This window comes from Vigna umbellata, chromosome 4 (assembly GCF_029865625.1).
Source record: "Vigna umbellata cultivar VRB3 chromosome 4, Vumbellata_1.0, whole genome shotgun sequence".
Taxonomy (NCBI): Eukaryota; Viridiplantae; Streptophyta; class Magnoliopsida; order Fabales; family Fabaceae; genus Vigna; species Vigna umbellata.
The window spans coordinates 60289379-60361467 of record NC_142168.1 but is presented as its reverse complement, the minus strand read 5'-3'; the positions used below and the strand labels follow the sequence as shown (position 1 = coordinate 60361467).

Genomic DNA, 72089 nt, shown 5'->3' with positions numbered 1-72089 from the left:
TTACTACGTGCGTTATAAAGTTAAAAAAATTTGTTAAAAACTTTTATCTAAAGTATTTTCTTACCTTTTTTTTTTATTAGGATGAGTATATTCTTATATAGATAAATGGGATACGTATATACTTTTTTGTGTGTTACCTACTGATTGTTTTGATAGTTTAACTTTTTATATCCTCAATACATATATATGTGAAAATATCTTAAATATATATAGGCTGTCAAATAATTATTATAAATATTTCTTTTATAGTTTGTATTATCTTTCGTGAATGAATAATAATGTAAAATTTTACATATTTTTAGTATATTATACTAAAATTTTCCTATGAAAAATTTTATGCTGAAAAGTACTTAAACATTTCTTCTATTTTAATTAAGTTTTTATTTCTATGTAGCCTATTTTATTTTATTTTATTTTTAAAAATGTATGCTGTCTAAGGCCGATGAAGCATCTGTCTAAGGTCCAAGTCATATCAAAGTCCTGACTTTTTGTTTTATATTTTTATTCAAATTAATAGGTGGTAAGTATATAATATTATTTGTAGTTAACTTAAAAATGAGATCATGAAACTTTTTAAAATATTATACAAATTAATATTGTGGATTATTGAAGAATATTTATTATTGATCATTTTGAAAGTTATGAGAAAAATGTTCTACTTTTATTTAAAAATCTGAAGTGACATTAAAATAAATATCGAGCTTAAATTTCACTACAAGTAATATCATTTATGAAATTAAATTAATTCCTTTTCTCGTCGAGATCTGAATAAGTTTTTTAATAAATTACAAAACTAGTTTTTTTTTTCATTTGAATTCTACAACCGAACTAATTTTTTATTTGAAATCTAATGATTTTATTTAGAAAAAGATAAATGAAAATATTTTGTTAGAAGTAATAAATTTTGAAAATTAAAAATACGTAATTAAAGAAACAAATCAATGATCTATCGACTTATAATTTACAAGTTTGCAATATTATATATCACGGCTATTAAATTATCTATTTATCTATCTGTATTTTGATATTTTACTATGTTAAAATTATTAGTAACGTTAAATTTAAATTATTAGAAAACTAAATTAAATCAAATTTAAGAGAAATATAATTTTTTTTTTGTAAAAGTAAAAGAACTAAATTAAATTAAAAAAATTCTAAGAGTGTAATTTAAAATAAAAACTAAATTAAATAAATAGTGGCAGTTTTGTTATTTGACATAAATTAAGTGACACTTAGGAAGAACAACCATGACCTTCAACGGTTATTTAGACGTTTCCAGAAACCCGCGCGCGCCAAATGAAACTTGCGCATTTCCCTTTTTACCCTTCAAACCAGGCTCAAATTTCAAACCCTACCCCTTTCTCTCATAGTACTCTTTTCTTCTTCTTCCCTGAGGTTACACCGAACCAGTCCATGGAGCCACCCTCAGCGAAACACGGCTCCTTGCGGAACATTCTGGTTCGTCTATTCTCCTTCGCCGTTCTCATCCTCGCCACGCGATTCGCCATCATCGTCACCGTCCGCGGCGGGTCCTGCGAATCTGCCGATTTCTGCTTCTTCTCCGAAAACCTCACTCTGTCCTCCCCCTCCCCCTCCTCTGACGCCGGAGATCCGTTTACCGGCAAGAACTGGCGCCGTTCCGTCGAGTACTACGCCGCCATTTTCCAGGACCTCATTGCAGACGGCTTCCTCTCCCCGAACTCCCGCGCCCTCTGCATCGACACGCCCGCGGGCGAGGACGTCCTCGCTCTAAAAGAGGTCGGCATCGTCGACTCCGTCGGAATCTTTAAGAAACCGTCGCCGCCGCTGATCCTCCACGGTGACGGCCGCTGGCATCCGTTCTCAGGTGACTCATTCGACTTCGAGTTCTCCGGCAACGGCGGCTTGGAACGTTCCCCGCGCCCGGCGGAGTTCGCCGCGGAGATCTGCCGCACGCTCCGTCCCGGCGGTTTCGCGGCAGTGCACGCGGCAGTGCGAGACGCTTACAGCTTCGATTCTTTGCTTGAATTGTTTAAATGCTGTGAATTGATCAGAACTCGAGAGATCAACGGTGTTGAATCCTCTCTGGTTCTTGAAATCTTGTTGAAGAAGAAAAAGGAAAACCTTAATTTGGAAATGGAAAGTGTAGATAGTGGCAATTTCGGGAATAAGTGCTCTGTTCCTGGGTATAAACGTGGAATGGTTAAAAATGCAGAGGCATTGATTGAGGAAGAGCCATTGAAACCTTGGACTTTATTAAAGAAAAATGTGAAGAACGTAAAGTACTTAACTTCTTTTGTTGACATAACCTTTAAGAATAGGTATGTTTATGTTGATGTAGGAGCTAGGAATTATGGTTCTAGCATAGGAAGTTGGTTTAGGAAGCAGTATCCAAAGCAGAATAGAACCTTTGAGATTTATGCAATTGAGGCTGATAAATCATTTCATGAAGAGTATAGGGAAAAGAGAGGAGTAACATTGTTGCCCTATGCAGCTTGGGTAAGGAATGAGACATTGTTCTTTGAGATCACCAGAGACCCTAGCAAGCAAGTGACGGTGAAAGGGAGAGCCATGGGGAGGATCAACCCTGTGCAGACCTCTTCTAGCCATATGGGTGATATGGATAAAATTCAGGGTTTTGATTTTGCAGAGTGGCTAAATAGTGCTGTTACAAAAAGAGATTTTGTGGTGGTGAAGATGGATGTGGAAGGGACTGAGTTTCATCTCATCCCAAGGTTGATTCAGACCGGGGCTATCTGCTTGATTGATGAGTTCTTCCTTGAGTGCCATTACAATAGGTGGCAGAGATGCTGCCCTGGTCAAAGAAGTACAAAATATCACAAGACCTATTCTCAATGCCTGAATCTGTTTACTTCACTTAGAAGTTATGGAGTTCTAGTACATCAATGGTGGTGATAACTGATATAATATAATCCACAAGAAACATACTCTTTTTTTTGCTTTTTTAACATTTTGTGTATAGAGATATAGATATTCTTTTTATTGTTTTCCACAGTGTAGATATGAAGTTACACAATTAAATTGGTTCTCTCTCCATTTTCATGCCCGCTGATGAAGAGTTGAGTTAATGAAAGATTTTGCACATTCTTCTGTCGTTATGCAGCTCCTTATGAGGTAACGTTTTTGCTCAGTTGCAGCTTGAGTGACACTGACAGGTTAATGATATCAATGTTACAAGTATACAAGTTTTTGAAGTTTGTTTGAAAAGAAAGATAACTACAAGAGCCGGATTATTGTATTTAAATAATAGTGTTTTGTCAATATTTCATCAGCATGCATGTAGGCAGCTACTGGTAATGGAAGCGTAATTGTTGTCTGCATAAATCTCCTAAATTGAACCTCGTTATGGTCATTTGCAAGTGTCTGCATTAGGAAACCTACCTTGCACTCAGACATTATTGAGCAGGAAATGAAATGTTCATAAACGAAGTTTTTAGTGTCATGTCCATGGTCCATTTCAATACGATTCTTAGTATAAGATATAGGGCATGCTTATGAACCTTTTCACTTTGAGATTAATATAAGAAAAGAAATATTCATAAATTAGAACCAATTAATGCATAAGTTAATTAACAGAAGAATGTTTAAGTATGCACATTTTAGAGAAGTGGAATTTCTTTTGTGATAACATTAACTCATGTTGCTACTCTGATGTATTGTACTTGTAGAATATTTTTTAAGTCACAGCTTTCAATTTAAATTCAGGGTCAGTATAATCGTCCACTGCTAATGAGATTCCACCCATATACATCTGAATGTGTAATTGCAGAATGTTAAAAAATCAGTAACAATATTACTGATGCTTTATTTGGTAGGGTAGAACTCCATGTAGTTCTACTATCTTTTAGGTAAAATATGAGGTTAAAATTCTAATTCGATAAAGCAGTTGAACAAACCGAATAGGAGTAGGTTTAATATAGAAATTCTTAAGTGTTCACCTCAAGTGGTGTTTCTACTAAAGCTGAATAGAAGTTAAGCTGGAAACATTTAATGTATATGTTTCGTTTATGGTGATGATGTAGAGTTTATATTTATAGACTTAAAAGTAGTGAGACAGCGGGTTTTGTAGAATAAGATAGAACAAAATTAGCATTTTTTTAATGTTAAGTGGGTCTCAAGTTCAATTTCAAATCCAAATGTATTAAACTTTATTATATTCGCTGTAAGATTGAAATTCGATCTTTCGAATGACAATATCAAAATTTATTTTAGAATAGATTGGTATAATCAAGTATTCAACACAAGTCTATTACACTTTTGGTTAAAAAAAGAAGAGTTAATGTATAATTTAGCTTTCACAGGGTCATCATCCAAATTAAGAAATTGATGGTTCAGTGAAACTTATATTGGTCTCCTTCAGCACAAGTTCGGATTTCTAATATAAATTTACTTTGTATTATTTATCTAATGTGCCAAAAATAGCTTTACTTTATCAATACGATAATTTAACTTTTTATTGATAATTGAAAACCAAACTTTATATAATTCCTTTCTTCAGCGTTGTGTCCTTGTTTTCTTGGCCGCAACACAACAAAGTAGATATGAAAATATAACCCAATAAAATTAAACTCCTTTTATTTTTTATCAAGTTCAAAAAATTAATTATGCTTGAAAATAAAATAAGTTAAACTAAAATTATATTTCCTTGTATTTTCTAAAGTTATTACTTTAATATCCCTTATTAAGATGTTAATGTAATATTTTAAAAATGTATGGTTATATATAAAAAAGGATGATAATGTAATGTTTTTAAAACAAAAGGAATGTTTGTATAAAATTTCAAAAAAAATGAAATTTTAATATAATTGAGAAAAAAAAAAGAATTTATCAGTGTAATTTCCTGAAATATCAACTAAAGACAAATAAATTAAAATAGTGTCAATGAACTTGTTGATACAAATGATAACAGTTTGTATCTCTTAATTAAATAGTTCAAAATTCATTTCTACTTAATATAGAAAAAAATTGAATGGTAGAAGGAAAATCATGTTGGTATGCATGCCTTTACAGAAACTAAATAAAAAAAGAGAGTATGTAAGGTGGAAAAAAATAAATGAATATATATATATATATATATATATATATATATATATATATATATATATATATATATATATATATATATTACGCCTGTTTTTCAGTTGGTACATTTTAAGAATGTGTACCAAACAAAAATACCCTTATATATCATGGATTCTAAGTTTTAAGGTTAAGGGTATTTTAATAATTTTCATTCTCAAAACTATAAAAAAAAACTCAAACCTTTGTTCACCTCTCTCATTCCTCTCAACCATTTCTCTTTCATCTCTTTCACTCTAACATTTTCTCTGTTGTTGTTAAACAATTTCTTACAAAAAATGATTTTATTATGAATTTTCATTTTATAATTTTTGTCTTATCTAATTTTATCTAATTTTCACAAGCATAATGACATCAAAGGAATTGGTAATTGGCCTGAAAAAAATCAGAAAATCTCGTTGTTAAATTTTTAGAAGCATAATGACATCAGAAAGAATTAGTAATTGGCCTGAAGGGTTTTTTTTAGAGATGATGATTCAACTTATGCAGATGATGAAATTAGAGACGTTAGTGAAGATGGTGAAATTGAAGAGATCTTATGTCAATGACTCAACTCTTTACAAAGACAAATTGTTAGGTGAATATGTCAATGACTTAACTCTTTACAAAGACAAATTGTTTAACGACAAGTGTTTCTGATTTTTTCAATTGGGACTAGAAAATGTTGAAGTGAGATAGATGGAAGAGAAATGATTGAGAGAGGTCAGTAAGAGTTTGAGTTTTTTTTGTTTTTAGTTTTGGTAATGAAAATTATTAAAATACCCTCTTAAAAATTAGAATCCATATTTTTGTATACTACAACTCTGTACACATTGCTAAGATGTACCAACTGAAAAAACAAACATACGCAACATTGCTAAGATGTACCAACTCAAAAAACAAGCATACGCGTTAACTTATATATATATATATATATATATATATATATATATATATATATATATATATATAATTATACAAAGTATAACAATAGTATTACAGTAAATGTTTTCAAAATATTTTTTGAATCAAGATTTATTATTGCATGATCTTATGCCATTTACTTGTTTGGATGTATTGTTTTTAAAATTCCATTCTAAGATTAACAATTTTTGGTGAAGAAATTCAAAAGTTATAAAAGGGAAGCATTAATTAGGTTTTACTTTGATTGTCTCTGTTTATTTCATCCATTCATGATCACAATTATCTCCCAAATGGGTTCTCGCATAACATTCTCATGAAGCTCCATCCATGGAGGTAGGTCAGGAAAACCTCATTCGCAGTACCTTAAGTGTTGCAACCAATTCGCTTGGAGAGCCTTTCATATGTCATAGCACAGCTAATCAAATCAGCTCCAAGGGAATCTGGTTTGGAGATGACCCACTTTCATATTCTCTCCCCATTTTCTTGCTCCAACTTTTTCTCATGTTCATCTTCACCCATTTCTTTTACATTATTCTCAAGCCTTTTGGTCAACCGGCTGTTGTTTCTCAAATTCTTGTAAGCTTTAATTCCTAATGCTCCTATCTGTTTTCATGTTGCAATTTGTGACAGATTATTCCTCCATCTTCTATTTCTATGTTGTGATTAATGTAAATAGTTGCATTTAATTTTGTTTGAGAAAAATAAAAACTCATTACACAAAGTTCTTAAAGAGATATTGTGTTCGATGTTGTCAATTTCATGGACAAAATCCTTTTTATGAAAACAAATGCATTTTCTAAACCAATTGATTATACAAGAACTCCTTTTCCTATTATGTAGTTGTCCACAGTCACAACCTTTGAATCGATTGATTGATGTGTTTGCATTTGATCAATGGTGTACCTTGTGATGAGAGACGTATGCAAATTATGGTTTGTAGGGGGCAAATCTTCTGAAAAGATTTCTTGTTTTATTTTTTAATATATGAAAATATTGTTGTTATTAAAATTTATATCTTACTTTCTTACTGTAGTATGAAAATTTGTATAAAAATATCTACATACAATGTTGAAGAATTTATTTATTTTTACTTGATCGTGGTTTCTTGAAAGCACAAAAGTAGATGCGTGTCTAATTCAGTTTTTCAATGTTTTTTTGTTAACCAGGGTGGTATGACTTTAGGTCCTTCTATTCTTGGACACAGTGCAACATTTTCTGCGAAGGTTTTCCCATTAAAAGAGAGAAGTGTGCTTGATACAATGACTTTTTTTGGATTTATGTTATTCATCTTCTTAAGTGGGGTAAAGATAGATCCAACCATCACTTTTAGATTAGGTAGAAGGAATTGTGTTATAGGAATTGCAGGCTATTTTGTTCCTTACATTCTTGCCAAAGTGGTTTTCTGTATCCTCAACCATTCCTTTTCATTTGATAGTGATACTTATAGGATGCTCTATGTTGTGATAGAACTTCAATGTATTGCAGCCTTTCCGGTAATCACTCGCTTTCTTTCTGAACTTCAGATCCTCAATTCAGAGATTGGGAGGATGGCCGCTTCTTCTTCATTAGTGGCTGAGGCTTGCTTCATTGTAAACATGACATTAACATTTTTTATTAAGTTGTCTTTAACAAAGTCAATAGTAGTATCTATTGGATCTTTCTTGTCCTCCCTTGTACTTTTTTTGTTCGTCATATATGTAGTTCACCCTGCTGCATTATGGGCAATTCAACAATCACCAGAAGGAAAACCTGTGGAAGAAATTTACATTTGTGCAGTTCTTGTAACACTAATGATTTGTGGACTCCTAGGTGAAATCATTGGCATAAATGCACTCGTTGTGTCTTTCTTTATTGGGCTAGCTATACCTGATGGTCCGCCCTTGGGAGCAGCATTGGTAGACAAGCTTGATTGCTTTGTTTCTGTAGTGTGCATACCTATGCTTTTTATCATAGTTGGATTAAGGACAAATGTCTATGCCATACAGACCAAGAGGAACATACTTGGAATTCAATTAATCATTTGCACTATTTTTTGTGGCAAAGTTTTAGGGGCTTTGTTGCCTCTCCTTTACCTTAGGATGCCAATTCGAGATGCCTTTGCTCTTGGTTTTATAATGAACATCAAAGGCACGGTTGAAATGGCCTTGTTGATTACATTGAAATTGAAAGATGTAAGTTAAAATTTTAGTTCAAATCACATTATAAATTTAAAAAGCTTTTTGTTTTGAGCTTAACTAAAACTCTCCATGTTTTTGGCAGGTGGTGAATGATGAATGCTTTACAATTATGGTTCTAAATTTGCTTTTTGTAAGCGGGATTGTGTCCCCTATTGTAAAAAGTCTATATGATCCTTCAAGGAGGTTTCTTGCTTACAAAAGGAGGACACTTATGCATCACAACAATGATGAACAGTTGCGCATACTAGCTTGCATTCATAAACAAGAAAATGTTCTGGGTATTTTAAACCTCCTTTCTGCTTCCAATCCCACTAAAGAAAGCCCTATTGATTTAGTTGTGCTCCAACTTATTAAGCTTGTGGGGCGATCTTCCTCTGTTCTTGTTGCACATGTGCCGTGTAAGAAGTTCGGGGAACTTCCTACTCTAAGTGAACAGATTTTTAACTCATTCGACAAGTTTGAAGATGCATACAAGGGCAAGATCACCATACATAGCTATAAAGGCATTTCTCCCTATGCTACAATGCATAATGATGTGTGCTACTTGGCACTTGAAAAGAGAACAACTTTTATTATATTACCCTTTCATAAGCGATGGATATTTGGAAGGACAACTGAGTCGTCTTTTCCTTTTCAGCAAATTAACAAACATGTTTTAGAGAAGGCTCCTTGCTCAGTTGGTGTCCTTATTGATCGTGGTAATCAGAAGATGTTTTGGTGTGGCCACACAAAGGAATCAACCTATCACGTGGCTGTGTTTTTCTTTGGGGGTGCAGATGATCGAGAAACACTTGCATATGCAAAGCGTATGTTGGATCAACCTTATGTCTACATTACGCTTTTTCATTTTTCATCTTCAACTGACATTGTTGGAGGAACAGAAAGAAGCAAAATGCTTGACACAGAAATCTTAAGTGAATTTAGGCTTAAGGCCTTCCGAAATGAGAGAGTTTCTTTCAAAGATGAGATGATAACGACTGGAAGAGATTTACTTTCAGTTGTTGAATACATGGAGAGTTATTATGACCTTGTCCTGGTTGGGAGGAAGCATGGTGATTCAAAAGTAATGTCAGAACTTAACAAATGGAAGAATGGGGAATTGGGAGTTGTTGGAGAGATTCTTGTCTCTTTAAATGTTGGAGCCCAAACATCTATTTTAGTGGTGCAACAACAAACCAGATATTGGGGATCACGTAATCCAGAGGACTCTATAAGAAAAGTATAAGTATAGCAAAATTTAGGATTTGACAGAAACAATTATGCATATACCTCATGTACCTTTGATATAAATTTGTATACTTCCAATTTTGATTTTACCCTTCGTTTTGTATTTTCCCTTTGTAGTGTTTTTGTTCATTCTTAAATGACTTCAAGTCATGGTCATCATTGTTTGATATGTATTATAAAACTATTTGATTTAGAAGTTCATTGAATAAATCAATACAACGCAAGAAGTCTGTTAACTTTAATACCTTAAAAATTATACCAATTGCATTTCTTATTAGTTTACAATATTGTAAAACCTTTCTCACTTATAAAAAAGAAGGAACAATATATAAATGGAATACTTGAAGTCTACCAATCTATGTAAAAAAAAAACTATTAAAAAGATGACTGTCAAAGATTTTGTTTTAATAGTGCATTACATAGTAATCACTGGACTAAATAAGACACAAACCCTATCCTGCAAACCATTGTTTGCAGATGTTAAATTGTAACATGAACTGCTTAATATGTGTGTTAGCCTACTTAACTATTAACTAGGCCATATTATACCAACTTCTACATCTTTGTTAAGATATTATAGATTCAAATCCAGTTAGATAACAACTACACCTTTGTGTGAGACCTAAGTTATATTCTAAGCTGGTAAGTTATCCCTGTCTTTAATCTTGCATCTTCTACTTCACCATGCTTGTTGTTTGACACCAAATTCCCATGAGCAGATTGCCATATGCTAAGAATCATTCAGCTACTTCAAGCAAACTAACAACTTACACTCCATACAATGTATCCATCATGTGAATAAACCTATCCTAGATAGTCACAACATCAGTGCCCCAAAAATATTACAAGTCGGCTTGCTCGTCACCTTTATTCTAATACTTGGTTACGCAATTTGTTTCATTTGAATGTAGTTGCACATGTAGGTGCATTATGTGGCTTTTAACCTTTATAAAGAGAAAGTGACATTCATCTACGAAAACTATAGTATATTCTTTTGCTCCATAATAATCGATGTATTTATTAGTGATAAAAAAAATCTAAATCTTTAAATCTATTCATAATTATCTAAATCCATATAACTTTAATGTTTATTTCAAAATATTTAATTCATATTTTTAAATTTTAAGTCTTATCCATTTAATTAAATTTGGATCAGTATAAATTTTATAATTTTTTAGGTCTTAAAAATCCAAAATCAATATAAGTTTGAGTTAGTTCAAGTTATGAAAAGCTTACTTTATATTAGACTTGGGTAAGTTAAAAAGAATGAGTTTGGATTTAAGCCAAACAAAGGTTAGATGAGACATGTTAAACTGAACCATGCAAAAGTCAAATTGAGGTAGCACAAACCCAAGTTAACTTGAGGCAACCAAACCCAAGTTAGATTAGGTAGGGTTGAGTCTAATCTCAAGCTGGGCTAGGTTAGTCTGGGTTAGGTCAAACTCAGGTTAAGTTAGATCAGATCAAAACCATGTCAAATTGGTTACCTTGGACCCATGTTATGTTTGGTTGGATATATTTTCAGTTAAGTCAACATTGTTCAAATAAGATTCAGTTGGTGGGGTCAAATTTAAAATTTGAGCTGAGTCAACTTGAGTTCATGTTAGGCCAAGTCTAACTCAGTCCCGGGTCTGATCAAGAAAGGTTTGGCCTAGGTCAAGTTTGGTCTAAGTTAGGAATGGTTGGATCAGACCAAAGTCGTTCGAATTTGGGTTTGGTCAAAGGCATGTAACTTAATGTTAGATCAAGCCGAACCCAAATTAAGTATGATCGATTTTATCATAAATAGGTTAAGTTAGGTTAAACACAAGTGAAGTTGAACAAGGTTAGGTATGTCCAAGTCAAATTGGGAGTGAAATGGTGGAGCGTAAATTAGTTTGGGTCCGGTTTGGCAATCACATGTTAGGTAGGCTTGGTCGGATCTGACCTTGGCAAATAACTTATATTAGATATAACTTAGGTTAGACTTAGTTAAGTCAAGTTGAGCTCAAATAAGATTGAATAGCCAAACACCTACTATACTAGATTTGATTAAGATGAGCTCTATGTTTGATTAACTAAGCTCACATTAGGTTGAGTCTCAAAAAGTAAAGCTAAAATATGGTCAATTAGACTATAAATTTATATTTAATTTGAAAATATTTTAAAGTTAAAGTTAATCTAATTTAAATTGAATTAAAAAATTCAAATAAATTTGATCTAGTTAAAATGAAATTAATAAAAATTCCAAGAAAAATTTACAGAAGTTTATTAAAAAAATGGATAGTTTATTTTAAATTTGACAATACTCTATAATTTACTACTTATTTCAATTACAATTTTTTTTGTATTACAATAATTGTTTTAAAGATTTCTTTTATTTGGTCTTTTAAATGTTCTCAATTTGGTTGAATTCTTTTAAAAAAATGAGTTAATGTAATTTCTTTTATCTAATTGGTTGTATAATGATATTACCATAATTGACACAGAATAGAATTTCTTTTAATAAAAACAATAATTAAATGAAATTAGAAAAAGGAATCATAATAATAAAAAAAAACTATTAAACCTATAAAAATTATGTGAAAGGGCATCCTCTTTTGTGTTTAGTATTTTAAGAATACTAATATTAAAAAACTACATTTCTTAACATTTTAAAATTTTTTCATAAATTATAAACATGAAACATTAAAAGAAGTAAAGTTAAAAAATCAATGACAAGCATTACGTGATTTTTTTTTATATTGTTACAAATATGATACATATAAACATCTTGAACATGAAGCTAGCTACATATTAATGCGTCATTTATCTTCTCCATTTTGACTACAGGACTATAAATCGTAAATTAAAGTAACATATCTAAAATGGTACCTCCTCTCGTACCATTAATTAAGAAATTTTACTTCCAAATTACTATCACCATTCATGTCAGATAACGGTTTTCAACCATTAACCTTTTAACTTCCTCATCCATCCATTACCAAACTATATCATTTCAGTATATCTCTTTCCATCTTCTCTTTCGCACTTTCTTTCAACTTTATTTCCTTGTTCCCAAACTTTGTATATGTCATAGCCATTCTTTTGGTTGGTCCTGGAGCATTCCTTTTCTTAAATTTTGTTGATATGAATCACAAAACTCCAAATCTATACAGTTCTTATGGAATGATTGGAAATGATATTTTAGTATGTCAATGTGATATAAAACCCGTTATTAAAGGTATTTGGTTTGGAGATAATCCCCTTTATCATGCCACATCCATCTTACTTCTTCAAATTATTATTATGTACGTTGTTGGTAGAATCACTTATTTCTTATTGAGGCCTTGTCATCAAACACTTATTACCTCACAAATTGTGGTAAGCTTTCATCTCCATTACTTAGTTCATTTCTTTTTCAATCGATCATTTGTTAACAATCAATGATATGTAAGAAAAAAATCAATGTTTAACTCATTTTCTATTACCATTTAGAGAGACTAAAGTGTAAAAACATTCATAGACATGCCTTTCAACTCAAAAACATGTTTTGAAATATGTTCATATATATACTTTTACTATAAGCCATAATATCTTTTCACTGGTCTGGTCAGGCTGGAATCATACTGGGTCCTATATTTCTAGGTCGACACAGATCATTTTATGAAGCGATATTTCCAATAGAAGGCCATATGACACTATCAACGTTCGCTGAATTTGGCATGATGATCCATTTCTTTAAGATGGGGGTGCAAATTGATCCCAAGCAAATCTTCAAGATTGAAAAGCAAGAAATAGTGATCGGTGTAGTTGGTCACGTGTCTTCTTTAGCATGTAGTGGTGTAATTTTAAACATTTTTAGATCAATCTACCCAGAGGAAACTAAAGATCCTAGTGTTCATGTTTTACTGATATCATCTTCTGTGACTACGTTTCCTGTAGTAAGTGCCTTTCTAACAGAGATGAATATTATTAATTCAGAGGTTGGACGCATAGCTGTATCCACTTCTGTGGTTAGTGATTCGTTCATGTGGGTATTTTATTTTGTGGTAATCAAAGGTGCTATAGCGATTCGACTAGAAACATATAAACCTATTACAGAAATAATGGTGTCGGTTTCTTATGTCGCCCTTTTATTCTTCCTTTTAAGGCCATTAGTTATATGGATCTCCAATCGTAATCCACGAGGAAAACCAATGACAGAAACTCATTTTATTTCAATCATTTGTATACTTTTGTTTGTTGGATTGACTGCAAGTATTACAGGACAACCTCCTTTTGTTGTTGCCTTTTGTTTTGGGTTGATCTTACCCGATGGTCCTCCTTTAGGTTCTGTTCTCACAGAAAAGCTTGACACTGTCGGTTCTACTTTGATAGTTCCATCTTATTGTACCATTGTTGCCCTTAAAACCAGTCCTCGTTCATTAGTAGAATTCAAGTCACTCACCATTGAGCTTATCTTACTTGCAATGTATCTAGGGAAGTTTCTGGGCACCATTTTCTCCTCACTTCTTTTTCAGATTGATTTTTGGGATTCTTTTGCATTGTCTCTAATCATGTGTTGTAAAGGCCTCATGGATCTCAGCTTCCTCAACTTATTATTGAATATGAAGGTATGTCACCATTTTTTCATTCTAATTTCGTGTTCTTCATTAGAATATTATAAGTAGAATTTCTTATGAAACAAGTTTTACTATGAACAGGCAATAGAAGAACAACCTTTCACCCTTGCTATATTTACCATGGTGGTAGTAACTGGTTGTGCAAGTCTTTGTGTTTATCACATGTATGATCCTTCAAAAAAGTATAGATCATATATTAAAAAGACAATCAGGAATTCTCAGCCAGAACCAGATCTCAAGATACTTGCATGTGTCCATCACGAAGAACATGTATATCCAATCATCAACCTTTTGCAAGCCGCTAACCCTAGAGAGGATACTCCACTCTCAGTCTTTGTCCTTCACCTTGTGGAGCTTTCAGGTAGTGTCATTCCCACTTTCACAGAAGATAATATTGCTAACAAGTCATCTCAACACATACACAACGCCTTTGATCAATTTCACAAGCACAACAACGGTACTGTCAACTTGCATTTCTTCACAGCAAAAACCCCATTTGTCAGCATGCCCTACGATGTCTGCAACCTTGCAATGGAGTTCACGTCTAACATTGTGATCATGCCATTTCATAAATGGTACAGTAAAGATAACATTGAGTACTTGAATGCTTCGATCAGGACACTGAACCAACATGTTCTAAAGAAAGCTCCTTGCTCTGTTGGAATCTTTGTAGATCGGGGTCAGATCAATGACAAAGGATTTGTGTTATATGAGAAGTTGATTTGTGAAGTTGCAATGATGTACTTGGGTGGAGGGGATGACCAAGAGGCATTGTCTTTTAGTTTACGTATAGCTCAGCATCCAAATGTGAGACTCACGGTATTCTGGGTAAGGGTTAAAACGCAAAGCAAACAAAGGAAAACGAAGAACCCTTACATTGACTTGAGGGAGCATATACGTTATTGTAGTTACCTTGAAGGAAAAGTAACATTCAAGGAAGAGGTTGTGGAAGATGGTGCAGATACAACAAAAGCTATTCTAAGAATAGAGAAACTCTTTAGTTTGATCATAGTTGGTAAGCATCATGTGAAAGACTCTCCATGTACATTAGGGTTGACAGAATGGTGTGAACTTCCTGAGCTTGGTCCACTTGGAAACCTCTTAGCCACATCAGATTTTACATGTTCATTTTTTGTGGTACAAGAACTACCAAGGTGGTTCTAGAAAAAGGAACAAACTTTACCAGGTTTATGTCATATAGATTAAACATATGGTCAGAATTTTAAACTCTTTGTCATAATGGCTTGCTTGCATTTTCCTAGGTACTCGATGTGTTTGAAAACTTAAGAAACTCCTTTCACAACATGGGATGGCTTAGCCAAGTATTCAAGCTTTAAAATACATTGAGTTTGTTTCGAAATTGAAAAACAAATTAAACTAGATAAAAATATATGGAATTAATACAACTTAAAACTTTGAGAATAGTTAAGGATTTGGAAAATGAGCTAAAAGCAAAGAAAATTAATTCATTGCTAATTTAATAAATAGTTAAAAGATTAAACTAGATTAGTGATATAAAATACAACTTAGAGTTTTTAGTGTTGTACATGCTTGTGACTAAGTAAAATAGTTTAGTGTTGGTGAAGTTGCGCTAAATTAAATAAATTTTAAAATAAAATCGTTTTGGCATGATATGCCGACGCTAAATAATACTTATTTAATTATTAATTTAATTTGAGTCCGTTTTTATGTTTTCAAAACAATGGTTTTTCGTATGAGATCTCCATCTTCAATAAAATAAAATACACAAAAAAATAGAAAAAAAAGGTATTATAGTTGAATGAAGATTATGAATACGAATAAAGAAAATAAGTGTGAGTGAAAAAGACGTCTGCGGATGAACAAAATGATTACGAGTGAAGAAGTTGTGTGAGGATGAAAGAGATGACTATGTGGATGAAGGGCATGAGTGTAAGTAAAAGAGATGAGTGTGAGGAGATTTATGAATATGGATGAAGATGACTATGAAGAGATTTATGAGTGTAGATGACGATGAGTGTGAACATATTTATATAGAAAAATTGTGAGTAAGGAGATTTATCGTCTTTAAATTTAGATATTTGAATTAAAAGTTACATATACAATTTTTATCACCAGTGCAAAAATAGTTTATAACGTCACGTGTTTAACGTTCAACCACTCAATAGTCAAGGTTAAAAATGACCGGTGACATTTTTGTAAATAAATGCAATTATTAAACGTTGTTTAAAATTGTAATTCAACGTAAAAGAATATAAAATATCAAATACTCCAGCATTACACCTCAAAAGGTTAGTGAATTCAATAAAAATTTGAGTGGGAGATTGAAAATTCATTTACTTTATCTTAGCGCGCGAGATTCTTTCTGCTCAAACTTTTCTCAAACGAGGTTTGACGACCATCAAATGTAATCTTTCTTTCATTTGATACAAATGCATGCTAATTTACTACTTTATGTATGATTTTGTTTGTTTTGACCGATTATTTTCGTGTTCTTGTCTTTCATAGGCGCATTTTGTTTTCTCTCACTTGTGACAACACTTTATTCTAATGAACCAAGGTTAGTTTTCGTTTTCGTTTTCGTTTTGAAGAACTTATTTGTTGAACTTGTTTGTTGTTATTTTTTGTTGAACTTGTTTGTTGTTGTTGTTTAGTTGAACTTGTTTGTTGTTGTTGTTTGTCATTGTTGTTTGTTGTTGATACTATATTACATGTTCATAGTTCATGCTTTACAAAATACCAAAAACTAAAATTTTTGTTTTTATGCTTTTCAGGGTCTCGTAGAGTTGTAAAAAAGGATCACAATTAATTCGACGTTAACGTCTCTCGATATGACCTCGTTCACACGAATTCGACGTGAAAGGCCCAAAATATTCGACGTTATACGATGTTTTTGTACTAGTGTATTTATCATAACGAAAGTACAAAATTCATAACAAAATATTAAAATATATTATATTCGTGTTGACATAATGAATTTTAACTAAAATAAATAATAAGATAAATAAAATTAGAATTTACTAAGTTAGTGGTAACTTAAATAAATATGAATACTAAAAATAAATAAGATTAACATCAACTAAACAAAATTAATATATATGATACTATCACATATATTTATTTATTAAAAAACTAAAATAGTTAGTTTCAATTTAAAGTTGGCTAAATCAGTCAACAATTAAATCATATAAAAAAAAGTATGCTTTTTAACTATAGTTTTAAAAGATTAACATTTATTTCAACACAACATAACACAGACTATAAAAGTATTTGCAAGTCAAGATTGAAAAATCATACCATGTTGAGTATGGGTGTGTTTTCGATAGAAACCTTCTTCATGCACTGTAGTCATTCCTAAACCTTGAAAACCCTAAAAACAAAAATTTGAATCAGTTGCAACCAGCAAAACACACTAAAAACATGATTATGAAAAAACCAAAAGAGAATGAGCGAATTGGAAACCGAAAATTATTGGAGCTCACTAGAGGGGAGAAAAAAGGGTTAGATGAAACCCTAGATTATGGGTGGGGAGTGAGAGGAAAAATTTGCGCCTTGCGAAAGAAAACCCTAGATTAGAAAATTTTGGAAGATTTGATTTTGAGACATTGCCAGTTGAAACAGACAGGGAAGAAACGAGTTTGAGAATATCATGAGAGTTGTGAGCTCTTATTCTTCTTCTCAGAGACTCTTTCTTTACCTGACTGATTGTGCAGGAACGTGAAAAGTTTCAAGAGAGTGTAAGTGATAAACTTTAATTTTAATTTTTAATAATTAATTATTTTAAAATCTATATGTAAAATCGGTAGGTAAATTTACCTAAGGAATATCATTAGATATTGATAATATATTTCACAAAAGTCTCGCTTTAACACATCAAAATTACATACAGAAATTCGGTAGAATTTTTTTTTGACATTACTTATGAAAAAATCCATATGAAATTCGATTTTTCTTATCCGTTGGTAAGATCCGTATGTAACAACTAATTTACCTATGAATTCAAATTTGTCTATAATTATTTGTATGTAAATCACATTTTTCTTGTAATAAACTTGTACTTTGTAATGAGTCCCAATCATTGTGTAAAACTTTTTAAAAAGTTTTCCAACTTTACTTTTAGACTTTATTGAATATAACTAAGTTATTTGAGTACAATCATGAACAAATGTTACAAATCACATTGAATCACCCAACATTTTGCTTTAGATGGACCTCATACATCAAAGAAATAAAGGGAAACCAAAACTTTCTTTTGAAATTAAAGGAAAATTGGTTTTGTGACCCTTTGCAAGCTCACAAATATCACAATACAAATTTTAAGTAAATACATTTAGAAATTATTTCTTTATGTAACCAAAATATACATGTCTTAGATGCTTATGCCATAGTCAAATATTCTCGCCTTTTCTTGCTTCTTGAGGTCTTTCTATTACTAACACTTAACCAAGTTTTCTTGAATCTTTTTCTATCAAATCTAGCTATTAACCTTCCTCACCTAATACCACAACTAATTGTTTTCCTTGTTTGAATGTCCTTAAAAGTATAAGAGTCTGCCAAAAAAAGTTAACACGTAAGAGAGCTTTGGTTATTCGAGAGACAAACAATAGGTTATATTGTTTGTCAGTTGAAAAGTCTTTGTTTGTCAGTTACGCAAATCCTATGGCAACGGTTCGAAAGGGTCGAGGCCATATATATTTTATGGCTTCAGTTATTTCAAAACTGAGGCATATACCTTTGCAAAAATCTCAAAAATGCTAACACGTCATGTTATGTTGCAGTTTCATGTAAACTGAAGCATATAGGCGCGTTAGTATCTCCTTTTTTTACTAATGTGGGTTTTTCTTTTAATTTTTCCGATTTCGATTTTACCTTAATGAATAAATCTAAAGTTGTTGGTTTTGGTGAATTGTGTGATTCTCTTTATTCCATTATTTTGCAAAACAATATTGCTTACAATTCTATGCACATTACTTTCGAGTTAAAATGATGTGTTGTGAATAAGGAATCCTCTATATTATGGCATCAGAGATTAGGACATATCTCCATTGAGAGAATTAAATAATTAATAAATGAAGGAGTACTTAATACTTTGGATTTTACTGATTTCGAGACTTGTGTGGATTATTTAAAGGGTAAGCAAACTAACAAAGGAATCCTCTATATTATGGCATCAGAGATTAGGACATATCTCCATTGAGAGAATTAAATAATTAATAAATGAAGGAGTACTTAATACTTTGGATTTTACTGATTTCGAGACTTGTGTGGATTATTTAAAGGGTAAGCAAACTAACAAGTCTAAAACTGATGCCAAGAGGAGTTCAAACCTATTGGAAATTATTCATACAGATATTTGTTGTCTAGAGATAGACGCAAGTCCAAAATACTTCATCACCTTTATAGATGACTACTCACGCTATATGTATCTTTACTTACTTCGTTCTAAAGATGAAGCTTTGGATGCCTTTAAAGTTTTTAAGGCTGAAGTAGAGCTAAAATGCAGAAAGCAAATGAAGATTGCGAGATCATATAGATGTGGAGAATATTATGGTAGATATACAGAGAATGGACAAGCACTTGGTCCATTTGCGAAGTTTCTTCTAAAACATGGAATTGTTGCGCAATGCACTATGTTTGGTTTTTTATATCAGAATGGTGTGACAGAAAGAAGGAACAGAACTTCAATGGACATTGTTTATTCATATTCAATATTTTTTCAGAGAGGATATTTCTTATTCAAAAATTTCAATCAGTTACATACTTTATTCTTTAATGAAATGAGAAATTAAATTTGTTTTTTACCACAACTAATAGTCTCACATTGTTTATAAGTTAAGGCCTAAGAAAGTTTAAATATTTTTTTTTCTCTTTTTACCTTTTAAGACATTTTCTATAGACAAAATCGTGGACAAATTTTCAAAGCAGACAATAACTTAAATGTACGATGATTGACCCTAACGATATCATTCGACGAATTTGGGATCAAAACAAAATTAAAACATTTGATTTGTAAAAAAGTAAACTAAGAAGAAAGAATGATATAATAATTTGGGTTAGAATTCACCATCTACCCATATGATATGATGGAGTGAAATCAAAGTAGGTGGATGGTCGAAATAAATGAGTATAATATAAATGCATGAGTTGGACTGACAAAGGGATGTGCAAAGAATTGTCTCTTTAGTATATAGTATTGTTAGCATGGGAGAGAAGAGAGGAGAATCCATGTGAAGAAGTGAGTAATATTAATAAGAAAAATATTAAGTTAAGGAAGATGTATATGCCAGCTTGTTAGCTTTTGTTTCTTTATCAAATGTAGCGTGAAGATGTCGCTATTTCAGAACTATATGTCTTGCATCACAACAAAATAAGCTACCCACGTTTACTTTAATTTTCAAATCATCGATTATATCTTATATATGTGGTCGTATTAATTCCTCAAACACCCACCATGCCCCACCTCACGCATAATGTTTCCTTCTTTTTCTTCTTTCTTTTTAATTTCATGCCAAATGTTATAATTTCCTTCTCATTTATACTTCAAAACCCTCGCACTAATTCAAGATTAACCCATAAATTGTTAAAAAAAATATCATCAACAACAACAATATTATATTGCATATTACAACGTAAAATGTTTTTTTAAGGAAGATTGGGGAGGAGGACTTGCAATCATTAACCTTAACACTGAAACATACTTTTTGTTAAGAATTTAATAAGGTTGTTATCCGCAATTCCTTTCCCGTTGCCGGGAAAAATAGCTAATTTTTTTATGTTCATGTTTCACCTTGACTTCTATACAAGAGCCAAAAAAACTAAATACTTAGATTGTTCAAATAGTATAGTTACAGCTCATAGCCTTAATTAAGTTGGAATATTAATACGATCATTATAGACCAACAAACAATGTTGGTAATTAATATATAATTGAAATGACAATAATGTCAACTTAAGACCCTCTTCTTTAGTTTCTCTTCTATAATATGTGAATAGATTCCTTTAGTAGACATATATGTAGCTAACGTGCTTGCTCCTCTTAATTATCGAAAATTAGTCTTGGTTTTATCGTTGAAAAATGGGCAATTCAGATCATTAGTGTTAGATGCCACAATTATAGTTTGCTTAGAAAACGAAATCACTCTTGAATATGAGTTTCATTTCGTCAAGCCATTTAAGACAATTAGATAAGCTTGGCCGGGCTTCCAATTGTGGGGTACAAATTTTAGTTAAACACACATTTTCCTTTTATAAATAAATAAATTTATATATATAAACATAGATAAATAAATAAAGAACGATAATTGCATGAATTTGAGGTTGGAAATCGTTTGGTACAATCTTGAAATCTTCACTCTTGGTAACTTCTTTTTTTCTTCTTTTACCTTATTGTTGGAAAGCAAACAAATTAAAATGTGATCAAACTCAACTCAGCAAACAATTTGAAAGCAAGGTAAATTTTTTATCCACAAGATCAAATTCCCACATACATTTATAAAACAAGGAGAAAAAGTTTCTGTTCCTATATATTTTAATAACTGAACATTTTTTTTCTCTTTTTTTTTCCGGCGATGTTGGATTCCGGCCACCGGCGGATAACACAAAACGGACTAGTCTTCTGATATACTCTCCAAATGAGGTTTCCATATTCCAATGCGACCTTTTCGGCGATCACGGCATGCCGATTTTTTCTCTTTGTGAGAAGCTTTGCGTGATCGTGATGGAAAATCATCACCATCACCCTTGTTGTTCTTCATCGTCGATGCTTTCTTTTTCATACCACCGTCACCGCCAATGCTTCCTTTTCCGGCGTGTCGTTTATTCTCCGGCAGCGAAGATTCCGGGATCAAGAAGTAGATGCTGCCCCTTTTGAGCTCGGTCTCCGGCGAGAGGATCAAAATCCGGCGAACAACTCCTTGAGAGCTGGGTTTGCTAAGAACATGGTTAGGGTTTGCTTTGAGAACCTCTCCAGCCGTGATTGAACGTGTAATCTCTTCCACATAACCGTTCAAATGCACTATTCGAATCAAGTCTAGTGCCCCACATGGAAGAATACAAGCCAAACAGCACCTTAAGCTATTTCCCATTGTTGCTCTCTCTCTCTCTCTCTCTCTCTATATATATATATATATATATATATATGAATTAAAAGTAGGAAACTAAAACTGATCTAGGGTTTCAACTTTGAATCCTGATCAGAAAAAAAGGAAGGTATCTAAAATTATGTGTAGCTTTGAATGTTGGAGAATTGTTTGAAGAAGGGAAGGAGGTGGTGTATGAGTTGTGTATATATAGCAACAACCTACTTGTAATGCAAAAGGAGAATTTAATAATGATGGTGGGTGATGATGATGATGATGGTGGTCTTGTAGTTAATTATTATGGAACTTGGTGGATTCAAATTGACCAAGCTGCCCTTGGTTTGTGACTTAAATTTTTTTGGGATTTGAGTATATCTCACATGGTGGGGTTGGCTTTCTCGTATTTGTAATTAACTTGTGTGTGTTGTAGCTAGCCGCCATGTGTTGCTTTAAGAACTATATATAGTGACTGTGGTAGGAAACTTTGCCAAGTTTGGTTAAGGATCCTTATTAATGATTAAATTCTTAGTTTCTTATTAGCTTTTACCTTCTATTTTATCTTGGTTTAAAAATTAAGCCCATATCATCAGTATTCATGCTGCTTTATTTTGACTAGGTTGGTATACATATATATTCAGTCAAAAATTTGCATAGGAATTTTCACTAATTAAAATATTTCGGTTGAGTTTAAAAATTAATTGTTTATTGTGTCACTTATATTATGAAAGTATGAATGTTTCTCCTAACTTCGTCGTTCATCTTAATTTTCTGTTGGGTCAAATTATGTAAGAATTTTTTTCATATTAAAATCAATAAAAATTCGATAATTTTAATAATAAATTTATATTAAATGTTATTGTTTATCCTTTTATTTCAAATTTGTATTTATAAATTATGAAATATGTTATAGAATAACCACAACTTAATTATAAGCAACTTAATTATAACCAACTTAATTAATTATAATTATACTATATATGGGTAGCCCACGGTTCTAAGAGAGGACCATCTACACCTACCGGTAATTCGATGATTGTGAGACAGGTAAGATGGATGTCGTTAATGACCAATTAGTACATTTGTTGGCCATATCAGTGAGAAATATACGGTATTTATGGGCTGTTAGCAAGTATATTATTTAATATTAATTGTTTGATTGCCGTATCAAATATGAATATACGACATTATTGTCATATCCAATATGAATTAATGAGCTTGATTATCATAAGCCCTATAAATATAGGTTAATGTCCAGGTAAAGAAATCTTAATTTATTATAATAAAATATAGACCTCTTTATGAAACATATCTGACTTGAGCGTCCGAGTGTCTTCTGCAAGTCAACAACTCTTCAAAGTGGATTGCATTCTCGGAGAAGATTGAAAATAAAAAAAGAGCAGAGTAAGGAATGACGACCAACCCTCAGACCAATTTAATCGAAACAATTGGCGTCCACCGTGGGGCCAAGCGACATCCCCATGAAGCCACGAAGAACAAGACGCGCGCTTGATCTCGACATCGCTATTTCGGATCAACACCAGGTTTTGCAAGAATAAAAAAATTCCGTAATAATTCCTATAGGCATGTCTTTTGTTTTGAGAACTTTTAGGAAAGTTCGGTCTTGCGTTCAACCTTGTCAGGTTATACTGACTCTTAATTCTAAATTATAAATTATAAAATAATATGCACAGATGATTCAGAAATGCGTCCAACCTTGTCAGGTTCTACCGACTCTTAGTTTTAAAATTATAAATTATAAAATATTATGTGTAGGAAGGTTCAGACCTCAACTTGGTCAGGTTCTACCAACTCTTAATTTTAAATTATAAAATATTATGCACAGAATGGTTTTGAGTTGCGTTCAACCTTGTCAGATTCTACCGACTCTTAATTTTAAATTATAAATTATAAAATATTATGCACCTTGTCAAGTTCTACCAACTCTTAATTTTAAATTATAAATTATTATGCGCAAGATGGTTCAGAAATGCGTTCAACCTTGTCAGGTTCTACCGACTCTTAATTTTAAATTATAAAATATTATGCACAGGAAGATTCAGTACTACGTTCAACCTTATCAAGTTCTAGTGACTTTGTATTATAATTTATAAATTATAATATATTGAAGTGTTTACTTAACACATATTTTTGTGAGTAAAAATATCCTATACAGAAAGATTCAGTCCTACGTTCAACCTTATGAGAATCTAGTGACTTTGTATTATAATTTATAAATTATAATATATTGAAGTGTTTACTTAACACATATTTTTGTGAGTAAAATATCATCTGCAGGAAGGTCCAGACTTACGTTCAACCTTATCAGGTTCCAATGACTTCTAATTATAATTTATAAATTATGATATATTGAAGCATTTACTTTATTTTGTTTAACTCATAGTTTTGTGAGTAAAAATATCTTGCACAGTAAGATTCAGTTCTACGTTCAACCTTATCAGGCTCTAGTGACTTTTTATTATAATTTATAAATTATAGTATATTGAAGTGTTTACTTAACACATATTTTTGTGAGTAAAAATATCCTGTGCAGGAAGGTCCAGACTTACGTTCAACCATGGTCTTCTGGTGACCAGCTCACTAGCAATCCTGGGCGGCCAAGTGATCAGCTTACTTGTGTCTTCTAGTGATCTACTCACTAGTAATCCCAGGCGGCCATACGAAGACATTCAACTATGGTCTTCTAGTGACCAGCTCACTAGCAATCTTGGCGGCCAAGTGATAAGCTCACTTGTGTCTTTTAGTGATCTACTCACTAGCAATCCCGGACAGCCATACGAAGACATTCAACTATGGTCTTCTAGTGACCAACTCACTTGCAATCCTGGGCGGCCAAGTGATCAGCTCACTTGTGTCTTCTAGTGATCCACTCACTAGCAATCTCGGGCAGTCATACGAAGACATTCAACTATGGTCTTCTAGTGACCAGCTCAAACTGTTCCTACCACGACTCAACTACAAAAAGTTAAACCCCTTCGCACCTGCAAACAGCTGCTCGGGGCTTGGGGAATGTACTATACATGGGTAGCCGACGGTCCTAGGAGAGGACCATCTACACCGACCGATAATTCAATGATTGTGAGCCAGGTAAGATGGATGTCGTTAATGACCAATTAATACACTTGTTGATTATATCAGTGAGAAATATATGGTATTTATGGGCAGTTAGCAGGTATATTATTAAATACTAATGGTTTGATTGCCGTATCAAATATGAATATACGATATCCAATATGAATTAATGAGCTAGATTGCCATAAGTCCTATAAATATAGGGTTAATGTCCAGGTAAAGACATCTTAATCTATTATAATAAAATATAGACATCTTTATGAAACATATCTGACTTGAGCGTCTTGCATTCTCGGAGTGTCTTCTGCAGGTCAACAACTCATCAAAGCGAATTGCATTCTCAGAGAGGATTGAAGATAAAAAAGAACAGAGTAAGAAAGGACGACCACCCTCAGACCAATTTAATCAAAACAATAATAATACACTTTATTATAAGTTAATTGGTGATATATCTTATATGTTATTGTTTATTGTTGTGATATGACTCACACTAAAGTACATAAATTATTTTATAAAAAAAATATAACGTGAATTGTTTTGTTCTGTTTAAAAAAGTGCTCATTTTGTTTACTACGTTAACTAATTTAGATTCTTTTGGAATTTACACTAAAACAATAAGTTGAAAAGAATTCAAAGTATCTATGAGCTGTATATACTAAAATTAGACGATAGATGCTTCAAATTGCCTTTAAATTAATTCACCCGTATACTACTAGTCTTGTACGGAACACGGATAGTACATTTTTTTTATATTTTGTTTCCTTTTTTCTTCCTATCAATATTGAATGAGGAAAATGAAATAATAATTTAGAATAATAAGTAGGTAAGCCATTAAATGTGTGCATGCAAAAGGGGATTTAATTAGTAATGGTAAAAAGTTTGAAGATAATCAAAAGTTTACTTCTATTCGTACTAAAGTATTATTATTTCTCTGTTGTAACAACGTATATACAGAGCTATTAAATAAACAGAAGAAACAAAATATCATTTCCCATAAACTGAGACCTTGGTTGATCAAACAATATTATTAATTTAGATGAGAAGGTGCCATTGGAAGTAGTGTGATCAACTGTACAAAAGGTTACGAAGAAATAGATAAATATTAGCATCTGACAAGAAACTGGTTCACCAATAAGAGACAAAAAATAAAGTATATGGAAACATATTAAACCAAAATTAAAGGGCTAATTAAGGATCTTAATCCTTTCCTATTTAATCTATGAAATCCGCGTTCAAGGGTAACCATGTTTACCAACAGAATCTCAGAGTCATAATGTTCACATTTCAAAGTATTCTTTAAAAAAAAAAAAAACACTTATCGTTGTTACGTATTGCATTGGAAAAGTACGTATATACGTACGGCGGTGTGTCCTCTTAAAAACTAAAAGGCTACATAAATTATCTAGATTTTGCATTTCTAAACCAATGTTCTTTTCTCAACTAAATTTGTGAGTAAGATAAGATTGTTTTACACTAAATATTATATATAAAGAATATATTATTATAACTTCAAATCCGTATTCCATTTACAGCATTATCTTTTATCATAGAAAAGGTGTTTTAAACAAATAGAACAAAAAGAAATATTAACTCAGACAGTCTTCAAACTCTAAACATCGCCATTCTTCCTCTATTTTACACTCGTTGTCATTCAATTGAACTTAGAAATTACTTACAATAGCTAAAATCAGTAAATATTTAATAGTATAAAAAATAAATATACAATTAATATAATCAACCAATCACAATACTACAAACTTATATTTATAGATTTTGACATGTTTCTGATTAACATTAACGATCAAATTAGTAATGATGTAGCTTAGATTTAATATAACTATCCTTAATGTTAATTTTAGTTTTAATTTGATCACTCAATTTCTCAACTAAATTCTATAAAACGGTAAACTACCGTCCAGTTCTTAAGGTCATATTATACATAACCTCAATACAAAAGTTTAATATACATAAAAATAAGGATTAATACTCTAATAAAAAATTAAACTCTTATTATTTTATCCGTAAATCATAGTCAAGTGATAATCTTTAATATATTTGTATACACTTACATTCACATAACTTCGAAAAGGAATTAATGTTAATCTGATATTTATATCCATACATTATTAATATTGTTATTTTTAGTTAAAATGTGGACCAAGGTACCATTTATTAGGTCATCCTACGTAGCATGGTAGCTACGTTTCCTGTTTGATATATATAATTGAAGGGCATGGGGGCAACCTTGATGTGATATTTGTGTCAGTTCAAACAATTTCCTTTCATGACAGATATTTGAATGTCCTTTTTTCATGAAAGAAAATAGGTAATGATGGGTACAACTCATCATTGATCAAACTATTGAGCTCCATCCATATATGCTTCAATGGTCTTTGTCTATAACGAGAAATAAAAAATCAAACAATTAATAGATCAGAAAATTTTGGTGAAAGCGTGTCAAAATTAGACCACCCGTCAAGTCTCCATACATATTTCGGTGATCAGATCTCACCCCCCGATCGCCCCCTGTTTTCATTATAATACGTGTTTTTTCTTCTCATCATTTTACTTTGTAATTCTCGATTTATTCAAACCATTTCTATTGCTTCCTGATAAGTATTTAAGTGCAAAACTCGTCCAAAAGTAATTATATGAAATTATATGAACATGTGTTGGCTGGCTTCGTAATTACTATTTTCTCGTGATTAATTTCCATAAAAATCGAAATTTAAAAAAAGGGACAAAAGGAAAATTTTATTTGGATTTGGACATACACTATTTGGATCTACACATAGAAAAAAAAGAAAAGTAAAAGCTACGATATAGCTTAATGCATGGACGTCACCTTGAACTTACACTCTAACCAATACATTTTCCTTTTGTTGTGTGTTTTTTCCTTAATCTTTATGGTGTGATGGTAAGTGTAACTGGAAATTTTGGAAGGTAGTGGTGTTGGTGTGCTGGCTATAAATGGATGCACGAGAGTGTGTGTAAAGAGGATGAAGCTTCGTGGAACTGAGGTTTCAGGCACCGACCACAACAGTAGCAGAAACCTCAATCAAAGGTTTCTTGTCATAAACTATTGTGGTGGTTAAGGGAATGCACGAGGAATGCCATTTACAAGATTCCTAGAGCACTGCTATTAAATCTAACAGAAACAGAGAAGCTTAATTAATTAATTTGGTTTAGGTTGTGCTAATTATAATCCATTATTGAACAACGTGAACTTAGTCTGTCTCTACACTAAAGCCAATGTAGAAACCCTATTAATTAATCACCTACACCTACTATTTTTATCTCTCTCGCATATTCTAAAAAAGTGTGATGTAAGTAACTAGCATTGATGTCTTAATGATGAGTGATAATCACTTATTTGTTATTGTAATAATAACATCCTCCTTACCGGGATATGGTCCCTACTATAAGAAAAAAAATATATTTAGTGGATTGAAATAAAACTAATTTTAATTCTTTAAATTTTATTTAATGTTATTTTTTAAAGAAAAAATATCATGCATTACTACTTTTAAACATTAATTTTAATGAATACAATTTGAGGGTAATTGTTTTTTGAATATCTCTTTATTCTATTTTTTTTATCACCAAATGATTGTCCTACCTCATTCACAAAGTAATATATGTATAAAAAGAAAAATAATATATATAATTAATATCTTGTAACTATGCCAAAAGTTATTAAGGAATGTTTAAAAATATTCTAGCTTGTGTTTGTATTCCAATAAGCGCTATTTATGCAAATAATGACTTGTTTGTTTTTGTGTATTTACAAATGGAGAAATAATATTTTAATGTACACAAATTTTTTATATTATTTAACACTACTTTTTCTTATTTTTTTTAAAAAATATATAAAAGTTCACTCTTTTATAATCATTTTATCTTATAATGTGTAAAAGTAATGAAAACGTATGTCATCTTACGTTCGAAAGCGAAGTTTTACAAGGAATGCAACCTCAACCCTTTCTAATAACAAAATAACCTTACTCTTTCATAACCTTACTCTTTCATGTGTTATTGGTTCGGTTATTTCATGGCATACATAGGTTTAGGGAGAAATTAAAACGAAAAAATAAATCTAAATATAAAATTTAAAATATAACAATAATAATAATTTATGGTTAAAAGTAAAATAACAATTTTTCATTTTTATCAATTAAATTACTTTTTAATCTATCAACCTATCACGTTACTTATTAACTTTCATAATTTTTTATTTCAAATCATTTCATTTCTTGTTATATTTTTCTTAACCCAAATAAACTCACTTTCTTCTCAAATCCATTTTAAAAAACAAATGCACTTGTCAAAATTTTATTTATAAATCATACAAATTTAAGGAGACTAATATTAAATGAACTTAACCGTTCTTCTTAATTTGTATGAAAATGGTTATTTTTGCTTATAATTAAATTCGAAGATAGAATATATTATTACATCATAAAAAGATATAAATAAAAATAAAACAACGGTTTTTCATTCAAGAGAAATAAAATTAAAACTTACAACAAGACAATAAAAGAACATAATCAATTAAAAAATAAGCATAAAAAGGTATATTTTAAAAAATCTCTAAATAAAAAAATTGTTGCAAATTTTCTAAGAAAAAGGAACTATCACAAATTATTACCCACATTTGTTGATGTTAAAGGGTGAAAAATGAAACAAGTATATGAATCCTTATATTTCCATCTTTTTAAATACACTCATTGGTTTCTATGTATCGATCTCATTGAATACTAAATTCATCTCTTATTTTCTCCCTTTCTCTATCAAACAAACTCTTAAGCATAAAAAGGTATATTTTTATTCAAGAGAAATAAAATTAAAACGGACAACAAGACAAATAAAGAACATAATCAATTAAAAAATAAGCACAAAAAGGTATATTTTTAAAATGATCACTAAATAAAAAAACTGTTGCAAATTTTCTAACAAAAAGGAACTAACACAAATCAAACAAGCTCTTAAGCATGTGATTAGATGTTTAAATTTTAACTCTGTCGTATGAAAATGATTTAAAACAGAAAATCTGAATGGAGAATGAAAAATGTGAGAAGTGTTAAAAATATGATAATTAGCTTAATTTGGTGTATAAAGTATAAATGCAGCAGCATGCATAACCTCGAGGCTGGTTCTGGTACGAGTCAACTGAGTCAAGTGCATGTTGTTTTGGTTTTGTAGTTAACATCCCAAGAAGCTTTGATCTCTAGGCACGGGATTCAGATTCAGATTATGGTCTTCATCTTCCGCCATTTTTAACTATTGTCACTGTTTCAAACAAAACAACCAAAAAGGGAATAAAATATAATTAAACATCTAATTAACAAAATAAAACAAAAACAGTTGGTAGTGAATGATGAACGTGGTAACCAGATTTTTATTTATTTTTTATTTGATGCATACGACAAAATTGACATAACAAGTGAGTTTGAGTAGACGACAAATTTAGGATTTGTACCTTAGTACCATTTCCCGTAATTCTGATACGTCTTGGACTTCGGATTACATTATTATTCATATTAATTATTTTTTCAAGATCTCCCATATCCTCATCACCCACCCCAATTTTTTCTTTTTCCTTTTTTTCCCACTTCCTATAATAACTAATACACATTTCTCCTTTCTTATATATATGTATGGAGAATTCAACCTTAACTTTTATTAGGGTTAAATGGATCATGTCAATTTTGTTCTCTTCGTTAACCCAATACCATGATTTCAATCTTAATTTCCAGATTAAATATTTTTAAAAAATATTTGAGAGGTGAAACTCCTTATGATAGCGTTGAATAGAAGAAAGAAGTAAGACAAACAATGGTAAACTTGAGAACATTAAGTATAAACCCCAAAGTTAAATGAAACATGAAGAAGAAGATACATAAATTTAGTATATTAAGATTTTGAATTAAAAATAATGTTATAATCTATTCTATGTATATATATATTAGTAAACCAGAGTCAAATTCATCTTAATAACGGTTTAAATGGATATGATATAGAGTAGTATCACATGACATGGTTTATTTTGAGTGAAAAATATATGAGTAGTAGGTGAGATTAGATGTTTGATGATTATCTTCTTTCCCATATATATGGTTTTGCATGTTAAGTAAAGCTTAACCTCAAGTTCCTCGGGATGTTCTTGCAACTACCAAATCTAAATATAATTTTGTAAGCATTGCTTCATGTTTCGAAACATTGAATGGGATCTTGGAGAACGAAGATCGAGATCGAGATCAGTTTTAAGCATTGATGTTAACTGGCAAAAGCTATATAAATTGTAGTATATGATTTGTATCCACGAGTGGGTTAGTATCCAATCAAATCTAATATTAAAACAAGCTCTTGGTCCTAGATAAATTAGGTTATGTAACAATCCATGCATATTTTAGATGGTGCATGCATCGCTTTAATTGCCATCAATCACATAAAATGGAGATATCAATTTCTTACTAATTATTATATAAATATACTTAGTTCTTCCTTAGATGTCATACTTACACGATGTAATAAGAATCATTTATGTAAAAAAACTAGTGCCAATTAATTACGTTTTTTATCAAAAAAAATATTATATTATAAATGAAACACTTGGGTGATTCAATGTACTTAATTAGATACCTAAACGATTATGCATGTGTTGAATTATCTTGTATTGTGATTGTTATCGTGTATAGATATGATTGTGTGGTGGCAGAACTCATGGGGTATAAAATATTGGTCAAAGTAAAGGTAGAGCTATGCTTACTTTAAAGTGTTGATTTTATTTGGTTGTAAAAATAGATAAAATCTCGAATAAAATATTTTTTTTTTAGATGTTTAGATTTATTACCTTTAAAATATTATTTATAATGTGTTGTACAAGTTTTTTAAGATACAACAAGAATATTTTAAAACTTTTTGATGATATCAAAATTATCAAGAAACTCTAAAAAAGAATAAATATATCCGGAATAATAGAAGAATAACAAAAGAAAAGAGAGAACTAAATATATTTGAGAGAGAGATAAAAGAAAATGTGTTCTATGATTTTGGAAAAACACTAAATACATTTTATAGATAGAGGAATGATTCCAAGATGGACTAAAACCCATGACAATCCAAAAACACATTGCACCTTGTGATGGAAAGCAACTATCTTCACAATATTTGTGGCTATCAAGTCTTGCATAAGAGATCGTCCAACAACAACAAATTTGTTGCAACAATATCGAGTCACAAATTTATTTTAACGAGTTCAAACAAGAAACAAGTTCAACCACTAAAAAAGCTTCTATCAACATAAACTCGATCAATACAAGCTCAATCAACATAAAAAACAATGGAACTTTTGTAATATATTTATAACACAGATTTTATAATTGATATTATACTTAACTCGTTACTTGTAGTGTATTTTTTCTAGGAAAGTTATGAATGTAGTTATTTTAGTTTGTCAAGAGAAAAAATAGATTATGTTTTAATATATATTTATTTATCTGTTACACTCTCAAGAAAATAATTAAATGATCGATGTACAAGTAATTCGTGATGTTAATATTTTTAATCATGTGAATGAAAATATTTATGGGTGTATTCTATATAGATACTAAGATCGTCTTTAACATATTTTGCGTATCAAGCGATGACTATAAAACTTTGTTTGATAAACTTCTTCACCGCATCTACTTTGGTGCAAGTGAACATATGTTGCACCAATTCAACATCACATGTATAATTGTTCAATCCTTTTTACCCACATAAAAAAGTCCTACTCCCATAATTGATATCAACTACTACTTTACCTATTTTCTTATCCAATTCTCTTGATTATTAACTTTATTACTATCCATAATAATGCTAGTGACAAATTTAGACACAATTTTTTCTTCTATAATAAAAAATATTAATAGTCAATGCTAGTGTCCAATTTAGAATTTAATTAAAAGATTAATTATAATTTTTATTAATAAAAGATCATAATTTTTAGTTTATAAATTAATATATAAATTAATTATTATAGTGATTAATTATTGTTGGTGTCTAAAATTGATTGGTATTTAAAGATTTTTTTATAGTGAAGATAATGTTATAATTATTATAACATATTTAGATATTGTTTTTGTAAGTCAACTTATGGATAATTTATTTTTAGATCATTGTTTTGCAATTCTGGTAATTTATCTAAGTTTGTATTTCAAATCACAATTCAAGTTTTCAATCCAATTTTAAAAGGAAAAAAATCCTACCTATTTTATTTTCCATCCCATAATGGCAAGTTTGAGGAAGTTTCTAAATACAACACCCTTTTTCTAACTATACCTATGACATTTTTAATATAAATCCTAAAATCAACCCAAACCACCATTTTTGCTAACCACGCACTTGAATTTCTAGATAAGTTGGTTCACAAAAAGGAAATGATATGATTTGGAGTATTTTGTGATTCGGGATAGTGATTTGTGATTTGGAGTATTTCTAGATAAGCATTTTTAATAAAAAATATCTAATAAAAATTTATAGGTCATCAAATGATTAATTGTAATATGGCACCGAGTTAGTTTTTTTTTTTTGTCATCGTGACAAAGATAAGAGTTTTTCTTGAATTTTACTGTTTCTATTTATTTCCTTATTTTTATAAAATTGAATTAGGCAATCATAGAATAAGACTGAAAGAAAAATGATCCAACGTTCAAATAAAATACCAAAGATAGAGCAGCCATTTTAAAAGTTACAGGGGTGCAGGTAGCAATAAGTGGTGCAATAAGTGGTGCAATAAGTAAAATTAAGGTCTTTAGGCCTATAATAAGGTATTACAAGAAATCAAATTGGACTTCTTGGGCCGATTTTAAATTAGAATATGACGAGTGAAATGAGATAAAATATGGTAGAGTGTTTCATCCTACACCTCCAACATCTCATCCTGCACCTCCAAAAATTCCATTTTTAACCTTCTGACATATCCACCTCCAACTTTTCAAAAAATTTTATTTTTTAATAAATATATTTTTATTTTCTTCTCTCTTTTATTAAAGACACTTTAATAAATACATTTTTATTTTTTTCTCTTTCTTATTAAAGTTCCTCTGCACCATTTTAATAATAATCTAATTTAATTTAAAATTTAAATATTATTTAATATAATTTTATATTTTAATAATTATTAAAATATGATTTATATCATAATAATAGTTATATTAAATATATAAAAATCAAATAACAAAATAAAAGTAATAATGATAAAAATAAAAAATAAAATAACAATAACAATAATATAATATTTGCTTTAATATATTCAAATATATTAAATTATATTAAAATATTACAATAAATTAAAGAGTTATTAAATTTTAAATAAAAAAAAAAATTTTAAAAACTTATTTATTGGATAGTTTTTTATTTAAAATATAATATATATTTTTATAATAGTTTTATTAAAATTACTAAAAATAATAATAATAAAAATAATAATAATATTTAAAATCACATTTAATATATTTAAATATGTTAAATTATATTAAATTATTAAATTAAATTAAATAATTATTAAAATTAAATAAAAAACAAAATTTTGAAAACTTATCGGATACCCATATCCGATTCATACGTTATCGGATTTCTATATCCGATTAAGAAATTTTAAATTTATTTTCTATTTAAATTTTAATAATTATTTAATTAAATTAACATTTTAATATAATATAATATATTTAAGTATCTTTTATGTGATTTTCAATACTATTTTTATTTTTATTATTATTAACTTTATTTTAATTATTTTATTTTACTTTTTTAATAAAATTATTATAAAATATAAATAATATTTTAATAATATTAAATTAGAAAGATATAATAAATAATAATATTATTTTTAATTAAATTAAATATTTAGTAAATTTAAAAAAAAAACTATTAACATATTTTACGGTATCCAATAAATAAGTTTTTAAAAATTTTGTTTTTATTCAAAATTTAATAACTGTTTAATTTATTGTAATATTTTAATATAATTTAATATATTTGAATATATTAAAGCAAATTTAATATTATTGTTATTATTATTTTATTTTTTTATTTTTATCATTATTACTTTTATTTTAGTTATTTGATTTTTATATATTTAATATAACTATTATTATGATATAAATCATATTTTAATAATTATTAAATATAAAATTATATTAAATAATATTTAAATTTTAAATTAAATTAGATTATTATTAAAATGGTGCAGAGGAACTTTAATAAGAAAGAGGAAAAAATAAAAATGTATTTATTAAAGTGTCTTTAATAAGAGAGAGAAGAAAATAAAAATATATTTATTAAAAAATAAAATTTTTTGAAAAGTTGGAGGTGCATATGTCAGAAGGTTAAAAATGGAATTTTTGGAGGTGCAGGATGAGATGTTGGAGGTGTAGGATGAAACACTCAATATGGTAAGAACAACAAGTATTTAAAAATAGAAAAAAATTATAATTACATCAAGACATGCGTATTTCTTTATTTAGTATCTAACATACCTTTTTGACAAAAACATATCTAATTTGGCTGCATTCCACGAAAGGGAAAAAATTTTCCCACTTTTTTTTTCAATCGACTTAAAAACATAAGTTATTCACTCTTGCCGCCAAGTCACCCTATAACAATTAATTATTTAAAATCAGATTTGGTAATAATTTAGAAGAGGAAATAAAAGAAGAAAAAGAATAAAGTGTTAGAAGAGGGAATGAAATTTAGAAAAAGAAATAAAATATTAAAAATCTTTTATATGAAAATGTTATAGTAATATTTTGTTATCTTTAGAAGTGAAGTCCACTTTCACTTTATTTTAATCTAAGCCCATCGCCGCTGTTGTACTTTCAGTTTCAGTTCTTTCTTTCTTTCTGCTAGGTTAGGTTTTTCTCTTATTCTCTTTTTCTTCCTCTCTGTTTTGTTCGTGACGGATTCGACCAAGCAGAAAGTGTCACTCACTCACTCACCTGGGACCTTCGATTCATTCCAATGGCAACCAAGTTCGGCTTAGCCGGCGGCATTCCCGAACGCAAGGTTCGTCCAATATGGGACGCCATTGATTCCCGCCAGTTCAAGAACGCGCTCAAGCATGTCACCACGCTCCTCGCTAAACACCCTAATTCCCCCTACGCTCTCGTAAGAACCCTAATTCTCACCTTCATTGCATTCATTCTTCGTTCTTTTCCAACTCACGTTGTCTTCGTGCTCCTGCTTTTCCATTCAGGCTCTCAAAGCGCTCGTGATTGAACGGATGGGGAAGCCTGACGAGGCCTTTTCCGTTGCGCTCAATGCTAAGGAGCTTCTCTACGCGAACGATTCTCTGCTGATGGACGATCTCACCCTTAGCACGCTTCAGATTGTGTTTCAGCGACTGGATCACTGTTAGTCTCTTATTTTATTTTTATTTTTTTGCTTATTGCTGTTACCATTATTGTTTTTGTTGCATACAATGTTTTAAGATTGAAAGTAGAGATTGAACTGGCCAGAACTTCGAGATATTTGTCGGTTCAACTTACTTAGTTTGATGCTTTGTAACAACTAAACTTACATTTTCTATTAAATCTTACAATCTACCTACATTTTGTTTTGGTTCTTTCGTTGTGTTTTAATCCTAATGTTCGAATTCGTGGCTCTTTCCATGCCGTTGCTTAGCTTTGTTAAATCCTGAGATGCTTAAAAAGTCAGAGACTAGAATAATAAACACTAGGAATAAAATAAAAATTGTGGTCTCTGAATTAATTATTGATAACAACTATGTAACAACGAGGAATAATGAAAAAAAAACATGACAGGGATTATTGAAAAGAAGGTAAAGGGATGACAATGAAAAAGTGGATTAATTACATGGATCTAGAACATATTTTAGCCTAGCAAATAAACATGGCTATTTATTTAATTGGTTATTTGTGTGTTGGTTAACCAGAGTTTGTGTTTCTGCAGTGGACTTGGCTACTGGGTGTTATGAACATGCCTGTAGTAAATTCCCTGGTAACTTGGAACTAATGATGGGGCTGTTTAACTGCTATGTTCGAGAGTATTCGTTTGTGAAGCAACAACAGGTTTGTGTTTGCATGTATGAATGTATGTTTATGTTATATATATATATATATATATATATATATATATTTATTTAATTTTAAAATTTATGTTTTTCTGTTGTCTAATTGGCAGACAGCTATCAAAATGTATAAGCTTGTTGGAGAAGAAAGGTTTCTTCTTTGGGCAGTTTGTAGCATCCAATTGCAGGTTCTCCCCAGTTCAATTTTTAACTCTAAATTATCTTTTGCAGTGTCTATTAAAAGAGTTTATTTGAATGCACTGTCAATTTGAAAGGGGATAAACATGATCAGAATGTGAAATTTCATGATATGATGGATTGATAAGAAAATAAAGTATATTTCAAATGTCATGATCACTGCTAGTACATTAGTTGTAAGTTGGTATCTTTACAGTTAGTGGTGGCCTATATTTTAGTTTTTTTTTTTTTTTTTTTTTTTTTCATTTCTGTTATTCATTTTAGAATGGCCATAGGTTTAGTTAACTGTTGATTTTTTTCCCTTTTCCTGTTTCTTTTTCATAGTAGTTGTTATTAAGTATGTGCTTAATAAGTCTGTATATTTTTTGGCTTCTTTACTGCTCAGTTTCCAGTACATAATTCTTCAAAGAACATGCAAACTCTAGGGAAGAAAAGTTATGTAGTGCATGAGATTTGTAGTTCGCACCAGACATTTTTACACTATGCAATAAAACAATATAGTTTTAAGATGTTTTACATCAAGCTTGTGTTGATATCAAGGGATGTCTGACACCAGACTGCTGATCTATGTTGCTGCTGATTGCAGTATTTCAACAATTTGATCTGGGTTTCAGGTTCAAGTTTTGGTCTCATTCATGATGAAACTGTATAAGTGTCTTAAACATATGTGAATCACGATTCAGTTATGAACTTAGTCATATTGCATTGCCTGTATTGCAAATAATATCCAACTGAAAGTCTTTGAAGCAATAACCATCAATTTCATTTATTATGTTGCAATAAGATGGTTTTGAGTTGGGAACTTTTGTTGATATCAATATTTGTTTGATAACATAAAGCAAACTTCTAATTGCCCTTGTGCTACTTGTTTATAACTTGGCTTTAAAACATGCCGTACCTTATGCATCTAGGTTCCTTGTGAAATTTTCAAAATCAATAGTTCATTAATGTGACATTCTTTGTATTTTTTGTTCAGATATATTAAATTATTCATAGTGTTGGGCTTGATATTTATTCACTTAGAAAACATTTTATTTACTTATTTTATGGGAACTGGGCTATTCATAGGTACTTTGTGGCAGTGGAGAAGACAAGCTTTTATTTTTAGCTGAAGGCTTACTTAAGAAACATGTAGCTTCACATAGCTTACAAGAGCCCGAAGGTGATTTTCTAATGCTATTGGTTATTTTGATAAAAATAAATTCATCTAGATTGAAGGAGAAGATAACACAAATTTGAAAATAAGATATCCTCCTAAGCAATGAAAATACAAACGTAAGAGATAAAATCATCAAAGAAGCAAAGATAACCAATATGTACACATGTATGAGGAAAACCTTTATAACAAAACCACCAACTTTACGTTAAGTAGAAGCCAAACACCTCATCTTATCCCAAAAGAAGTTGCTCACTTGGGAAGCTTCCAAGAGCTGAGAATTACATTCCAACCAAATGCTCTAATCTATGAAGATCGAACATGCCTCTTAAATGGTGTGTCCTTGTGTTCAACATGGTCGAACATTGACTCGCATTTGACCCTGTACGACATGTATCGGTGAAGTGTTCAATTTGAATAATGTTTTGTTGGGTCTATGACATAGTTTTAACATGGTTTCAACACAATGTTAACAAGGATAGATACAATGATTTTCCAAAATATTAGAAACTTGTTGAGTAAGTTTCTATATGATTATAGAAGTGAGAAGAAAATTTTATATAATAAGAAATATTTAGATTATATATGTATTATTAGGAATGTATTTATGTATTCTCGTATCATATCTTCATATAATGTGGAATTTTTTGAAGTTCTTAATTTGTGTTTAAATGAATCTTAGCTAAAGTATCTTTTTCAATGATGATGATGATCAAGAGGGGAATGGAATGTCTTAAATGAATAAGACTCTTTTCACTTTTTGAATTTTAGATAAATGGATTAGATTCATTTATGTATTAGTTGACAATATGTTTAGATTGTTATATGTGGCTAACCTTTTTATAGATGGTTTTGAATATATAAATCTTGATCGTGCCATACATTTTGGAGATTATGCATATCATAGTATCTGTGTCCATTGTCCATATTAGTATGCGTGCTACATAGGCTCTGACTTGTAAGCATTAGCATATACTGCACCAGTGTTATCGAATTTTGGCCATGGTGGAAACTGTTAGAGGTTTCCCAACCTGTTGCCACAACAAGGCAGTGGTGAATCAGGTTTTCCGTGGTGGTCCATGGCGGCTGGTGGTGGCGGAACGGTCATGTGGGAAAAAGCAGGCTGGAAGAAGAACTTAACAAAAGAGAAGAGAAGAAATGGGTAGTTGAGGCTTGGAGAAAAAGAACAGCAGATGCAAGAGACATGGCAGTGGCGGCAAGGGAGAAAGAAGTGATAACCAGCAGCAAAAAGCCTAATTGCATCCATAGTTTTATGAATTTTGTAAAATAAGGTAAGAATTTGGGCCAAGCCCACTAAAAAAATTATTTAATCTAACCTAATGTACAAAACTCCTTTTACCGTCCGTTACTGCATTCACCAGCAGCTGCAGTAAAATTTTATTTAACCTAAAACAATCCCTCCTCTCCCTTTTGCCTTTGCCCACCTACAACCACTACTTCTGTTACTGACTGTCGCTGACTTCCGACAGCCGCTGTGCGCCGCCAAGTCTTTTTCTTTTTCAATTTTGTTATTCTTTTTTCTACTTCTGTACTTTCACTATAATTATTTTGCAAAAAATATACCTATTTTCCAGCAACAATAATGGCCAATGATCGGGATAATTCAAGAGCATCTCACAAAAGTGACCTGGGTTGGAAACATTTTTACCCGATGGATGAATCAAATTTAAATACTACTGTTTGTAATTATTGTGGGAAAGTTATGAAAGGAGGAGTTATTAGAGCAAAAGAACATCTAATGGCAATGAAGGGTATTGTTGCTGCTTGCTCCAAGATTCAAAAAAATGCGAGAGAAGAACTTTGGAAATTATATAGAGAAAAAAAGGCTGTTCCTCCGTCACTCCTGGATATAATGCAGTCAATGATAATCATGAGAGTGAAGATGAAGTTGAAATTTCCACTGTTAGTAATGATAAAGGGAGAAATAGGAGTGGAAGAAAAGGACCAATGGATATGTTCTGTAGAAATCCAACTGCTTCATCAATATATGGCCCACAGCCAATGATAATCGTGAGAGTGAAGATGAAGTTGAAATTTCCACTGCCAGTAATGATAAAGGGAGAAATAGCAGTGGAAGAAATGGACCAATGGATATGTTCAGTAGAAATCCAACTGCTGCAATGGAGAAGAGAAAAAATGGAAAAACTAAGGCAAGCATCAAAGAGGCATGTGACAAAATTTAAAGGCCTGAGTTCATCAATATATTTCTTGGTTTTGGTGCCAAGTAGGCTTGTCATTCAACCTTGTGAGGTTGAAAAGTTTTCAAGATATGATTGATGCCATAGGTGCTTATATGGACCTAATTTACCTGCTCCTACTTATCATGAAATCAGAGTTCCACTTCTCAACAAGGAAGTTGACTACACTGAGAAGTTGTTGCAGGATCATAAATTGCAGTGGAGCAAACATGGTTGTTCTATTATGTCAGATGCGTGGACTGACTGAAAGCAACGATGCTTGATTAACTTTTTGGTGAGCTCCCCTACAGGGACAATGTTTGTCAAGTCCATTGATGGTTCTAAATTTGTGAGACAGGAGGAAAACTATTTGAGATGCTTGATTCCCTTGTGGAGGAAATTGGAGAAGAAAATGTTAAGTTATAACAGATAATGGGAGCAATTATGTGTTTGGCTGGTAAGTTGTTGGAAGAGAAAATGCCCCATCTCTATTGGACTCCCTGTACTGCCCATTGTATAGATTTGATGCTTGAAGACATTGGAAACTTCCTTTGATAAAGAAGACAATTCAAAGAGGAATTAGTCTTGTTGGCTTTATCTATAGCCATTCTAGTATTTTGAGTTTGTTGAGACAATTTACAAATAAGAGGGAATTAGTAAGACATGTTATAACAATGCATGCTACCTCTTATTTATCATTACAAAGGTTGCACCAAGAGAAGGGAAATTTGAGAAAGATGTTCACATATGATGAATGGAGCAATAACAAGCTACTTAAGCTAAGGGGAGGGAGGCACAAACATTATTCTTATGCCTTCATTTTGGAATCATGTATTTGATCTCAAAGTCATGACTCCTCTTGTTCATGTGCTTCATCTAGTGAATGGGGAAAGAAAAGCAGCTATAGGCTATATATATGAGGCAATAGAGAAAGCCAAGGAAACAATAATGAAGTCATTCAACAACAATGCAAGTAAATACAATGATGTAGATCGCTGATAATAGATGAACTTGTCAACTTCATCGCCCCTTGCATACAGCTGGTCACTTTTTGAACCCAAAGTTCTATTATTCCAACCTAGACATGGAATATGATTTGGAGGTTACAAATGGATTGTGTGCTTGCATGAGGAGGTTGGTGCCAAGTAAAGATGTGCAGCAAAATTTTTTAGTTGAGTTGCCTCTTTATAAGAGTGTAAGTGGACTCTTTGGTGATGATTTTGCCAAACAATCAAGGAAGACCACAACTCCATGTGAGACACTTAAACGCTTTCTAAACTGCACAAAGATATAATGGTTACATTCTAAGTTACTTTTTTTGCTTTTGTAGCTCAATGGTGGAAGAATTATGGGCATGCAACTCCCAACTTACAAAAGCTAGCAATTAAGATTTTAAGTTTGACATGTAGTTCATCGGGATGTGAACGCAATTAGCGTGTTTTTGAGCAAGTAATAAGACATGACTGGTTTCATTATTATCTTCTTTAAAGAGTGAGGAAAGAAATTGATTCACATTTTACTTATTCATAATGCAGATTCATTCAAAGAAAAGGAATAGGTTGGACCACAAAAAGTTGCACGATTTGGTTTATATAATAGAGAACTTGCTCAAAGATACGTTATTAGGGATGAAGTAGACGCTATTGTATTGAATGAATGTAATGAATGGTTAGTGGGAGAAGTTGATGATAATAATGATAATAAAGTGTGTGGAAATGAGTTGGTTTTTTATGATGATCCCACTCCTAATTGGGCAGTTGTTTATGAAGCTTCAGGTATTGGAGAACTAGTAGTTTATACAAGGAGACAAGCAACCATTAAGTGGTGGTATTGTTATTGGATCTTCCCATGCTTCTAAGAAAGGTCCAGGTGCAATTCCAACTCGAACACCAATTGGGAAGGGTTAAATAGAAGACTCAAATTGGGGTTTAGAATGAATTGCATGATAGCACTGATTCTGAGTTTGAAAGATTACTTAACTTTGAGAAGAGTCTCTCAGAAGGTGAAGAGGAGGGATATGCCCGATGGATAATATTGAAGACTTTTGGAGAATTAAGAGAAAGAAACTCTCTTTTTCATATTATTATCTTCACACTAAACACATACTTATACAATAATGAAAAACAGTAATCAACAATAAACAGTAAACAGTAGGCTCCTACAGAGCCTATATCTAAAAACATATTACATTTCAACACTCCCCCTCAAGCTGGAGCATATAAGTCATATGCCCCAAGCTTGGAACATATGAATTGAATTCTAGGCCCCCTTAGAGATTTGGTCAACATGTCTCCGAGTTGTTCATTAGAATTGACAAATTCAGTAACCAGTTCCTTTGACAACAACTTCTCTCTAATAAAATGACAGTCAATTTCTATGTGTTTCGTCCTCTCATGAAACACAGGATTGGAGGAAATGTGTAGAGCTGCTTGATTGTCACAGTACAGTTTCATTTGCTCATTTTCACAAAACTTCAATTCTTGAAGAAGTTGTTTAATCCACACAAGTTCACATGTAGTCAGAGCCATAGATCGGTATTCAGCTTCAGCACTAGATCGAGCAACAACGTTTTGTTTCTTACTTTTCCAAGATACAAGGTTCCCACCAAGTAAAACACAATATCCTGTAGTAGATCTTCGATCAATTGGACTACCAGCCCAATCTGCATCGCAATATCCTTCGATCCGAGTGTTTCCCTTGTTCTCATACAATAGTCCCTGTCCTGGACTTCCTTTTATGTATCTGAGAATGCGAAGTACTGCATTCCAATGATCAACATGTGGATTTTGCATAAATTGACTCACAACTCCAACTGGATAAGAAAGATCAGGTCTTGTTATGGTAAGATAAATGAGTTTTCCAACTAGTCTTCTATATCTCTCTGGGTCTGAGAAAGGTTCACCCTGATCTGTCATTAACTTTTGATTTGGGTCCATGGGATTGTCAATGGGCTTGCAATTTGTCAGACCTGTTTCCTCTAAAATGTCAAGAGCATATTTCCTTTGTGAAATGATGACACCTTCTTTTGACTGTGCCACTTCAATACCAAGAAAATATTTTAGACGACCCAGATCTTTAGTTTGAAAGTGATTGAACAGATGATTCTTTAACTGATTAATTCTAGTGATGTCATTCCCTGTAATAACAATATCATCAACATACACCATGAGATAAACACATTTGTCAGGAGAATAGTGACCATAAAACACTGAATGATCCGCCTCACAACGTTTCAGTCCAAATTTTTGCACCACCTGACTAAATTTACCAAACCAAGCTCGAGGTGATTGCTTTAAGCCATAAAGGGAACGACGCAACTTACAAACTAATCCAGACTCCCCCTGAGCAACAAATCCAGGAGGTTGCTCCATGTATATCTCCTCTTCCAGATCACCATGAAGGAAGGCATTTTTAATGTCTAACTGATAAAGAGGCCAATGACGAATGACAGCCATAGCAAGAAAAATACGAACGGTACTGGTTTTAGCCACAGGAGAAAAAGTATCACAATAGTCTTGGCCATAAACTTGAGTATAGCCCTTAGCTACCAGTCGAGCTTTAAGGCGATCAATTTTACCAATAGGACCAACTTTAACAGTATAAATCCATCTACAACCAACAGGCTTCTTATCAGGAGGAAGAGGGACAAGATTCCAAGTGCCATTGTGTTCAAGTGCCTTCATCTCATCAACCATGGCTTGTCGCCATCCAGAATGAACAAGTGCCTCATGAATATTATTAGGAACCTTAGTCGATGATAATGAGGAAACAAAGGAGAAATATGTAGGAGACAAGTTATGATAACTCACAAAATTATAAATAGGATATGGATTGCGAGTAGAACGAATACCTTTACGAAGGGCAATGGGCCAGTTATCATCTGAATCAGTAGAAGGTGAGGATGATGAAGGATCCATGGTCTGAGGATCTGATGCAGAAGGATCTGAGTCTCGAGGATGGGTTCGACGTTGATATGTGATAAGAGGTGGAGGAACAATGTTATTTGGATTTTGATTTTGAGGTACAGAATCAGGAATAATTAGAGGATCACATGTTGGTAAAGGAAACATTTGTTGAACAGAGGAACGATCCTCCATGGAGGAAGAAAAAAAAGGTGTATCCTCAAAGAATGTGACATCAGCTGACATATAATATCTCTTTGTGGAGGGAGAATAACATCTATACCCTTTCTGAAGACGAGAGTATCCTAAGAAAACACATTTGATAGCTTTTGCTGAGAGCTTATCAAGACCTGGAGAAACATTATGAACAAAACACATACACCCAAATACACGTGGGGAAACATGGTATAAATTGTCGTTGGGAAAAATGACAGAGTGAGGAATTTTATTATTAAGAGAGGAAGAAGGCATCCTATTGATAAGAAAACAGGCAGTGAGGACTGCATCGCCCCAATGATGTACAGGAACATTAGTATTCAACATTAAGGAACGTGCAGTTTCAATGAGATGTCTATTCTTTCTTTCTGCAATGCCATTTTGTTGTGGAGTGTGAGGACAGGTTGACTGGTGTAAAATTCCTTGGGAAGATAAGAATGAAGAAAATGCTAGAGAGAAGTATTCCTTAGCATTATCACTTCGAAGAATTTTAATTGTCTTCCCAAATTGGTTCTTAATTTCAATAAAAAAGGACTTGAATATGGACAAAAGTTCAGATCTCTCTTTCATTAAATAAACCCAAGTACATCGAGAGAATTCATCAATAAAGGTTACAAAATAATTAAAACCAAATGAAGTAACACGACTTGGTCCCCAAATATCTGAATGAATTATTGAAAAAGGAAAATCACACTGTGTCTCAGATCTTTTAGGATAGGAAGATCTAACATGTTTTCCTAATTGACAAGATTCACAATCTAAGACTTGGATGTTTTTGAGACTTGGAACCATCATCTTCAACTTGAACAAACTTGGATGGCCTAGACGATCATGCAGAAGTTTGGGGGATGAAGTGGTAAAGCAGGAAACTGAGGAATGAGGTTTTAAAAAATAAAGTCCTTGAGACTCATGTCCTTCTCCAATCAGACGACCTGTCCCATGTTCCTGTATAACAAAAGAATTGGCCGTAAAGGTTATGGAACAATTTAAGGTACGAGTCAACTGACTCAAAGAGATTAAATTGTATGGACAATTGGGAACATATAACACAGAATTTAAACTTAGTGAAGGAGATAAGGAAACTGTTCCAATTCCCTGAGATTTCACTTTTGATCCATTGGCAACGGTAATGAGATGAGGAATTCTTGGAGAAGACAATGAAGAAAATGAAGAAATGTTACCAGAGATATGGTCTGAGGCACCTGAGTCCAGAATCCATGGATTATGACCTTCCACAGATTGAGATAAGCTGGCTGTAGGCACACTAGTCATGACAGAGGATTGGCCAGGATTAGACGGTTTTCCAGACTTGTAACGTAAAAATTCTTCATATTCTTCATTTGAAATTCTGGATTCTAGATCACCAGATTTAGACACATGAGCAACTTTGTCTGGATATCCATGTAGAACATAACATTTGTCTCGAGTATGGCCTAGTTTCTTACAGTATGTGCATTGAGGAGGAGGACGTATGCTACGACCACCACGTCCTCGGTTGCTTCTGCCTCCTCCTCTTCCTTGTGGCACTCTTCTTCCTTGTGGCATTATCATAGCTGATGTTCCAATAACATCGATTGAATTCTCATCTTTCACCAATGGAGGTACTCGAAGAAGTCGAGTAACCAAACCATCCATTGAAGGGATTTGATCACCAGCTAAAACTTGATCACGTACATGATCATAATCGGAGTGTAAGCTTCTCAGAATTAGGACCATGTAAAACTTGTCAAGCTTTTTATTGATCCCTTCTAATGAATCAGCTACAAAGAAGTTCTTTAATTCTTCTACAGCAGCCCGAGCCTTTGCTATATGAGAAACCATGTCATGGTTGACTTGTTTTAGAGAAGCTACTCTTTGGGTTGCATCAAAAAGACGTTGTACATCATTAGCAAAAATATCTTCTGCCCTTTTCCAGAATGATGAACATGTTTTATAGGGTCTCAAGATATCTAAAACCTCTTGCTCCACTGACTGCCATAAAATTGCGCATAACTGAAAATCCAATTTTTGCCATTGAGATTTTTCTTCATCTGGAACCATAGAGATATCTTGTTCTAGATGATCATGGTGTCCTTGACCAAGAAACCATAATTCCACAGCAGAAGACCAAGATAAATAATTTTTCCAGTTGAGTTTTGCAGATGTGATGATAGGAGTTGCAGATAGAGAGGAATTAATTGCAGTAGATGCCATTACAGATCGGAAAATGAACCAGACTTGGAGAGATATTCAACTATTGGGAGAGAGAAAACCCTAGGTATCAATTACACCCACTGAAACAGGGAAGTAAGGTCAGATATAGGCTCAGGAGAGTGAGGCGAGCGGAACCCTAGATGCGCGGTGAAATTCCGACCAGCGTAGGGCGGCGCGTGAACAGTACGCGCGCGAGATCTGGCGGGCTGCGGCGGCGCGTGACGGCGCGTGAGGGCGATGCAGGGACGGCGACCACAAGGGTTGGGTCGCGCTCACGGAGGCGCACAAAACCCCTAAATTTTCCTGAGAAAATGGGGTACCGGCGGCGGCGGTGGCGGCGGCGGCGGCGGCGGCGGCAGCGGCGGCGGCGGCGGCGGCGGCGGCGGCGGCAGCGACTGGTGGTTGATGGCGTCTACAGAATAGAGCCCCGGTGCTTGGCTCTGATACCATTTTGGAGAATTAAGAGAAAGAAACTCTCTTACTTTCATATTATTATCTTCACACTAAACACATACTTATACAATAATGAAAAACAGTAATCAACAATAAACAGTAAACAGTAGGCTCCTACAGAGCCTATATCTAAAAACATATTACATTTCAACAAAGACTATGTTGGGATTGAAGAAGAATATGATGATTAGAAACTTAATATATTTATTTTATGGTTTGTTGTTATTTTATGTTTTGAACTTCAAATTTGTGGTGTTTTGATACGATGTTATTATTATTTGAATTTTTAGACATAATATAATTACTTTTGCATTAGAATTATATGTGGTGGTATTGTATTTCTTTTGACTGCTATGTTTCTGCCATAACCCGTTATGGTTTCCATTATAATTTTATAAAGGATATCTGGGTTGCTGATATTTTCCAGTTATCTGATATCGATAAGACTGTACTGCACATTGCTAGAACTGTTGACCTTTTTCACTTTCACCAAAACCAGCAAACTGCTCTTCAAATACTGGTAGAAGGTCCTTTGACACATCTGATATTTTCCAAAGGTGCTAAACAAAGATCATAAAATCCAGCTACAGATCAGTGTCAAATTTCATGTGGAACTGACCCTTAGCTTGTAACACTCCTTGCAACTCGATGAAATAGCATTGTGATACAGGGACTTGTGTACTAACAGAGTATACTTTTATATGTAGATTGTTTAGTGATTAATTAGTCAGAGTTAGCCAACTGTCATATAACAGTTGGATGCAGTTAATTGGGTTATCAATTTGTCATTCTTTTTTACAGCTGGAGTTAGTTGGGCTTAGGTCTATCTTGTAGCCCAAGTTATTCTGTTGGAGTTAGATAGCCAACTGTGATTCTGTTATGACTGTTGGAGTCAGTTGGGTTCGCCAGTTTTCTTTCTATTATGGCAGCTGGAGTTAGTTGGTCTTAGATCTAGCATGTAGCTCAAGCTATTCCTATGTATATATAACTGTGTTGTTAGCTCTTGTGTAATTAATTCAATTTTATATTTAATAAGACTTCATTTTCCTTTTTCTCTCATTTCTGAATTCTTTATGGTATTAGTAATTCTATTATGGAGAACTTTTCAAATAAAGTGTGGCCTTAGGGGAGAGGAGCTTTAGACTTTGAAATAGGTTTATCAATATGGAGCTTTAGGCTTCCCACTTTCTGGATGAATGATTTTCATTATGAAACCATAGAAGGGGGTCAAGAGACCAAATTCTTTTTATCTGGACCAGAAGATAATATAACAAAGTCAAGAAGGCTCAAAATGGACTCCAACTCGAAGGATTCCTTATCATTTAAGTAACAATAGGTGAAAATTCCAAGAAATAGTAGAATCTTTAATTGAACACTAATTAGTGTTTAAGCAGAAAGATGAAAAAGACACGAAAAACCCTTTCTAGAAGAGGAATGTCCTGTGCTCATTCCTTCTTATCTATTATGATCAACCATTAATCTTTCTCGTGTAATTGAGTATACCATGTGTGCTTGTTTTAAATCTTTGAAATTGGTTGCAGCTCTTACAATCTACATTTCTATATTGGAACGACAAGCTAAGTTTGGGGATGCCTTAGAAATTCTGTCTGGGAAATTGGGATCACTTTTGATGATTGAAGTTGATAAGCTACGGATGCAGGTAATCTCAATAGTTCTCTTCGAACTTTCTAATTTGTGTTTAGGTTTTATGTTCTGACTTTCATACATTGTTTGTTGAGTATAAATGACCATCTAGTTAAATTAAGGGTACATTGGTATGTGTATGTTGCTCATTGGAAAGTCATAATCATGCAAATTAGTATGTTCCATAATATTCCGTTCTGTATGGTATTATCATGATTTAATATTTGGAAATTGACCTTCAAGGCAAATTCTTCTTCAAATGTCTATTCAGAAATGAAAATCTGCACGGAAGTGGATTTTTAGATTCAAGCTATAATTTATTATTGAAAGTGCGTTTTTTTCAAGGATTGTAGGAAAAAATATTGGCTTTTAATTATGAAACACATCAGACGTATATAAGGAGTCAGAGATTTGCGAAATGTACTAAACTGAAAAATGTTGTTAGGCCTTAGAGGAAGTTTTGAACTTCCAATGTTTAACCTTAGAGGAACCTTTGAACTTCTAATGCACATAATAACATTGAAGTATGCTGCACTGGAAAAAACACCATAAGACTAAGTCTTTTGTACCCTTTTAGCTGTATTGAAGGATAAACCATTAGGAAAATTTAATTTGCTTTGTGCTAGGTTTGTTTTGATGGCTTTATGTGGCGTTCTTCACATATTTTCTTTCAATATTTTCCCTGTTTGAAATGCAGATTAATGAAAATCTTTTTTCTGATTTCAATTTTACTTTTCAGTATTGTTCTATCTTACCCTCCTTTATGTTTTCTTTCCTTCCAATTCCAATATTGTTATTCTTTTATGGAATAGAAAAAAATCAGCAGAAATCAGAAGATTTTTCTTTTCTTATTTGACTTCTCTTATCAACCTCTATACTTTGACTTTAAGTTGACAGGGGAGACTTCTGGCTCGGGCAGGGGACTACACTGCAGCGGCTGATATCTTTAACAAAATTCTGGAGTTATGGTATGCCTGGGTTTTGCCCCTATTGTTTATACATAAAAAATAAAAAATTAAAATTGTTCACTGGTGGTAGATGTTAATGGATAAAAGTGTTATTGGTTTTATCAACAGTATCATTAACACAATGTGTGTAAAGTCTGCTAAAAGTTGAATATGGAATAACCTACTATTATATCTATTCTAGCATCTTCTTTTCCCTTTTGGTAATTCTGTACTTTTACATAGTTCAATGTTCATGTTAGCCAGGTCTTTAGAGGTAAACTTATGGACTAGTAGTAGGAAGGTGGGTTCTGAATTGTTTAATAACCTGTGGCATGTAGGCTACAGAAGTCTCAAAGCTTGACTGTCCACGAGATGAACTCTTATTCTGTCATTGGCTGTGAAGCAAACTTGATTTTCATGATATTAATTTTCAATTGTAACACAGAAATTGTAAACTGTACTATTGACTTTCAACTGTTCTTTGTTCTTGTTTCTTATCGAAATTTGTGTTGTTGAGCATACTTAAGATTAAAAAGAGAGAAAAAATATATTTTGGAGGGTTTGAAAGACTCCTCTTATGATCTTCTATTTATAATGATAGAATTATGATACAACGGGAAGATGAAAGATCACTAGACTGCCCTAGACTCCTAGGCATAGAACTAGGTACAGCTGGAAGAGGTTTTCGACACAATATCCCCTACTTTAGACTTAATAATTACTCTAACATACATAGATTTAATAATTATTCTAACAAGAATGAAATTTTATGTTGTACTCTAAGATATGGCTGACTTGTCAATGTAGTTGTGAAGTGATTTTAAAATGTTTGTCCTGAGTTAAACTCATTCATGGTTTTCTTTATGCACGTCTCTTATTTTTGTTCCCAATTTTTTTCTTCCATTGATATTGTTTCATCGTTTGGCAGCCCTGATGACTGGGAGGGTTTCCTTCAGTACCTAGGCTGTTTGTTAGAAGATGATAGTATTTGGTGTGATGAGGCTGTTAATGATCCGGTTCATCCCCCAAAGTTTGTCAACTGCAAAGTCTCACACTTGACGGAAGAACAGGTGAATGTTTAGTCTATGGTCGCCATTATTTGTCATTTATTTATGCATAGAGTGACCATTGATTATTTTCACAGAATTTGATTCCTGAATAATTGCAAACTACTATATGAATGCAGTTTGACCGTCAAATATCAATCGCTTCCACATGTGTACAAAAGTTGCTAGCAGATACTGTTAATAACTTGATAAGGTGTCCATACCTGGCAACTATAGAAATTGAGCGAAGAAAGCATTTGTATGGGAAAAGAAATGCTGACGATGTAATGGATGGCATTGTGCAATACTTTTGCAGGTACGTTATGGTGCAGAAGTAATCATTCCTGTGATTTCTTTATTTCCTTTTGAATATCTTGCATGTGAAGTGCTTTACGGGAATGACATTTGACATTGACTAATGCTACTGGGGAAAATCCAATGGATTTTAAAGTCTAGGTTTGTGGGTTCAGATCTATTTATTCGAGGGCTTAGTTTTTTTAATAATTGTAAAGTGTGAAAAAATCCATTTTGATTTCTTTATGTCTGCATTTCTTTTGTTCTATTCGAATATTTCAATTCTGTGCCATTTGCCTACTTTTGTGGAGGTTTTTAACATGATTTTCTGTTTTAGGATTAACTAGCTGTATTAGTTATTCTTCTTTAGTAATGTTGTCCCTTGTACTTTTAAAGTAATGCTTGTAAAAGTGAAGCTTTTACAATTTTTTTTGCTTAAGAACTCTGCTTAATTTTTCACAGGTTTGGTCACTTGGGCTGCTTTACGTCCGATGTTGAAATGTTTGTTCAAGTGCTCACTGCTGATCAGAGGACAGAACTTTTGGAGAAGTTAATGAAAGTTCAGGACACTTTATCAGCTCCACCAACCAAGGCTCTTGGGCTGTCTATAAGCTTTTTCAAAATTAAACAATTATTGCTTGGGGACATCTCCACACCTTGTGCAAGGGGTGGGTGTTGTATTGTTGCATACTAACTTGTCTGGATTAATTCTTTAAATCTTCTCATTGTTATTCCAATGCTCTGCCCTTTAAGATATATAAACCATGTCTGCATTATCACCTTACAAATTAAGCTTTTAGGGCTTGTTCTTTTGAGTGGATTTGAGGGGATTTGAAGATAAATTTTTTTGTCGTTTATTTGAGTGAATTTGGAGGTAAATGAGAGTGAATTTGGAAATAAAATTTGTGAGAATTAGTATAGAATTGTATTGACGTGACAAATTAAAAAAATTTATTTTCAAATTCACTCTCATTTGCCTCCAAATTCACTCAAATAAATGACAAAAAAATTTATTTTCAAATCCTCTCAAATCCCCTCAAATCCACTCAAAAGAACAAGGCCTTGGAGTTAGTCTTTCAGTGTTAGATCCTCTATAATCAAATGTAAGTAATTGAATCCTTTTGTTCATCGTGCTTTAATGAGTGAGCATGTATTTGATCCTCTAGCCCTAAGGATTATTTTAATGAACAGGAGAAATTATTGTTTGATACACCTAATATTCTGTCTATAAAATTTTTTAGTACATCCTAAAGATATACAAAAAAAAAAACAAATTTATTATCAGTAGTATTATAAACTGTCAAACTTCCTTTTTGTGTTCCATGTGTCACAATATGCTTGACTCTCCTTTTTATTTTTCTTTTGCATTTTAGAAGTGCAGGCCTCCTTGTTTGCTTCTCCTACCAATGCAGAGGATAGGGTCATTGTCTAGATTGTTTAATTCACTTCTAAGCTTGTTCATATCTTTTTGATTGAAATCATACTATCTGTTGAAGTTGATATCTATGTTTTCCATTCTTTTCTCCCACCTTCATAATGGCGCTCCTTCCTGATTATTTTATTCCAATATAATTTTCTTTCTTTTTGGATCTATCAGTGGAAACCTGTCTTGCAGTTCAGTCTGTGCTTCATATTTTAATTGTTAATGTAATGAATACAAACTATTCTAAACTTGTCTCAGATCTTGAGGCCTCTTGTGTTCAAATGTTTGAGATGTATTGCACAAACCTTCCACTTTCAAAAGATTTGGATCCACAGGAGGGCACATATGGTGAGGAGCTGCTTTCAATTATATGTAGCATTTTGGTCCAGGTATGTTGTATTAAATTTATATTTTGTAATGCACACTGAAAAAAAAAAGAAAAGTGAAGGTATTCTATTCTTATTATAGTTTTGATTCTTTTGGTTGACTCATGAATCTATATATTTTCCTACTTATTTTGGGTGGGGTGGGCAGTGCCAGGTCGGTAAGGAAACAAAAAAGATTTAATGTTAGGTTTCAAGGCTGTTGCTGTCAATGTAGAATGAGTAGAAATATTGACTAACTATTTCTTATTTTATGTATCAAACTCTTATAACAAAAGTCATTTGTCAATTTTGTCTGTTTTCTTTCCTTTTAAATTGATATTTTACCTCTGCTCTTGTCAGTTGTATCTTACTGTTTTTCTTCACTGATTTCTTGTTTTAAAAGAACCCAATTATGGCTTTAGTACGAGGGACTGACATGGGCCTACATGCTTAGTTTAACATTGAACTTGGTTTTAACTTATTAAGAGTTTCCCATATTGTATTCATTCCAAACCTGAGTCTTTTATTCATTCTATAGATTTTTTTTCATAAAAATAACTTAACCAAGTGTAGTAAGAGAATTTAAAACTACACTTTCTCAATTTAAATTCTTCAGTTTGCTTTTGAATTGTAGGATTCTAATGTGCAATATATGTGACATTGGTACTCATTTCATGGTTTATAAGTATGCATCATCTGATTTTTAACATTTCAAATATCTATACAATCATCTGACCACTGTTCACCTCTTCTTCTTGTTTGTATAGTTATTCTGGCGTACTAAAGACGTTGGTTATTTGGTTGAGGCAATTATGGTTTTGGAGTTCGGCTTGGCAATACGGAGGTTGGGATGACTGTTTTGCCTTATATATATATATTGGAATCTCCCATGAAAAATGTATTAACTTGAGAAAGCATTTCAATGTGTCTTGGGATATATTTGGCAAGTTCATTTTTGTGCCTTTATGTTAGTATATACTAGTTTGTGACACATGCTCAATACTGTAATAATACCATTGTGCATTTTTTTGAATTACTACATTTAGGAAAGCGAAATTGCAACTATATGATGTGTGAAAAAAAAAAAACTGTTATTGGGCTTCAGCTCATCATTTACAATTTAATATCAACATTTTTAGGATTTGTCTTGATTTTCAAGTTAGTATTACATGTTTTTTGCTGTCTTTTAAATTAGTTGACCGAATTAGATCTTTCCATATATATTATTTCTTGTATTTGAAGAGTTGAGTTTATCACTACAAGGTTACCTATAGGTACATGTTAGCTTTTGACTTATGAACCAATGGATGTTGCTATTTGTAATGGTACAGTGTATCGTTGACTTTCTCAGTTTCTTACTCCTTGTCTTGAATCAGATATGTGTCACAATACAAGATCTTGCTGTTGCATTTGTATAGCCACTGTGGTGCTCTTTCAGTGGCACATGAATGGTATGGTAATTCAATTTTATAATTTTACATTATTTCATAGAATGTCTGTCATGCTGATTGGTTTATGTACATGTATTTCTACTCCTATGACTAATTTCTTGCCACTATCTTATGTAAAGCATATTTTTCTTCTCTTCAGGTACAAGTCGCTGGATGTCAAAAATATCTTGATGGAAAGTATATTGCACCACATATTGCCTCAGATGTTGGTATCTCCTCTTTGGACCGAATTAAACAATCTGCTAAAAGATTACTTGAAGTTTATGGATGACCACTTCAGAGAATCTGCAGATTTAACGTTTCTTGCATATCGACATAGAAATTACTCAAAAGTATGTATACCAGATGCTTATAATTTCTAGAGACTTTCCATTGAGTTGCAGATGCTTATAATTTCTAGAGACTTTCCATTGAGTTGAATTACGTGGAGCATATATGAATGCATAAAGCTGCAATTGCAAGTTGGTTTTCTTTTTTGGAACCCTTTATGCATAAAGTGGTTTGATTATCTATGCTAAGTTACAGTATTCAAATATGAGAAGATCATCAATCTTCCTCTAGTGCCCCTCCCAAAAGTAAAAATTAATATGAAGCACAAAAGGGTTTTATCAACGTGGTTCTGCTCATGTTATTGTAAAAAAAGATGTACTCATTGCATGATAATTTTCTGTTCATGTCAGTTCTGATGTAATGTTAAAAGAACAATGTCATGGAGTTGATTTAATTGATGATGCAATGTGATATTCCAGGTAATTGAATTTGTCCAGTTTAAAGATAGGTTGCAACACTCTAGTCAGTATTTAGTGGCCCGAGTTGAAACATCCATTTTACAACTAAAGCAGAATGCCAATAACATTGAAGAAGAAGAGGTGATTCATGCTTGAATGTAGTCTATTTTATCACCTTTCTTGATAAACTTGAGTGGTAGGGTTAACCAGTTTAGATTTTTCTCAGGGTGTTCTTCAAGGTATGAAATGCGGTGTTCACTTCCTTGAGCTGTCTAAGGAGGTAGGGTCAAAGTCTTTGACCTTCAATGAGGACTTGCAGTCACGGCCCTGGTGGACACCATCTTCAGAGCAAAATTACCTTTTAGGTTAGCTTTTCAATCATATTTCTAGCTTAGGTTGTTGTATTCTTGCAACTTTTGGCACCAATATATTAAGCAAATATCGATCTGTGAAGTATGTGCTAAGTTATCTTATGTCAATTTGATGTCTTGGCTTCAATAAAAGGTAATGAAAGCTTATGCAGTACTTGTTACCTGTGTATGTTGTTGTTTCATTACAAGTAGTTTAACTTGATATTAAGTTGTTTCTTAACTTGGTTTCCTTGAGTAGATAGTTGTTAAGGGTTGGTGAGTATACAAGAGAAAGAGATATAGGAGGGAAAAAGAAGGGAGCCGAACGGTAGAGGACGTGGGCCAAAGGGTGGAGCACGATGGTCGAACGGTTAATAACAGGAAGCGAGCGGACGAGTTGATAGAAGGTGGAGAGGGACCTAGCCGAGCGGTAGAAGGAAGAGAGAAAGAGGACCGAACGGTTGGGAGCAGTGGGAAGCATCCTAACTGACACAACAATTAGGATGGGCGGGACATTTATTAGAATTTATGGTCGTATCTCAGGATATAATTACATATAGGCTAAATAAGGATAAAGATATTCTTACCAGATAATCATAATAAATAGACGTAATTATGATTATTCTTTACCTTTTCGGGAGGGAGTGATTAGGAATAAGATAGGGGAAACCTAGGGGGAAGGGTATGCTTTTGATAATTAGCTTTTGTAAGAGAGGTTATGCTCTCAGGTAACTGACGGAGATCCTGCTCCCAGTTATTGGTTGTTATCTTTGACTCAGTATTTCTATTCAATAACAGTGGTATATTCAGTAAATTTCCATTGTTCCTTATCATTGAGAGTGTGTGAGTGAGCCTGCAGGTTACGTCCCATACACGGGTACGTAACAATAGTCAATTTAGAGTGATTGGACAGACTTAAAGAATAGGGTTGCTTGTATGGAGGAATATGTGGGCTTGTAAATCTAAATAAAATGGAAAATTATGTGATTGGGCAATTCTTATAGCTAGTAGGGCTCAAACGTATGTGTATGTGTGTTTTTGTGGCGTATAACTGACTAAATGCAGTTCCAAATGTCATGGTTTGAGCTTCAGGTTGTAATCTGGTATTGTTTTTGTATTGTATATAAGTTTGTTGATCGCTGTAATATGCATAATGGATAGCCTTGTGTTTCAGGGCCATTTGAAGGGATTTCTTATTATCCGAAAGAAATATTGGTAGGTCAATCCTGTCCTTCATGTTTTGTGGTTGGTTTATGTTCTTTTCAGTAAAAAACTGAACTATCTATATGGGTCTTTTTTTCTCACACCCCCGCCTTTTATTGCATGGTTTGTCAATTGATGTAGACCAAAGATAGGGAAGCAATTTTAAAGAGAGTCGTTGAAAAGAAATCCCTACTTCCTCGGATGATCTATCTTTCGATTCAAAGTGCTTCAGTATCAGTCAAGGAGCATGCGGAGGTCAATGGTTCGGTTACCCCAGACATTACATCGGAGCTAAAATTGTTGCTGGAGTGCTATGCAGAATTTTTGGGCTTTTCTCTGACTGAAGCAATAGAAGTGGTCATGGGTTTCCATAATGAAGAAAGTTCTTTTGTGGTATGTTTGTTCAGTTTTTATGCTGCTGTTAAACTATTTTTTAATACAAAAGCTACATGATTATTTTTCCTCTCAGGAGCTGAACTGACGTAACTGTGCCATGATATAAACATATTTTATATTTGTATTAATAATATAGAAAATGATGCCTGGTGTTACAGAAAAATGAGCTGTGTGAGGTATTATCTTTCGGAGTTGTGAAACTGTTTAGGCTGTGTTCAAGTTATTTATTCTGCTTGAAATATCTTATCTTAAATGGGTGCTTCTTGGAACTTAATCCATCTCTTCAAAAAATGTTGGCAGGTTTCTGACTCCAACTTGATTGACTGGTTGAATTTCACTGTATTTTTAAATGCTTGGAGCTTGAGTTCCAATGAATTTGTTAATCCAGAAGGAAATGGATGTAGGCCTCGAATTTGGAATATCTTAGATTCTTTGCTGGAAAAGTATACTCTAGAGAAGATTAGGTCCATAGAGCCTCAGCTCTGCTCTCCTTGGAGTGGCATTGAACTTCTGATACAGTTAGTTACAGAACCTTTGGCGTGGCATGGACTTGTTATCCAATCTTGTCTGAGATCCTGTTTTCCATCTGGTAAAAAGAAAAAGAAAAGTGGATCAGCTTATCATCAGTCTAGCTCGAATATGGCTCATGCTATAACAGATTCTGTGGTGCATTTATCTCATGTGTTAGAGGATGTTATGAAATGGATTACTGAATGGATGAGAAAACCTGAAGATGAGAATATGGAGAACATTTTTTTCCTTCTTAACAAAGACGGGAATAATGATGGACCAGGGAAGGTCTTTCGCATGCTAGAAAAATTTATTTCCTCTGTGAACGACGCTGAATTTGGTGATCATATTTCCCCACCTCTCAAGTCTTGGAGTCCTGCTGATGTGGCCAGGAAAATGATTTCTGGGAAGCTTAGAGTACTCATGGAATTTGGAGACATATGTGACTCAAAATGGAAGTTATTACATTCTTTGAAACAGCAGATAGCTCAACTATGAAGAATCCTCCATATTATTTCTGCATGACAAACCGCTTATCAATTTGAAAATACATATATGAATGCCAGGGTTTGAGAAAATGTGTTTCTTTCCTGCTGTTATTTTCATTGCCTTCATCTACAGAATGCCATATTGGAAAAGCCTCTATGGAACAGTTATCATGGTTTGTGGCTAGCTCATTGTTCGCTTTTGTTTTTATGGTCCTTTTCTTGTAAAATTTTCTGGAGTGTACATTAAAATCACACCCACCCACCCCCTTTTGAGCTGTCGCCGGATTTTCGTAAGTGTAGTCTGAGCAGAAATTTTGGCAGTGTATTGATTCGAATTTTATTAATGAAAGTAAAATTATAAAATATTCTGATGATGATATATGCATCATTATTGCAAAATCCCATATTTGGTTAGTAACGGTGCAATTTTCATTCTCGAGAGTGAAATGTTCTCGTATATTGGCATTTTTATTAGTATTTCGCTTTATCTTTTATTGCGTTTATATTCCACTCTAAATTTAGTTAATTTTAATTTTTGCATTTATTCTATAACTTACCATGAATTTGGACTTTAAATATTTTTAAGTATGAGGACAAAGCTTGACAGAATCTGTATTTATATTTTTTCTTAATCTTAGAAATTTCGTTTTTATTTAACATAATCAATGAAATGGATTTCACATTTTTAAGAGTTGAGAAATGGTTCTTTATTGAAGTATACAGATTATTAAAGTAGGTTTGACTTTTTTAAATAGCATGTGATTAGAAGTTAAATCTCAACTGGTAGTATAAGACTTGTTAGTAGTTCTCTTGAAAAATCTCATATTTTAAATTTTTTCTTAAATGTGTAACAATAATGATATTTTGTTATTATTAGGAAAAAGGAAATATGTTGTTAGATGCATAAAATTCTCGTATAATAAATAAAATATTTAGTCAATATTTAGGAAAAACGAAACATGTCCGTAAATATATAATGTTGGCTTTTAGCTCTTAAAAAAAATTTTGCTTTTGTTTTTCATTTATGACAATGTAAAAAGGTCCCATTTGACGTGGTTTTGTAAGTGGGGGACTAAAAGGAGTTAGTTAATTAGGAGATTAAAAGATGAAAACATGAGCAATCACTTGGAAAAATGTCTTTTTAACAATTTTTTTTTATAACTTTTATATAAAATCTACATAATGATATGTGATTAATTCATTTTAAATATTTCTTTAAAAATAAATTTAAATAAATCAATAAAATAATAACATGTAACTTATTATTAAAAAAATGTTATAAAAATTTATTAACATATCATAATCTATTCACAAATTTCTAATTGAAAGAAACTATTCATAAAATGTTGCGACGGATCTATGACGTGAGCAATGACTTCCACGGAATTTTGTGTATCTACCATTTGCAATTGCATTTAATCAAATGATTTTAGTTAGGTAAATCACAAGGTTCACAATTTTAACTCAAGTGGGCTCATTTAACAAAAATTCAAGCAGAGGGGGAAAATAAATTTCTCTTTGGAAACTGTGTAGAGAGACTTGGCAAATACATAGGTATTAAGATCTGTGCATCGTACGCACGAATGAAATAAATACTAAAAATTCTTCTTCTACGGTGACCACTTCTGCTTTTTGTTTTTAAATTTCAAATGCTCAGAATATAATTCGGATGCTTTCGTAAGAGCTCCGATATTTGAACTTTTTTAAACGGTCTATTACAGTTCAAACTGAAAATGGTAATGTCACTAAATGGCTTTTATGATGCAAGTTTGATTTGGGGATGGTGCTTAGTTTCAAAGCTTTTGTTGGTTTGTACGTCTTACAAGTAAAAGTCACACACAGATTTGAAGGCTTTTTATTGGTCATCTGATATTATATTCAACCAACAACATTGAAACTTCATTTCCCAAGAATTTGAAAAAAAAACACTCTTGATGGCCACAGGACAACCTATGCTTTTGAACGAACCAAGCATCCAACCTATCCAATTATGATTGCTCCAAACAAAGCAACTTCGGTCATTACTTTCTTTTAAGGAATGGGTGCTAATAACTGAAACGTTAAAAGTTAAAAATAAAAAAAAATAGAAATTTTATAATATAATTTACTTTGAAGTTTCTATATTTAATTATATAATTTACTTTGGAGTTTTTATATATATTTTTTCTCAACTAACCGACACACGCACGGATTGTTTATTTTTATTTGTTAATAATCGTTTATAAAAATAATAAAGTAGGAAAATTATTATATACTAAGATATTATAAAAAATAGGTTACATTGTTATAATTGTAATTATTAAAATAGTTATATTATATGTTTGTTCGACTAAGTTCTTTTAGTTAGTTTTTTGGTCGAGCTAGCTAGGCTGAGCTCTCTTCAGACACACCTCTTCTAGGCTAAGCTCCTTCAAACCAAACTTCCCGAGGCTAAGCTCACCAATATCAAATTCCTTCAAGCTTTGTTGTCTAGGTCAAGCTCCTCTAGTCTCAAGGTCAAGATATCTAAGCATATCTTTTTTAGGCTGACATCTTTTAGGTCGAGCTTTATAAGCCGAGCTCTCCATCAAGGATAAACTCTCCATCAAGGCCAAGTTATCCTTCATGATCGAGCTCTCCCTCCAAGTCCAGCTCTCCCTCAAGGCTAAGCTCTCCCTTAAGCCAAGGTCCTCCAGGTCAAGCTTTATAGGTCGAGCTCCCTTAGCTTGAGCTCTTCTAGGCCAAGCTCCTCTAGGCCAAGCTCCTCTAGGCCGAGCTCCTCCAAGCAGAGTTATCCAAGGTCGAGCTCCAACAGACTGAGCTGTCCAAGCCAAGCTTCGCCAACTCAACTCTCCAAGGTCGAGCTCCTTTAACCAAGCTCTCTAAGCTCCTTTAGTCGAGCTTCTCCAAGGTTGAGCTCTTTAAGGTCGAGCTCCTTGAAAGATGAGGTCTTTCAACTGATCTCTTAGGGTTGAGCTCCTTCAGCCTCTAAGGTCGTGTTCCTTCAGCCGAGCTCTTCAAAGTCGTGCTCCTATAGCCAAGCTCTCCGAACTCCTTCAACCGAGCTCCTTCCTACAAGGTTGAGCTCTCCATGACTTCTGTAATATCCCGTTTTAGGATGTCACAATTAAAGTATAAAACACTCTATAACACCTACATGACCCATCGTCAAAACACTCAGCATCACCCCAAGCGACCCATCCATATTGTCTGACAACTGAGTTACACCCCTAAACGAGCTATTGTTTAATAACTCAGCTACACCCACAGACAACCTGTCCTCTAACAATTCAGTTACACCCAAAAAAGATCCATCGTCTAACAACTTAGTTACACCTCTAGATGACCCATCATCTAACAACTCAATTACAACCTGAGACTATTCGTCGTCTAACTGTTGACAAAAGAAAAGTTTTGATGATGATGATGTTTAGAGAAGTTTTGAAGACTTACATCATGGATCAATTCAAGATAGACATTTAAAATCAAATAATCTTGTTGTTGAAGTCTTGTACCCCCTAGACGTGTTTAGGCCCCTAGACGATCAAGAGTCTAGAATTCAAGTGTCTAACTACTCAAGTGTCTATGCACTTAAGCGTCTAACACCCGTGACGCATCTAAGACCTCAGATGGTCTAACACCCTAGATGGTCTATCATCCCATACAGTCTAACACTCAAGACCATCTCACACCCTAGAGAGTCTAACACTCTAGACGCATCTAACACCTTAAATGGTCTAACACCCCAGTCTGTTTAACATTCTAGATCGTCTAACACCTTAAATCGTTTAACACCCTAGATGCGTCTAACACGTAAACGGTCTAACACCTCGGACGCATCTAACATCCTAGACGGTCTAACACCCCAAACGTGTCTAACACCCCAAATAGTCTAACACTTAGACGGTCTAGCACTTAGACGGTCTAACACCCTAGATAGTTTAACACCTTAGACCATCTAACCCCCTAGATAGTCTAACTCCTCAGACCATCTAACACCCTAGAAGGTCTAACACCCTAAATGGTCTAGCACCTGGAACAGTTTAACACCCAAGACCGTCTAACACCCTAGCGATCTAACGCCCCAGGCTGTCTAACACCCAAGACCTTCTAACACTCAAATGGTCTAACACCCTAGACGGTTTAACACCTCAAACCATCTAACCCCTAGATAGTCTATCACTTCAGACCATCTAACACCTAGACGGTCTAACACCCCAAATGGTCTAGCACCCCAAACAGTTTAACACCCAAGACCGTCTAACACTTAGACACGTCTAACACCCGTGACGATCTAATGTCCCAGGCTTTCTAACACCCAAGACCGTCTAACACTTAGACGGTCTAACACCCTAGACAGTTTAACACCTCAGACCATCTAACACCCTAGACAATCTATCACCTCAAACCATCTAACACCCCAGACGGTCTAACACCCCAAATGGTCTAGCACCCCAAACGGTTTAACACTCAAGACCGTCTAACACTTAGACACGTCTAACACCCCTAACGATCGAACGCCCGAGGCTGTCTAACACCCAAGTGTTGGGTTATTGGGCTCCCTTCCTATGTGGAGAATAGACCCAAATAATGTGAACATTTATGTCTCACTAGGTCAAATAGAGATGAGTCAGATTAGTAGGGCACATTAGAGTCATTTGAAGAGAGGCAAAAGCCAAGTAAGAGAAAAAGAAAGAGAGAAAGTCATTCCCGCATAACCCTAAACCTGCACTGGTGTTTTTGTCGTTGTGAAGTCGTTCACTGTTGGATCGAGCTGATTTTTGGACAGCAGGTTCCAGACATATGGTTCTTCATCTTGACCGTTCGGATCGTCAATCGGAGGTCTAGATTGGGAGAAATCGGTCCCGCACCAGCAGCCCTGTTTTGGAGATTTTTCATCTTCTTTGTTCTCATTTGTAAACATTTGTGCTTATTTAGATTGGCTTATTGAACACATCATTTGGTGTTATTATTGGAGACTCTTTTGTACCCTATTATTGATCATAGTGGACTTTTCTTTGGTTTGGACGACTCGTAGTTTTTACCCTTGCATTGAGGGATTTTCCACGCTAAAAATTGTTGGTGTCTCTTTGTGCTTTGGATTCTATTTTTGTTCTATTTGTTTGGTGCTCCTCACATATTGTCGCAAGAAAGGGGGATTGAAATTCCGCTGCGTTATTATTGTTTGATAAGTTATTATATTTTTGGCCCTTTCCCCCATCACCAAGATCGTCTAACAATCAATAAACAAATTCACCTCATCTTGGTTTTGTATAGACTTTAAACATTCCGCTGTATATTTCTAACACCAAAAACTTAGTTACATCTTCAGACGACCCATCATTTAACAACTCAGTTACATCTCCAGACGACCCATCATTTAACAACTCAGTTACATCTCCAGACGACCCATCATCTAACAACTTAGTTACACCCTAGACAACCCATCAACTAACAACTCAGTTTCAAGCTTAAATCACAATACTACTAAAGAAAATTCTCTAGACTCCAAGTTTTCATGTTAAAACTAATTTATCACTTAAAGTATTCAATACACCAACCCAACTCTTACATGTTCCTCTAAACTGAGTGTGAAAAGGATTGAATAAAATAACAACTCGTAACATATTCAAAATTTCAAAAGTTGTTAAATGTCAAATCAGTATAATGAAAATGAAAAAAAGATCATGGTTTGGAACAAGTGTCATTCATGTACAATGGACAATTTTGAAATTTCTCTACGAGTAGTAGTGAGTAAATGACAACAAAACCTCATAAACACGCAACTGTCATATTTTCAAAGGGGACATTTTTGGAATTTCACTAGGGGCTTGTTTTCTGAGATAAATACTAATTAAATCTTAATATACTTTAAATAGAATTAATTTGGTCACTTTGGTTAAATTAATGTTAAGACCATTTGAGAGGTGACACGTTTTAAAATCTGGATCATATTTTATCTTACTGTCTTTCTAATTTGACATGGAGCATCTTTTAAATTTTGACACCACATAACGCCTTGCAAATGATTTAACACGTGACAACTTTAGTAGATTCTTTAACATCTTTATTATCACCTCTAGACTTACATACATCTTATTTTCTCAACTAAACACTTTTAGTGTAGACATAGTTTAATTATATTTTTTGTTTGAAAAAATATAAATTTATATTTTGAAAAAAATATCAAAACAATATTTAAAATTATAGAAATATAGAAATTTTGTTTAGAAAAAGGTTTTATTTAGAAAAAAAATATAAAATATAAAATTAAAAAGATAAAAAAAATATAAAAGATTTTAACTGAAATTTATAAAAATTTTAAAATAGAACAATTATTAAAATTTATTAAATATATAGAAAAAATATAAAAATATAGCAAAATGTAGAATTTTTAATTGAATTTCATAAAATTTTGAAAATATAAAAATTATAGAAATTTATCTTAGAAATTTTATTTTAGAAGAAATATAAAAATATATTAATTTAAGATATTTGAAATAAATTTTATTATTTTTATTGTATTTAAAGATGTAAATGTAAAGAAATATTTTTTTAAACATAGAACAGTTAGAATATTTAAAAGGATAGCATGACTTTGTTTTTATGTCAAAATTCAGCTTCAATCTCTCAAGAGTTGAATTTCAATGTGATCATTCTGCACCAGAAAACTAATCAAAATTTAGTTCTCATACGGGATTTTCAAAATGTACCTTTGTTGTTCAAATTATTAAAAGAAAAAGGAAAAACAAAATTTTGAAAAAAAAAAGTTGCATATAGAGACTCTAACTTCTATTTTTATATTTTTTTTCTAAATAATTTTTTTAATAAATTTTAATACTTTTTCTATTTGATAAATTTTGTAAATTTCAATTAAAATTTGATATTTTGTGATATTTGTAAATTTCTATTTTTATATTTTTTTGTAATTAATTTTTTCTAAACAACATTTTTATATTTCTATAGTTTTAAATATTCGTTTTTAATGTTTTTTAGAATAAAAAGTTATTTTTTCAAATAAAGAATAAGAAAACTTGTCAACAGTAAAAAGAAAAAATAATTTCTTTTTTACTTTTGGATAACATTTTTTTTACTTTTCCAAATTTAAAATTAATTTCGTAATTTTAAAAAATATTTTATTTTTATTTTTCTGCCCAAAACATCATTAAAGATTCTAATTATATAATTAACAATTACAAGTCGTTGATATGTTAATCTACTTATTTTTTTTTTTGTTATCATAAAATTTTTAATCAAACTTATTTCGTTGATATGTTAACAAATATTATAATAAAAATTGTTTTAGTTAATCTAACTCAGAACTGGAAAGTTGGTAGTTGGATTGGACCAAACAATGTCCTTAGTTTGGTGATATAAAAAAATGTGGTTGAGAGGAGAAAATGGCACAATTGTCTTTGAAGGAGTATGGTCTTAAAAGTGGTATGACTTCTTTAAATTGTGGCATGAAATGATAGAAACAATTGCCCCTTGTACGTTGGAATCAACCACGACTTCTCATCACTGCTACTTTTTTTTACTCTGTACACTTAAACCGTACAAAAGAAACAGTGTTCTTTCTAACCACCCAACAAAATCTAAAAATTCAAACTCATCTTAATTGTCTTATTGTTTTTTTCTTAATATCTTATTTTATTTTCAGTTTCGTTCGAAAATGTCAAATTAATCCATTCTTCAAAAAAAGCGTCAATTACGTCCTCATTTACTAAAATTTGCATAAATGAAATTCCTTCCGTTAAATCCGTACAAACGGCGTTAATTTGACATTTTCGAACGAAACTAGGGACAAAACAGAGTATTAAGCCTTGTTTTTTCTTGACTCTCAGGTTTATATATAGAAAATCTCAATCTTCACCACGATATATTTTTCTTTACAAATGTTAGAGAATGCTTTTTTTTATTATTGATTAAATTTTGTTGAAAATAAAAAAATGTAATGGATTTTGTATTTTATTTAGTAATCTCCTTCGCCTGATTTTATAATTTTCAATAAATATTGTATTAGTTTCTTATTTATTTTATTTATTTATAGAAGTGTACGAGAGTTAAGTATTGATCTTATTAAACGTGTATTTACGAATAGGTAAGATCTTAACGGTGACTTTAAAAACATTTGTTGGTGGGAATGAAATTCTTTGTTATTTTTAAGATCTTTGTGAATATAATGAGTATGCATGATTATGAAATGAGTATTTCCCTCTTTAAGAAATTAATTGTATTTATAGAATCAACATAGACCATGAACCTATGTTTTTATTGGAATAATACATACCTCAAATATATAATAAGAGTGATAAACATATATAATAATAAACTATCAAAATTAATTATGACATGAATATTGTTAAAATAAAAAGTAAATTTAGACTAGTTGATAATAAAGAAGCTTAATAAACCTTATTATCTCATGTTTTTTAATATATCTAGACCAAATAACAACATGTACAAAATCTCAGCATAAAAGTCATAACAAAGGGCTTACAAATATACAGAGAGATTTATTATTAACAAAAGAATTTAAACTATATACGAGTCATGTCTTTATCAACTACGCCAGCCTTTATCCGCTTACCATATTAGCATTTGGATTGTTGAATCAAATCTAAAATTCTATTATCAACATAATCAAGCCATTGCTAGATCCATTAGTCGTGTATATCAAATTAGAAGAACCAATTTATAATCACATAAATTGCTATAATTAGGCAACAATTTTGAAGTATCATGTCCATCGTTTCATTTGAGTATGATTCTTACCATAAGACACATGGCATGATTACTAACCTTTTTATTTTGAGATTAAAACAAGAAAAAGAAATATTCATAAATTAGCACCAATTAAGGCATAAGTTAATTAAAAGGAGAATGTTAAGTATGCACATTTTACACTAGAAGTGGATTTTTTTTTTTCTGGTAACATTACTGCAAGGCTTGACAAACTGAAGTAAAATATGGTATTGCATCAACCAATATGTATCCTAACTCATGTTGCTCCTCTTCTGTAGTACATTATTTAGGTTACAACTTCCAATTTAAGTTCAGGGTCAATATCATCATTCACTGCTAATGAGACTGCACCCGAAAAATTAATTAAATAACTGTGATTCTAGCTAATTGTTACTCTGGTTTTGACCAACTGAATAATGCATTGCTCAGTAATCGGTGAATGGAAATAGGAGTGATGAAAATTGAAAATCATCAACCTTCTCTAGCTTAAAAGAAATATGAAGGAAGACAGTTAAAAGATAATTATAAATTTGCTCCCAAACTCTTAATTATTGAGATAAAGAATTATGTACCCTTGCAAAACAAATATTGAATACTTCCTTTCTCTCTCAGTAATGAGATGTGGAAATATTGGTTTGGTTGAGTCTAATCATTCTATTTTCCTACACATAGTTTGATGGACCTGCTTAGAAGATTGCAAGTATCTTACCATAAGAAAACACATTTATTAACTAAAGATGTATTTCTAATCTTTTGCGTCTCTTTTCATCTAAAAATAACACAATCTAGATTCATTCTACAGTTGATTGCTCTGTGCACCATGCATGTCCTCTACTTTGTTAGACTAATTACTAAATATTAAGAACCTTGTTGACTAAAATATAATGACTCAACAGAAGTATTTCTCTTTCCAGGCATTTCCCTATTTATAAGTCTACAAAATAGCTGCATTTTAAAACAAACCCCCTTCAGCACAAGAAACACAATTAAACAAAACCAGAACAACAATGAAGACTTTCCACCTCCTTGGTAAGCCATGTTGTTCTTGGTTCGTACTAGCCCTGTTTGCTCTCATTGCTTCCCTGGCTTCGGCTACGGAGTTACATTTCCATGAATTTGTTGTAAGTTCTGATTCAATTATATCATGAATTATTCTCTACATTTCTTTAATATGGTTAGAGGTCTTCAGTAATTATCATTCCATCATAATTTGAGTGAAATAGGTTCAAGCTAGGCAAGTGACGAGGCTGTGCAAAACCCAAAGCATAATCACTGTCAATGGGCAGTTTCCAGGGCCAACAGTGGAAGCTAGAAACGGGGATTTTGTGATAATCAAAGTAGTAAATGCAGCACAGTACAACATCTCCATCCACTGGTACATAGCATCATCTTTCTCTTTCACTTTCACATGGAACTAATGCTTGAATATCATACTCTTCGGTCAGAACTTTTCCCCACACTAATGTAACAATAAATAGTTGGTCCATAAGTCGATATACTATGTTATTGATACATACTTGGTCCATGTACCAATTTACTGTGCTACTGAAGCATAATTCTGATCTTCCTCACAAAGTGATAATGGGTTATGTGCATCAGGCATGGGTTAAGGATGCTGCGAAATCCATGGGCAGATGGGCCGAGTTATGTAACACAGTGTCCCATTCAACCGGGGGGAAGTTACACATACCGATTTAGAATCAGGGATCAGGAAGGGACATTATGGTGGCATGCTCATACTGGCTTCCTGAGAGCCACTGTTTATGGAGCTTTCATCATCCATCCCAGATTGGGTTCTGCCTATCCCTTCTCTGTGCCTAAGCAAGAATTTCCCCTCCTTCTTGGTACATCTCTAAAATCATCTTCTGCTCAATTCACTTGAATAATGAATCTCCTTCCACTGTGAACAAACTATACCTTAGAGAAAAACATTTAAAATGCGAATGAGCTTCTCATTTAGTGTCATGACAGTTTTACCGTGTTGCTGCCACAGGGCAATGGTTTGATTCGGATATTGTGCTTCTCCAAAGGCAGGCAGACTTTGCAGGATTACCTCCAAATTCATCTGTTGCATATACCACTAATGGGCAACCTGGTGATCTTTACAGATGCTCAAGCCAAGGTGTGAAAATTACTACTCAGTGTGTGCCAGCATTCCTTAACGGTTGAAAAGGATATTAAAATGATTGATAACTTATTTTCAAATGGCAGATTTTCTGAACCTTTAAAGTTTATTTTTATTATAATAAAGTCTTAAAAAGGAAAGCATAGCTGAATACGGTTAAGGTTAAATTCTTAACTAACTTAAAAGCAGTTATATTTTGAGAGAGGTTCCAGATTCATTGATGTAACGAACACACAATGCAGGAACTGTGCGTGTTCCAGTAGAAGCTGGGGAGACAATTATGTTGAGAATCATCAACACTGCACTCAATCAAGAACTTTTCTTCTCCATTGCCAACCACAGCATGACTGTGGTTGGTACAGATGCAGCATATACCAAGCCCTTTAGAACCACAGTCCTCATGATAGGACCTGGTCAGACATTCAATGTCCTAGTCACTGCTGATCAACCCCAAGGTCTCTACTACATGGCAGCACGCGCCTATGAATCTGCTGTGAATGCTCCGTTTGACAATACCACCACCACTGCAATCCTAGAATACAGATCTACTAGACGCAGTAGCCAAAACAGATCAAGGCCAGTCTTGCCAGCTTTGCCTGCCTTCAACGACACTGCCACTGCAACTGCTTTCACTGCTAGGATTAGGGGGCTTACTCAGATTAAAGTCTTTACGAAAGTTGATGTGAATCTATATTTCATAGTGGGGTTGGGATTAATCAATTGCACGAATCCTAATAGTCCCCGGTGTCAAGGACCGAACGGAACCCGCTTCACAGCCAGCATGAACAATGTATCATTTGAACTCCCAAGAACCACCTCCTTAATGCAAGCGTACTATGAAAGAATACCCGGTGTCTTCACCACAGACTTTCCCCCTGTTCCCCCTTTACAATTTGATTATACTGGGAATGTACCAAGGGGGCTATGGACACCTTCACGGGGAACTAAGCTCTACAAGGTGAAGTACGGCTCGAAGATGCAAATTGTTCTGCAAGACACAAGCATAGTGACCACAGAGGAACACCCTATGCATGTTCATGGATTCCACTTCTTTGTAGTCGGTTCAGGTTTTGGCAACTTCAACCCAGCTACTGATCCACTCAAGTTCAATCTTGAAGACCCACCTGTCAGGAACACCATTGGAACGCCTCCTGGAGGATGGGTGGCTATTCGTTTTGTGGCTGACAATCCAGGTAACGTATTGTAGTACTGTAAAACTTTGCTTCTGCAGTTTGTACCAGCATCACATATTAATCTATTCCATGGTTTTCTTTCACTAATGCAAATCAGGAATTTGGTTCATCCATTGCCACATAGACTCACATCTGAATTGGGGTTTGGGCATGGCACTTCTGGTAGAAAATGGAGTCGGCCTTTCACAGTCAGTACTACCTCCACCGCCAGATCTACCCCAATGTTAAGGTTAAGAAAGCATCAGTAGTTAATAAATTTATTGTTGTGTACTACAAGTTCAAGAATTTGCCAAACAGACAGTATGGCTTTCTGCAGTTCCCATACTAGAATTAAATTAAGCTTAATTGAGCTGTATGTTTGTGGTATGTTGATTAGACGGCACTGTAACTCTATTTAAAGAAAAATAATATTTAAATGATGTCTTATCATTAATATTACCAATTTAATATTTCAGTGACAAAAACTATACAATTCTGACCAGTGATAGAAAAAAAAAATATTTCAGTACCAGAACCCGATTTCATATCCTACAGTGGAAGAATTGTGCACTTGTTGCAATGTGAAGATGTACTATTCTGTAAAAAGGAGTCCGAACAACATAAAACATGGTACATTTAATTTTTACCAGGTCAACATGAACAAAAATGTGAAGTTCATCCTGACTGTTCCTGATACCTAACATGCAAAGAAATCATTGGACCTCTATGATGGTCTAAATCCACAGCATGCATCAACTGCCATGTTATAAGGTTCATGCACAATAATAAGAAACTAAAGAACATAACAGCAAACTCTAGCAAGTAAGCTTCCCTGGAGATAGTCTAATCAAAGACATGCAGACAAAGTCACAAACAAAGATACTCCATAAGAAAAATACAACAGAATAATCCCAGTGGCATATTAAAGATGATCGAACTGATAACTTAAGTTATTGCAACTACGCATATCAAGGTCACCAAATCAATATTCAATTTGTTAATCAACAAGATAAAACTTGAATCTTAAGATTCATAAGCAATGAAAAATTACTTCAAATATATTAAATAAATTGTTCAATGTAATAATCTAAAAGTAGAAATAAAAAAAGAACAACTTATATGTCATTAGCATTACAAATCAAAATTATTAACTATGAGTTGGTAAAGCCTTTATTTCAAAAGAATGCAAATGGAGCAATGAATATAACCCAATAGAGTGGATGCACTGAATGAAAAATGTTGAGGAGGAACAATCAACTAAGATAAGTCTGGATACGGTCATTTAATTTTTTTCTTGAGAATTGTTGAAAGAAGTAAATGGAAAGATGACAAATTGTTCAATCGTGTGACACGTATCAATTATAAATCGTACGATCCATGTTGATAGAAAAACCAAATCACGTCAAATTGTAGGATTTGAATTGTGAATCATAGAATTTAATAACTTCGAAGGACATCTTTAGCAAGGTTACATAGATCAATAGGATCAAATAGGGGTCAATATATACAATTTCACCTTGTGACTTAATAACTGAACCACTAGTCTTAAAAGGTAACAAAAGAGGAAAATTGAGCAAAGAGCTTGCTTGCACATAGTGCTGGTGAACACTGATATATAACAAGTTACAATAGTGCGTCCAATAATGTTCTTGTGCACATTTTTGTGGGCCATGAATTAGGCTACAAATTTTAAGCAACGAGTATCATTGTGCACATTTTGA

The 72089-nt window shown here is 32.6% G+C and overlaps 7 protein-coding genes and 1 pseudogene across 7 annotated transcripts in view; 6 read left to right on the top strand and 2 right to left on the bottom strand.

Moving 5' to 3' along the window:
* Positions 1-1296: 1296 nt before the first annotated feature.
* On the top strand, positions 1297-3214 carry LOC148200767 (uncharacterized). Its single transcript, XM_088114301.1, has one exon. It carries the CDS (start codon positions 1297-1299, stop codon positions 2893-2895), a length of 1599 nt encoding a protein of 532 aa, XP_087970427.1. The 3' UTR covers positions 2896-3214.
* A 3026-nt stretch (positions 3215-6240) lies between these two features.
* On the top strand, positions 6241-9475 carry LOC124820197 (cation/H(+) antiporter 15-like). The gene is made up of 3 exons (XM_047291849.2): positions 6241-6558; positions 7149-8153; positions 8242-9475. Exons 1-3 carry the CDS (start codon positions 6310-6312, stop codon positions 9382-9384), a joined length of 2397 nt encoding a protein of 798 aa, XP_047147805.1. The 5' UTR covers positions 6241-6309; the 3' UTR covers positions 9385-9475.
* A 3058-nt stretch (positions 9476-12533) lies between these two features.
* LOC124820203 (cation/H(+) antiporter 14-like) lies at positions 12534-15133 on the top strand. Its single transcript, XM_047291854.2, has 3 exons — positions 12534-12728; positions 12962-13960; positions 14051-15133. Exons 1-3 carry the CDS (start codon positions 12534-12536, stop codon positions 15131-15133), a joined length of 2277 nt encoding a protein of 758 aa, XP_047147810.2.
* Positions 15134-21402: 6269 nt separating this feature from the next.
* Positions 21403-22065, bottom strand: LOC148200766 (uncharacterized). The gene has a single exon (XM_088114273.1). The coding sequence runs from the start codon at positions 22030-22032 to the stop codon at positions 21556-21558; it is 477 nt and encodes a 158-aa protein (XP_087970399.1). The 5' UTR covers positions 22033-22065; the 3' UTR covers positions 21403-21555.
* Positions 22066-35946: 13881 nt separating this feature from the next.
* LOC148200764 (N-terminal acetyltransferase B complex auxiliary subunit NAA25-like) lies at positions 35947-58726 on the top strand. Its single transcript, XM_088113994.1, has 19 exons — positions 35947-36264; positions 36353-36509; positions 37069-37187; positions 37300-37374; positions 38453-38546; positions 49044-49162; positions 50044-50114; positions 51022-51163; positions 51280-51455; positions 51896-52101; positions 53115-53245; positions 53989-54065; positions 54598-54672; positions 54812-55004; positions 55422-55541; positions 55627-55765; positions 56925-56965; positions 57095-57346; positions 57650-58726. Exons 1-19 carry the CDS (start codon positions 36118-36120, stop codon positions 58355-58357), a joined length of 3042 nt encoding a protein of 1013 aa, XP_087970120.1. The 5' UTR covers positions 35947-36117; the 3' UTR covers positions 58358-58726.
* Positions 40831-42727, top strand: LOC148200765 (uncharacterized; annotated as a pseudogene).
* Positions 58727-68049: 9323 nt separating the features above from the next.
* On the top strand, positions 68050-70761 carry LOC148200763 (laccase-3-like). Its single transcript, XM_088113349.1, has 6 exons — positions 68050-68192; positions 68295-68446; positions 68671-68915; positions 69065-69193; positions 69439-70389; positions 70487-70761. Exons 1-6 carry the CDS (start codon positions 68079-68081, stop codon positions 70615-70617), a joined length of 1722 nt encoding a protein of 573 aa, XP_087969475.1. The 5' UTR covers positions 68050-68078; the 3' UTR covers positions 70618-70761.
* A 1028-nt stretch (positions 70762-71789) lies between these two features.
* LOC124820200 (SWR1 complex subunit 6-like) overlaps positions 71790-72089 on the bottom strand; it is a 1429-nt gene continuing 1129 nt past the window's right edge. The window contains exon 4 of the mRNA XM_047291852.2: positions 71790-72089. This exon is cut by the window's right edge and continues 158 nt beyond it. Within this exon, the coding sequence (XP_047147808.2) occupies positions 72044-72089 (46 nt within the window). The 3' untranslated portion in view covers positions 71790-72043.

Coding starts and splice junctions, on each gene's coding strand:
- LOC148200767 (XM_088114301.1), top strand. CDS start 1,297: ATGAAACTTGCGCATTTCCCTTTTTACCCTTCAAACCAGGCTCAAATT.
- LOC124820197 (XM_047291849.2), top strand. CDS start 6,310: ATGGAGGTAGGTCAGGAAAACCTCATTCGCAGTACCTTAAGTGTTGCA. Junction 6,559..7,148: donor CTGTTGTTTCTCAAATTCTT/GTAAGCTTTAAT, acceptor TTTGTTAACCAG/GGTGGTATGACTTTAGGTCC. Junction 8,154..8,241: donor TTACATTGAAATTGAAAGAT/GTAAGTTAAAAT, acceptor TGTTTTTGGCAG/GTGGTGAATGATGAATGCTT.
- LOC124820203 (XM_047291854.2), top strand. CDS start 12,534: ATGATTGGAAATGATATTTTAGTATGTCAATGTGATATAAAACCCGTT. Junction 12,729..12,961: donor TTATTACCTCACAAATTGTG/GTAAGCTTTCAT, acceptor TGGTCTGGTCAG/GCTGGAATCATACTGGGTCC. Junction 13,961..14,050: donor ACTTATTATTGAATATGAAG/GTATGTCACCAT, acceptor TACTATGAACAG/GCAATAGAAGAACAACCTTT.
- LOC148200766 (XM_088114273.1), bottom strand. CDS start 22,032: ATGGGAAATAGCTTAAGGTGCTGTTTGGCTTGTATTCTTCCATGTGGG.
- LOC148200764 (XM_088113994.1), top strand. CDS start 36,118: ATGGCAACCAAGTTCGGCTTAGCCGGCGGCATTCCCGAACGCAAGGTT. Junction 36,265..36,352: donor CTAATTCCCCCTACGCTCTC/GTAAGAACCCTA, acceptor TTTTCCATTCAG/GCTCTCAAAGCGCTCGTGAT. Junction 52,102..53,114: donor CTCCACACCTTGTGCAAGGG/GTGGGTGTTGTA, acceptor AACTTGTCTCAG/ATCTTGAGGCCTCTTGTGTT.
- LOC148200763 (XM_088113349.1), top strand. CDS start 68,079: ATGAAGACTTTCCACCTCCTTGGTAAGCCATGTTGTTCTTGGTTCGTA. Junction 69,194..69,438: donor TTACAGATGCTCAAGCCAAG/GTGTGAAAATTA, acceptor CACACAATGCAG/GAACTGTGCGTGTTCCAGTA. Junction 70,390..70,486: donor TTTTGTGGCTGACAATCCAG/GTAACGTATTGT, acceptor AATGCAAATCAG/GAATTTGGTTCATCCATTGC.